Here is a 55,955-nt window from a genome sequence, read left to right on the forward strand (position 1 = left end):
ACTATTGAGTGTGTGCTTATCATCCCAACCAGTTATGCGTGGCCGGGACAAACACAAGGCTTTGCACATACACTACATGAACAAAAGTATGTGGACACCTGCTCGTCGAACATCTCATTCCAAAATCATGGGCATTAATAGGGAGTTGGTCCCCCCTTTGCTGCTATAACAGCCTTCACTCTTCTGGGAAGGCTTTCCACTAGTTGAAACATTGCTGTGGGGACATGCTTCCATTCACGCACAAGAGCATTAGTGAGGTTGGGCACTGATGTTGGGCGATTAGGCCTGGCTCGAAGTCGGCGTTCCAATTCATCCCAAAGGTGTCCGATGGGGTTGAGGTCAGGGCTCTTTGCAGGCCAGTCAAGTTCTTCCACACTGATCTCGACAAACCATTTCTGTATGGACCTCGCTTTGTGCACAGAGGCATTGTCATGCTGAAACAGGAAAGGGCCTTCCCCAAACTGTTGTCACAAAGTTGGAAGCACAGAATCAAGATTTCCCTTTACTGGAACTAAGGGGCCTAGCCAGAACCATGAAAAACAGCCGCAGACCATTATTCCTCCTCCACCAAACTTTACAGTTGGCACTATGCATTCGGGCAGGTAGTGTTCTCCTGGCATCCGCCAACCCCAAATTCGTCAATCGGACTGCCAGATGGTGAAGCGTGATTCATTACTCCAGAGAACGTGTTTCCACTGCTCCATAGTCTAGTGGTGGCAAGCTTTACACCACTCCAGCCGACGCTTGGCATTGCACATTCTGATCTTAGGCTTGTGTGTGGCTGCTCGGCCACGGAAACCCATTTTATGAGGTTTGGAACTCGGAGAGAGTGTTGTAACCGAGGACAGACCGAGGAGAGACAATGTTTACGCGCTACACGCTTCAGCACTTGGCGGTCCCGTTCTGTGAGCTTGTGTGGCCTACCAACTTTGCGGCTGAGCCGTTGTTGTTCCAAGACGTTTCCACTTCACAATAACAGCATACAGTTGACCGGGGCAGCTCTAGTAGGGCAGAAATTTGACGAACTGACTTGTTGGAAAGGTGGCATCCTACGACAGTGCCATGTTGAAAGTCACTAAGCTCTTCAGTAAAGCCATTTTACTGCCAATGTTTGTCTATGGAGATTGCATGGTTGTGTGAATCCACTAATTTGAAGGGTTGTCCACATACTTTTGTATATATAGTATATGTTATGACCTGCCATGGCAAACAACATGTTTGTGATGCTAGAGGGGAAGAGATGGTGGCTATGAAAAGAGAGCAGCAGTGACTGTCCCAGGTGACTTGGTTTCCACTCAAGTAACCATGGAAGTGTTTGCTCTCATCCTCTCACTCATCTCCTCACCCACTGCCTCAGGCAGGCAGGCTGGAGAATCAGGAGAGGTGATGTAAAAATGCAGTCACTAAAATACTGTGCTACCTAGTGTTTCACTAGTCTTGCCTAGGGCAACAGACTCAAATTAAATCAAAGTTTATTTGTCACGTGTGCCAAATACAACAGGTGTAGACCTTACAGTGAAGTGGTTACTTACAGGCTCTAACCAATAGTGCAAAAAAGGTATTAGGTGAACAATAGGTAGGTAAAGAAATAAAAACAGTAAAAAGACAGGCTATATACAGTAGTGAGGCTATAACAGTAGCGAGGCTACATACAGACAGTTAGTCAGGCTGAATGAGGTAGTATGTACATGTAGATATGGTTAAAGTGACTATGCATATATGATGAACAGAGAGTAGCAGTAGCGTAAAAGAGGGGTTGGCGGGTGGGACACAATGCAGATAGCCCGGTTAGCCAATGTGCGGGAGCATTGGTTGGTCGGCCCAATTGAGGTAGTATGTATATATGAATGTATAGTTAAGTGACCATGCATATATGATAAACAGAGAGTAACAGCAGCTATTCATGAAATATTCATATTTTCTGCTGGTTATAATGCTAATTTGATAACTAAGCTCTCTAGGAAAAGTAGTTCCTTTAGAAATTGTCACTTTTCCCTCAAAGACTGTAATAAAAAATACATGCTCCATCCTTCCATAAAAAGATCTCTATAACCTCTGGAATTTTAAAGGTTCACTCATCACAACACATTCATTACCATCCTTCCACACAAGGCTTATACATCTTGTAATTCTAATGTAGTGTGAAAATGAACTATTAAACATATTAAGCAATTAAACCTAGCCTCAGTAATTTGACTGAATCAATTATGATAGTCTGAGGCACATCACTGCATGAAAGGCACATTTACAGGCCGTACACTCCAGTGCACAAGTCCGAAAGGGTATAGCTTCTGGACATTTTTGTGTGCACTTGTCCAGCAGTGTTTGGCCCGGCACACATCCCAAAAATCTCAAATAACGGACCACTTTTGTGCGCAGACATGCACGGACGTGTATACAGTATGTCCGGAAATAGTTCAGTAAAATCCCCAGAAACTACCGCACATGTCCACCCACATACCAGGACACATCTTGAAATTCCAGTGCACGCCTTTGACGTCAGTTGCAATACATCTCCTTCCACGTCCGTCCACGTCTCTCCCATGAATGTCAGTAAATGGTCGTGCACTTGCTCAAGGTTGCACATATTTATTCGCCCCACTGAATGCTAATGCTAGTCATTGCTAGCTTGCCTTAGTGGCTGTCAAGGGTATAATAAAAACACAATGAATTATTAAATGAATGACTTACAGTGAATTAGGAATTAATTAATTAATAAATGACTTAATTATTTGTATAATAATAAATATCACAAATCAACCTTTTCCGAAACAAATATTCAAGCATCACTATCAAGGTTTTTCCAGCACCTCACGACATTGTTATACTAAAACAAGTCTTAGTTCCTTGAATAAAACTTATCAATACACTTGTTGAAGGACGACAAATAATTGCAGTAGAGCGGGAGAAAGTGGGTAATAGCATCTGCATTTAGGCTAAGCAGAGCCTGAAACTAAAGTAAAACCCATGGAGGCTAGCCCTGGGCCAAGCTGGATGACTCCTGCCAGTATTCAGCGCTCTTATTTTGAAAACACTTTAATTAATTATTGAATTTCAAATGTGGTGCTTACTTGCTTACATGGGAAAAAGAGGGGTGAGGGTATACCTCATATGAAGGAATATGAACGAGCCTATTCAAAATTCAAAGATTAACAAAAGTGTTTTCAAAAGGATCAAGCACAGTACTGACAGGAGTCATCCAGCTTGGCCCAGGGCGAGCCTCCATTGGGGGTGCTATAGTGTTGAGGGTTGTCTGGTCCGTGGTATATACAGTGCATTTGGAAAGTATTCAGACCACTTGACTTTTTCCACATTTTGTTACGTTACAGCCTTATTCTAAAATGTATTTAAAAAATGTTTTATTTCCTAATCAATCTATACACAATACCCCATTAAAACTGAAATATTACATTTCCATAAGTATTCAGACCCTTTACTCAGTACTTTGTTGAAGCACCTTTGGCAGCGAATAAAGCCTTGAGTCTTCTTGGGAATGACGCTACAAGCTTGGCACACCAGTATTTGGGGAGTTTCTCCCATTCTTCTCTGCAGATCCTCTCAAGCTCTGTCATGTTGGATGGGGAGCGTCACTGCACAGCTATTTTCAGTCTCTCCAGAAGCGGTAGATTGGATTCAAGTCTGGGGTCTGGCTGGGCCACGAAAGGACATTCAGAGACTTGTCCAAAGCCACTCCTGTGTTGTCTTGGCTGTGTGGTTAGGGTGGTTGTCCTGTTGGAAGGTGAACCATTGCCCCAGTCTGAGGTCCTGAGCGCTCTGGAAAAGGTTTTCATCAAGGATCTCTCTGTACTTTGCTCTGTTCATCTTTCCCTTGATCCTGACTAATCTCCCAGTCCCTGCCGCTGAAAAATTTCCCCACAGCATGATGCTGCCACCACCATGCTTCACCGTAGGGATGGTGCCGGGTTTCCTCCAGACGTGACGCTTGGCATTCAAGCCAAAGAGTTCAATCTTGGTTTCATCAGACCAGAGAATCTTGTTTCTCATGGTCTGAGAGTCCTTTAGGTGCCTTTTGAGAAACTCCAAACGGGTTGTCATGTGCCTTTTACTGAGGAGTAGCTTCCGTCTGGCCACTCTACCATAAAGGCCTGATTGGTGGAATGCTGCAAAGATGGTTGTCCTTCTGAAAGGTTCTCCCATCTCCACAGATGAACTCTGGAGCTCTGTCAGAGTGACCATCGGGTTCTTGGTCACCTCCCTGACCAAGGCTCTTTTCCCCCGATTACCTGCTTTCACCAGGCGGCCAGCTCTAGGAAGAGTCTTGGAGGTCACTGTGTTCTTGGGGACTTTCAATGCTGCAGAAAGTTTTTTGTACCCTTCCCCAGATCTGTGCCTCACCAGAATTATGTCTCAGAGCTCTACGGACAATTCCTTCAACCTCATGGCTTGGGTTTTTCTCTCACATGGACTGTCAACTGTGGGACCTTATATAGACAGGTGTGTGCCTTTCCAAATCATGTCCAATCAATTGAATTTACCACAGGTGGACTCCAATCAGGTTGTAGAAACATCAAGGATGATCAATGGAAGCAGGATGCACCTGACCTCAATTTCAAGTCTCATAGCAAAGGGTCTGAATACTTATAAAAGTAAGTTATTTTATTTGTAAGAAATTTGCTACATTTAAAAAAAAAACTGTTTTCACTTTGTCATTATGGGGTATTGTGTGTAGACTGATGAGGAAAACATTTAATTTGATTTTAGAATAAGGCTGTTACGTCACAAAATGTGGAAAAGGGGAAGGGGTCTGAATACTTACCGAATGCACTGTTGGTTGCCTTAATGGAAACTCCCCAGACATGATCCATGTGCTGTGGCTCGTCAAGTAGCTCTTGTCCCTCTCCAAGCAGCTCTGTAGTTCTCCATTAAGGGCAGTGAGCACCTCACTCCGCAAGTAGGGGGGCTTGACGAACCACACTGGTTTTCTGTTTTGCAGGCCTCCTCATTGTTCATCAAGTCCACATTAACTCGACTCCAAATGTCTCTCTCATTCTCTGCAAGCACTCTCCACCATGCATCTAGAACCAATAGAACACAGTAAACAAATGCATAAGTCTCAAGTCATTCATGTTCATATAATTCATATAAAATCTTAACTTTACCCCACTAACCCCAGATTCAGAGTTAGTGAAGGGGAATTCCAACCTTTGACATATCACCTACCTTCATTGTAGTTCCCCAAAACAGTTTTTGATATCTTGTGAAAGTACTGAGATTATTGGTATTATTGGACTTTGTGATAACAATAGTTGAATTTCATCCACTTGGTTGAAAGGGGCTCCACATGCCTTTGGCTACATGCACTCGATGTATCACCCACAAACACCGACCCAAAGGTCATTATAATCAAATGAGATATAAGTTTTGCATGTGATACTGTCAGTGCACAGAGCTACAGGCATGAGGACTAGAGTAGGAAACAGAATGTTAGCCAAAATGTGTACCAAGCTCATGATTACTGTTATTTTCAGTAAAACAGTCAATACAGTTCTGATCAAATCCAATCAAAATGTATTTGTCACATGTGCCGAATACAACAGCTGTAGATCTTACAGTGAAATGCTTACTTGCAAGCCCTTAACCAACAATGCAGTTAAGAAAATACCTCAAAAAAAGTAAGAGATAAGAATAACAAATAATTAAAGAGCAGCAGTAAATAACAATAGCAGGGCTATATACAGGGGGTACTGGTACAGAGTCAATGTGCGGTGGCACCAGTTAGTCAAGTTAATTGAGGTAATGTGTACATGTAGGTAGAGTTATTAAAGTGACTATGCATGGATAATAACAGAGTAGCAGCAGCTTAGAAGAGGAGGAGGGAGGGGGGCAATGCAAATAGTCTGGGTAGCCATTTGATTAGCTATTCAGGAGTCTTATGTCTTGGGGGTAGAAGCTGTTTAGATGCCTCTTGGACCAAGACCTGGCACTCCGGTACCGCTTGCCATGCGGTAGCAGAGAGAACAGTCTATGACTAGGGTGGCTGGAGTCTTTGACAATTTTTAGGGTCTTCCTCTGACACCGCATAAACAATTACTGTTCCAACAAAGTACAGCAATCAGTGATTAACGGAACTACGAGGGCTAGAGCAGCCACTCTAGACCAGGTGGGTGGAATTCAATGTCTGTTTTCATTCTACTTTTCTACACTCAAATATATAACTTGAAACCTGTAATAGGGCCATATATGCACTTTGTATTCCAAGGACCAGGAGTAATAAACCTAGTGTTACACAGAAGCTACTTTTCCAAAATTACTTATTTGTATGGTTCTCCAAGATTGTGTCCCCTATGTTATCAGGTAAACCTGAGAGATACGCCTGCCTCACAGTCTTGTAATAGGTGGCACAAGAGCCTGCAATGGATATAAGCGCAAGGTTAATTTGATGTTGTTTTGGTGGCCAGGTCACCGGTGTAGGGCATTGCTATCGTTTGTAAAAACAGCATTAAGCATACCATTAAAAGTATCAACCATTTTCAGTATTTGAATGAACAAAGAAAACATTAACATCTGGGGACGTGTTCGTGCTCTTTGACATCGCACAGACACATTGTACTGGGAGGTAAATCTGTGTCAGAGAGAATGCAAACGTGTTACGTTTGTGTAAATGTTACAACTCAATTCAACAATCTCTAGAATAATCTACTTCACTAGCTAATTGCCTTTGCAAAAATGTATGTCTTACTAGCTGTGCATGTATGACACACCAAGGTTAAACCTCGTTAGTTAACTATCTAGTTACCTAGCTACAATAGTACGCAAGTATAAACAATAGTACGCAAGTATAAACACCATGGGACCACGCAGCTGTCACACCACTCAGGAAGGAGACGCATTCTGTCTCCTAGAGATGAATGTACTTTGGTGCGAAAAGTGCAAAACAATCCCAGAACAACAGCAAAGGACCTTGTGAAGATGCTGGAGGAAACAGGTACAAAAGTAACAATATCCACAGTAAAACGAGTCCTATATCAAAATAACCTGAAAGGCCATTCAGCAAGGAAGAAGCCATTAGTCCAAAACCGCCATAAAAAAGCCAGACTACGGTTTGCAACTGCACATGGGGACAAAGATCGTACTTTTTGGAGAAATGTCCTCTGGCCTGATGAAATAAAAATATAACTGCTTGGCCATAATGACCATTGTTATGTTTGGAGGAAAAAGGGGGAAGCTTGCAAGCCGAAGAACACCACCCCAACCGTTCAGCACGGGGGTGGCAGCATCATGTTGTGGGGGTGCTTTGCTGCAGGAGGGACTGGTGCACTTCACAAAATAGATGGCATCATGAGGAACGACAATTATGTGGATATATTGAAGCAACATTTCAAGACATCAGGGACCCTCTGCACACATCGACAACAGCCACCCTTGAGGCATCGTTAATAATCGCTCCACAAAGGGGAACAACTACTTCAAGGTCTCAGAGCGAGTGACGTCACCGATTGAAACGCTATTAGCGCGCACCACCGCTAACTAGCTAGCCATTTCACATCGGTTACACTCACCCCCCTTTTGACCTCTTCCTTTTCCGCAGCAACCAGTGATCCGGGTCAACAGCATCAATCTAACAGTATAGCTTCCGTCCCTCTCCTCGCCCCTACCTGGGCTCGAACCAGGGACCCTCTGCACACATCGACAACAGCCACCCTCGAAGCATCGTTACCCATCGCTCCACAAAAGCCACGGCCCTTGCAGAGCAAGGGGAACAACTACTTCAAGGTCTCAGAGCGAGAAACCATGCTTCTATTTGTTACAAACCTGAAAACAGGATAAATAAGTAGACACAGAGATATGGCTTCTTTTCACTGGGCTTCTCTTGCAACACATAAGGTAGAGAGGCACGCGCCTGTGGCAGTTGAGAATTTACGTGACGTGGACCGTCTGGAAATTTCATGAAATGTACTAATGCATAATTGGGATTTTACTATCCCAGAAATTCCTGTATCACGTAAGTGTTCTGGGATGTGTGGATCTCTACAGGAGTCTGCACATTAGCATTGGTAAATTCCCACCCACAACCGTGCACCTCAAATTTCACAGGAATATAACAGATCCAATTTCACCCAGAAACTCTGCTTTTCATACAGGCTGTGCTGGAGGGAGGTGAGGGAGGGAGGGTGCTCTCAGAGAAGAGGGGCGGCTCAACCTGAGTGACACAACAACCATTAACAGGTGTCATCACATCACCTAGTTCCACAGATTATGGGACTGGCCCTAACTGCAGAAGCACAATCATAGTGTCCCCCACTCAGGTGCAGCTTGTTCTATCCAGTTTATTTGCATACCTTAAAGTCTTCGCATATACACACAGATTGTACATACATGTCAAAATGAGGCAATAGCAGGGCCACACCATCCTTGGATTATCCGCTTGTGAGGTACGGTACTACATGAAGACTTTCCAGGATGTGGTCGGATAAACAGAGCAACAGGCGTCCTCTGGGTATCTGTAATGAGAGAGAGCAGAGGTGCCATAATGACATTTTTAATCACATGTCTTTAATTAGTTTCAGTGGGACAATGGATCTGGTTACAGAGAAACGCATTCATCCACCAATGCCAAATGCAGATATTACCCCGTGCTTTGATTGTCGTCATTTAGATACAACATAAAAATAACATTAACAATAACAGAAAAATACATTCTGCATTTATTTATGTAATTCCACATCATTTAACAGTATCCATCTATGGTTTTAAAAGAACATAATATTGATATTCTGCAACTGAGACAGCGATGTTGACCTGATAGCAATATGACTGTTTTTTTATTGAATGTGAATTGGTGTTGCTTCCCAAGGGCATGTTCACATGTCAAAGAACGAAAATATGGCCTGTCACTTTAAGATGGTTAAATCTGCCTGTCATATCCTACACTCCCGCCTACATGGTATAAAGCAGCCTATCAGCTCACAGCGCACGTGACGAGCGTTCTATGCGATGACCTCATCCCTGGAGTGGGATGACGTCAAATTCAAGATGGATGGAATCACGACTACCACACACTCAACATAATTCTGATATAAAGTCTTTAGTGTGCTGCGTGGAAACAGAACGAATACATAGGGGTAAGTTTAGAAAGCCATGAAACTACTTTGGTTGAGATTGTCTTGCGCTAGTGCTCTACATTGGACTCTTGTTTGGAGAAAAGCTTTTTTTTCCTGACGTAACTCTGAGGTGGCTTCTTCGTCTTTTCTAAACCCCACGAGTAACTGCTCTGTGTCTGCTCCTGTAGATGCTGCGTCTGCGCTTTAACTAACCAGGGAGAAAATACAGTAGTGGGTGTGTGCGCACACAGTGACCACACACTCCTTTCTCGAGCACTGTGGTTTTATTCTGTTTCTTTACGTTTCCCTTTCGGAAACATTAACACAAAGTGATTACGTGATTTCACCACCAGCAACGGTAACAAACAGACCATATACCGCGTCATTGTTTAGATGTAATTTACCTATTTAGTCCATTACGGAGAGGATACTTGCCCGAGTTCTAAAACCAGTTTCGGCTGAATTTGTGTGACATCAGGAATTTTAGCCACGTCTCGCTTATTATCTAATGCTTGCTCCCCTGGCTTCTCCTCAGACACATTCTATGGGCGCAGCGTTCTAAACTTTTCTGGTATGGAATGTACCAAACATGTTTGTGTAATCATGTGGAATTGATAACGGTGTCCACCGTTCTGTGTGCAACGGAATGAACGCTGCCTGCGTTCCTTCTAAATATGCCCCCCGCCATGTCTTCTGATTAAAGACATGATGTAATCGAAATGGAACCTATAAATGCGCATGCGTCATGTTATTTGCGCTCATAGCACAAATACAGTCGCCTCCTTCCAGTTGCTGAGCTAAAAAAGGTTGGGTAGACTAATGCAGTACTCTTCATGATTTACAGAATACGTGTTTTGGTATTCTAAAATTGAAAATTAAGGATTTACCAACTAGGCAAATTTTCACTAATAAATTGTTGGCACAGACTGCATAGCAAAATACGTCTTACCGAAAAAAAACTGGCTTCTGGCAAACACTTGTCAAGTCTTTGGCCAATTTGTCGCAAATTTGCAACAAACTCATTTTTCATGCATATGGCAGGTTTTGTGGCAGACTTGCGGTAAATTTGCGGCAATTTGTGAACTTTTGGCGATCAATTCTGGGAAACTTGTGATGAACTTTCTGATTGCTGCAAACTCAGTATGAATATGCAAATTAGATCAGGGAAAAACTAAAACATTAAATATAAACATGTATTAAATGTCTTAACAGATACAAATAAATCCAATACATATTGAAATCATCAGCATGGTAAAAAGAGCAAAGACCAGATATTTCCCAAATAAATTGTTTATTTAATATTTTTATGTAGCTACAACACATACATGAGAGAAATGTGAACACTATGGGTAGGGATGTTGACCTTAGAATTTTTTTTTTTTTTTTTTTTTTTACATTTTAGTCATTTAGCAGACACTCTTATCCAGAGCGACTTACAGTAGTACATGCATACATTTTTTTCTCCGTACTGGTCCCCCGTGGGAATCGAACACACAACCCTGGCGTTGCAAACACCATGCTCTACCAACTGAGCCACACGGGACATGTTTAAAGGGCCAACTACAGAATTATTTACATGAGCCAAGTGATAACTGAGCAATAGATTTCAACCAATGGAAGTTTTAAAAAATCATTAACAAAATGTAAATAATTAAAACAAAACTAAATCATACCCTGTTCAGGACTATTGCCTTTGAGTGAACTTTGGAGATGGCGGCCTTGTGGAAGTCCTTCGTCCAAAGCTTGTTGAATGCATGTACTGAAACAATCAGAAAACACCAAACAATCATTCAGCATTAAGGTTGTTGGAATTTTCAGCGGGTTTTGTGATGAATGAGCAATCTGATTCAATGAACGCACATTTAGCTATATTCTGCGACAACCCTCCAGTAAGCTAGCGTCTTGAGCATGGTCGCCAGGCTAACGTTAGCTAACTATTAAACCTTAACACAGCCAGAGATATTAGCACAGAAAATGGCTAGCTAACTAGTTAATGGTCGTTCGCTAATGCTCAAGCTAATGTTAGCTAGCTACCTAATTATAATAGGTCAACCTATTTAACCTGAATCAAATTTAACCATCAAATTCTTAATTTGTAAAGTTTGTTAGTTACCATTATCACAGTTCAGTCTGCCAAAACACCCTTAGTTTGTCTAAATAACATTAGCCATTTTCAAACTCACAAAGTCGCACTAGAGGACTTGTTAGTTGCCACGTCTTGACACTTGTTCACATTATGGTGGACTTATCCCACTGGCTGGGTCAAATATCCATAATGTATTTTTTTAGGCGTTGCGTTGCGCAGGGGCTTAGCTGACATGCATCTAAAAAAAAATTGGTTGAGTTTGCCCCACCGAGATTTACATGCTAAAATCAGCACTGCCATAACCCAACCTTAATAACCCAGTACAAACGACCCAACCTTGCTGTTTTTACAGAAAACAACCCAACTATTGACCCAATGCCTGCAACCCAGCAATTGGGTCATCCAAACAACCCAGCATTTTGTAAAGTGTAACTTACATCTCAAAGCCATGCATGCAAGAAGTCTTGGCCTGTCTGGTGCACAAATATTTCTCTGTCCTCAGTTTGATTGAAGGCCTCAATCTGTATTTTTTCCTTGTAACTGATTGTTTCTAGAACAAGGGAAGGAACAACATGATCAAGATGAGTTAGCTTCTACTAGTTTTAAGCAATGAAAGATCTGATTGTTACAAAGAATGAATGTATGGGCTACATTTGAGAATACATGCATTTGCTTACCTTATCAATCTTATTGACAATACTAATTTATCGCTCAAAAAAAGTGTTATGAGTGATTGCACCGCAAACATATTTCCAGGGTGTTGATGCATCCTCCTCTCTGCCTCTTCCAACACCACTGGTAGGGGAAGGGTATCCATCTGCAAAAATAAATGTTGCATTATTGTCAAATCAACTCATATTGTTGCTACCTTAGCAGTTGTGCTAGCTAACATGCTACTGAACTGTGACACTAGCGTATTGGTATTAAGACAGCAACGTATTCACCCAAAAATATAAATGTTTAGGCAAATCATTAGTTTGCTAGCTTAGCTACCTATCACATTAATTGTGCAAAAATAGGATAGCTAACGTTAGCCAGTCCGTGGCACTGAGATTGAAACTGGTATCAACAAAATGTGTTTCACTCTATCCCATAAAACATGACATTGCTAACTAGGTATCATTTACCAAATAAAATGTTGAAGTTTATTCACTATGAAGTTTAATTAATAAGTTAGACACTCACAGGACAACTTTGGTAGCTAGCTAAGATAGCTTGGTTTCCATTTTTCAACAGATGTTTCTAATCCCGCTGATTATGTAATCAACGGTTACTGGTCTTGGAACGTTTTGCAACAAGTTATGCCACAGATTCAAATTGAAGCTTGAGAGAATTGTCTGCCAGAAAAAAATCTCTGGCGAACTCTTTGCCACTTGTGGCAATAAATATTATTGCTGCCAAAGATTTGCCACAGATTCACCATTAGGTGGAAACATTTGCAAACTACTGGCAACATTTTGTGGCACACCATTTAGTTTTCAGCAAATTTGCCACAAACTTGGGGAAGTTTCTGAAACATTGTCACACCTGTATGTCATAAGAATTTGGCATAATGTTATTAGATTCTTCTACTTTTTGCAACTTTTCTGATGTTATTTATTTCTTTAGGTAGATTTATTTGACACATAGTTTGTTTGATTTTATGTATTTCCTAAATGTTTAGGTAACTCCTTCCTTATTTTTTTTTACTGAACAATGTTAGTCAAACTAAGGGTCTTGAAATTAAAATCCTCTCGTTTTTTTTCTTGCCTTTCAGTCAGAATGGAGAGTCTGGTGCACTATAGTAATCCCTCCCATGGCCTCTCGGTCTTGGGGATGCTCAATGAGCAGCGCCTGAAGGGGCAGCTCTGTGACACAGTCTTGGTTGTCGGGGATCAGAGGTACCAAGCCCACAGGAGTGTGCTTGCTGCCAGCAGTGAGTATTTCCAATCCCTGTTCACACGAAGGCTGTCTGACACCCACAAAGTGATACAGTTGGACTTCTGTGAGCCTGAGGCCTTTGAGGTAGTGCTGAATTACATATACTCATCCTCCCTCTTCGTGGACAGAGGCAGCCTGGCAGCCATCCAGGAGATGGGATACAGTCTAGGAATTCCCTTTCTAACCAACATCATGTCAACAAGGCCGCATGTGTCTTACTCCGTCTCCAGAAAAAGGTTGTCCTTCTCAGAGGAAGATGACAACGACAGCCAGCTGAGGAGTGTCATTATGCGCCAGAACCGAGGTGGTGATTCTCCCGGCCCCAGTCGCTACAGTTCAAATTATCAAGGAGAGCCCTCAGGACACAGGAAACCAAACGAATCAGCCAGGAACACTGCATCCAATCCCAGAAAATCAGCTGAAGCAACTAGTGAGGGTTCTGATAGCAAGCCCATCAGTTCATATGCCTCCATCTTAAAGGGGAAGACATCATCACGCACAGGGTCATCAGTAAGGCCCCAGCTCACCTCCTCAGTCTCCTTCAGTGAATCTCCAACAGTCATGTTACAGACTGAGTCTGATCTAAGCACTAAAGAAGAGGAGGAGGAGCAGAGGCTCTACAGACCCAACACAAAAATTCAGGGCTCGGCAGGGGAGCCTAGCCAGACCATTGACAGGAGTGGCCCACTCATAAAAAGCCTGCTGCGCAGGTCATTATCCATGGACAGTCCCGTCCCAGTCTTCTCCCCAACACTGGAGCTCAATAAGCTGCAAGGCCGGGAACAGTCTGTTGTTAAGATGGTGGCAAAGACAGAGGAAGGGACTCAGAGTGAGCACAAACACAGTGTGAAAGTGGTTCCGCCGCTACTTCTCAGATCAAGGCACCACAGTAGGTATGATGATGAAGAAGAAACTCAGGGAGAGGTGTTCCATGTGAAGACAGAACCTAGCAGCCCACTGTCTGACCCCTCAGAGATCATTAGAATCACAGTAGGGGATTCTCTACCAGTAAACCTAAAAGACATTGACATTAATTTTGACCAAGGCCCTACTAAGCCATTTTATAATCTCCCTGGAAAGAGAAAGGTGAGAAGAGACAACAGAAGGTACCCATTCAAGAAGTCCAAAGGTGTGAACAAACATGATTTACCACGTGAAGATGACAATAACATGTCAGAATCTGTACCTCACAACTCCAACATGGATGACAATGATGGAGACTGGACCGATGAGCCCAGGCAGAGCAAGATGTTTAAATGCTGGAACTGTTTAAAATTGTTCAGATCCAAAGCTGGACTGCACCGCCATGTTAACATGTATCACAACCCAGATAAGCCATATGCTTGTGACATCTGCCACAAACGCTTCCACACCAACTTTAAAGTCTGGACCCACTGCCAAACCCAGCACGGAGTGGTACAAAACCCTGCTTCATCCTCCAGCTCGTTCCAGCTGGATGAAAAGTTTCAGAGGAAGCTGATTGATATTGTGCGAGAGAGAGAAATTAAGAAAGCCTTGCTCATGAAGCTGAGGAGGAATAAGCAGGGTTCGCAGTCTCAGGTGTTTGCCAAAAAAGGTGGCCTGAGGTCCAGGTCAAATTTGATATGCCCTTACTGTGGGAAAACGTTTTTGTTTCTGTCTCAGTTCAAGCAGCATTTGAAGACACACCCTGCAGAGAGGGCCAACCAAGAGACTGAGAGAGAGAGCAGTCTCTGCCAAAAGGACCAGGACCAGGACCAGCCCGGTCAGAGAGAGAACATAGACACAGAGGTTTACTCCTGCAGGCTCTGCAATGAGAAGCTGTCCTCTCACTTTGAGCAGGGAGACCACGAGAGGGGCTGTCGACACGCAACCGTGTGCCCGTACTGTGGCCTCCGATTCTCCAGCCCAGCGGTTAAAAAAGAGCATGAAGCACACTGCAAGTACAAGAAACTGACATGCCTGGAGTGCATGCGGACCTTCAAGTCCTCCTTTAGCATATGGAGACACCAGGTGGAGGTTCATAACCACAACATTATGACTGTTAAGGAACAGCTGAGCCATCAGGAGGAGATCAATGGAGAAGTATCTGACCACCTCGGAAGGCCGCTCCATACCCAGGAGTCTGTGGGAGCGGGGAGCTCCAGAGAGGACATCATCTACAGTGACTCTTCAGGTCCGCCTATGTTCGACTCAGAGGATTCTTCATCATTCGTGGCCGAGGACTTGAGTGTTAACCAGCATAAGAACGACCATCATGGCGAGCTGACAGTGAAGGAGGAGCCCATTGAGGAGGCTGTGAGCGAGAGGGAGGACATGACGTCTGGGGCCTCCATCGAGCCCGAGGAGCCAGGTGTTTGGCCATGTGAAAAATGTGGCAAGCTCTTCAGTGGCCACAAAGACCTGGAGCGCCACCAGGAGCTGCTGTGCCACATCAAACCCTTCATCTGTCACATCTGCAATAAGGCCTTCAGGACCAACTTTCGTCTTTGGAGCCACTTCCAGTCCCACATGTCCACCTCCGATGAACCTGGAGTGAGAGAGGTCGATGATAGGCGCCCTTCGTCTCCCTCCCCCTCACCACCACCGGCGGTCACACAAGCAACTGGATGTCCTGCCCCACACGTTTCTCCACCTAAACCAATGGAGGCAGAGCCAGTGGTAGCTACATCTGTGGTAGCTAAGGAGGAGGAGAAGCCTGTAAGCTTGTCGTCAATGCCCAGGACCAAGAGGCCGGAGATGGACAGATCATACAGTAGCCCCCTACCCAAGACGGATAGTGTGGATAATCCTCTCACCCCTCAGGAATCAGAAACCTTTTTTTACCATGCTCCCACTCTCTCTGCCCTCACGTTTAAGAGGCAGTACATGTGTAAGCTCTGCCACAGGACATTCAAGACTGCCTTCAGTCTTTGGAGCCATGAGCAGAGCCATAGCCACATTTGAATGTGTCTCACTCGGACACCTGTGCTCTGTTTTGAGCCTCTGAGATGATACTTTATGCTCACAGCATCGTAAAATATCAAATACAACTCTATCTACACAAGAAAGATTTTGAATGTATCTATTGCTGTTGGTAGTTGGCTTTCCTTCATGTTATATTTTCCAGTGGCCATGTGTGTTGGTGTAAAGGTGTGAATGTGTGCAATTAATTGCTATTTGCCTCGTCATCAGCTCCTAACAAATGTTACTTGGCTTTTGACATTGTTAGTACTGCGTAAATATATTTCAGATAACCCCCTTTGACTCGTCCTTACCTATTAAAACTCTTTTGATTTAGGAATTGCTGTACTGTACAATTCAAGATCAGTTAAGTGCTTTTGCTTAAATTGTGAATTTGTGTTGATTGATGCGTGACGATTATGAATATGATATATGAATATGATATTAGTGGCCTCAGGCATCATGTTTATTGATATGCACTTTGCAATTCTGTTCACTATTAACATTGCGCATATTGGTCAAATTACATTGATTCATTATTGTTATATGAATCTTTATTTTAGATCCTCTGCATCCCATTAACATTTCAGCTATAATCTGTTTTGTACCATAAAATTATGGTTTTCATATTGACTATTCATATTAATTCTTCTTTATTCAGATTTTGTCATTGCCTTAGTGATATTTCGTGTAGATTATACTAGTAAACAAAACCAAAGAGGAGATAGATTAGCAAGGGGATAAGAACTGTAAAAACGTGCAGTATTTTAACTGACACTTTTTGTAGATTCTGAGAAAATAAATAATCTTTATTTCTATTTTAATTTTAGATATCACACAATAAATTACAGATCATCATGAATGGATTATTGTGTAAAGAATAAGGAAAATATCTACTTTATTGGGAAAGTTTTGTTTACCTTCTGGGCTTGGTGTATGGTAGATTTTGTTGTAGTTTTTTAAATTATTAATTTGGTACAAAAATACAAAAGAAACTTGTATAGTAATACAAGAATGAATTTGAATGACCAAAGACATGGGTATTGTATCACTGCTCTGTGACGGCTCAATACCAGTATGATGAAGTCTGAAATAGTTTGTATGATAATTACACAAGTAATCGTGTGAATTGATAGCATGGTCTTAGCATATGCATCCTGAGACAATTGACAAATGTTCTGTTAAAACGAAGCACAATAAATCGTTGCAGATTACCTACTTTTTTTACTTCGATATTTTGAATGATTTACAACCAAGAGCCAATAAAGGTTTAAAAAAATGTAAGAACGTGAAAGCAAGACTTGCCCTGGGTGAAAAAGTGGTATTTGGAAAATAGTTCCTTTATAACAGTCCAATGTTTTTGGGTTGCTGTGGTTGTGATGGCTTGTTAATTACAGTACATCTGGAAAAGAGGATTTAATTGTTGATGATAAATGGTTTTATCATTTGTATACTGATTGAGGAGACCGCAATAACCACAGATATTGATATTCAGATTTGAAAGATGTAACTTTTTAATGTTTCACATCTGTGGTTAGGTTAAAACAATGTATTTATATTTGTGCTCTGAATTTTTGTGGAAGATCTTAAAAAAAGACATTGAGTTCAAAGAAATTGAATATAATTTTGTGTATATGGCAGTGTTTGTATAACCTTTTAATTTTGTATCTATAATTAGTTTGTTTATGAAAATACATATCTTTAGTATTATTCTGCTATTTCTGCAATAATGCATATTTGTATGGGTTGCATTATTGTTGCTTTACATAAAAGGCAGCCATTTTGTGTTTTTTCTACAGTTTTTGTGCTTGAATTCTTTCTGTAATAAAGAGTAATATTGCAGTAGCTGCCTTGGTATTGAGTGTGTATACTGTTTGGATTGCGTTTATAAGAAATGAACACCCTTGAATCATGTGAAGGTTTTCAGGAGAAGTTGGTATGTGTTTAAATGAGTAGTGCCTCTGTACTTGGCTTTAGCTTCCACTGTGGAACTATTGAAACTGCAATCTGGTTGCGCTAGTTGCAACATTATTAAGGCATGTTCAGAGCTGTTACAGATAAAATAGCTGTTACAGATGGAAAACCGCTAACTAATGTGACCAAGAGAAAAGGTGGCAATGTTATTCCTTGGACAGATGGTCACTGCCATGGGTCACATAGATGTTTTTCAAGCTATTTAGCCACTTGGACAGAGGTGACACATTTTTTTGGCTGTGAATCAGGAAGTGAATTTGTGGTCTGCACTGATGTGGAACTTTAAGATATTGTGACATTATAGTACAAGGTCACTCTCTGAATGAAAAATATGTGATTGGAGAGGAAACCTTTGCAACAGATGATGAAAAACATCCATACAGCTGAATGGCAAAGAATGCTTTTGAATAAAGCATCTGGCCTCTCAACCTAAAAAAAGCCCTCACTGTTTAATTATTCATTCTTTATTGGAAGATTTCTTCCACATCTTTGCAAGTTGACCTGTCTGATGATGCATTATTGGTATGCAGTATAGTGCACAAATCTGAACCCGTAAAGGACAAGACAGGCCAACAAGAACATTGGCCGTCTGCAGTAAATCACCTGCTGGGTGTCAAAGTGTGGCGATTCAACGTGTAGTCAGGAAATTAACATAAAATGATTAACGAGGTTCTGTGGTCAGAGGCAATAGGATGGCAACCCACCACGCACGACTGATGTTCGTGTTGGTCTGTCTTGTCCTTAACATCAGTAAGCACAGTAGCAGGTGGTTTTCTAAAATAACAATTGGGAATGTGAAATTAATTCAAGGTGATACATTTTATTTTCAAAAGTGAAACATCTTTCTTCACATCATTTTAAAGCAAATGTCAAACATAAATCAGAAAATTACTTTACAATTACTTGAAAAGATAATTAAAACTTCCATAAAGCAGTTATTAAATGAAAACCTGTTTCAGACAGACATGTTACTTGTAGCACTTCGTTCATACAAAAAACATAAAAGCAAAAATGGTACTTGACAATGTTATACTCTGTACTATCGGATGTGAAAGGTCATGTTTCAGTGTTGACAAAGGCATTTAGAGAAAGTGTAGGGATAGGTAACTAGGATTGTAAAATGACTGCTTACAAATGTGCACACACTGCTTATCCTCATTTGCACACACTGTATATAGACTTTTTCTATTGTGTTATTGACTGTATGTTTGTTTATTCCATGTGTAACTGTGTTGTTGTTTGTGTCGCACTGCTTTGCTTTATCTTGGCCAGGTCGCAGTTGTAAATAAGAACTTGTTCTCAACTAGCCTACCTGGTTAAATAAAGGTAAAATAAAAAAATACAAATAATAAAAAATAAACTGATTTTACTTTCTGATTAGACATTGGGTGGTTGTACTTCTAGCGTACTAACTAATAGTTAAGACACCCACGGGCCTGCAAATGCCCATGTCAATGAAGCAATTACATCCCATAGTCAATAAAGCCCACAATTTAGCCTGGTCCCAGATCTGTTTGTGTTTTCTTGCTAACTTCTATGGTCATCCTATGGTCACAACCATAAGAGTTGACAAGACAGCCCAAACGATTTGGAACCAGGCTACCCACAGCAATGTTTAAAGATGCACTGTGCCCTCACAGTGCTAAGGTGTCTTTTATTAGCCTTCTCATGGTGGTGCTCACTGAGGTGCCCAGCGTATCAGTGATCTGAAAAGTGATTTTGTACAGGTAAGGCTGGACATCTTTGAGGCTGGTGTCGAACACATTGTCCACTTCCGACTGGGTGGGCATCTTGGGTAGGTACTCGTGCCGGTTGATCACTTCCACGATGTTGATCACCTTCTCACCCAGCTTCTCGCCTACTTTCTCCCGGCAGATCTGTCTCTCCTGCTCGTTGGCCAGGTTGACAACATTGACCTTGATGCTCCAGACCTCCCAGGGAATACACTCATCAGAGAAAGGCCAGCGGGACTTTTTTTTCTGGTAGAACTCCAGTGAGATTTGTCCCATTCCATCCGTCCCATTGCCCATGGCATCCTGTAAAGCACAATATAGATCCAGAGGTCAATGGATGCCAATAAATTACAAGTATAGTTATACATAACATAACTCATATAATATATAGCTATAGGTTTTAGTGGATAATATCTATACATTTCAACAAACAATCAGTCATCATATAGGACTACCTTGAATTCTCCTACTGCTTTCCTGATGGCCCTGTCAAGCTCATCAGAAGAAACACGAACAAAACTGAAATCAATAAAGTCGCAGTCAATGTCCTGTGTGCCAACAGTACCAATGGAGTAGGTGCCCTCTTTCTTGTAGTGAAATTTCCCAGTGCTGCGATGCAGTAAGATAGTGTGCAACAGAGCCAACATGGCCTCGTCCACCTGTCTTCCCTCCACCGACACTTCCAGAGCCTCCGAACGGCAGTTCATGGTGATCTGCTTCCCTACAGCGGCAGATGGAATATATGGTGGAACTCGCTATTCCAAGACACCCTTCAACTGTTGTTCACGTTCCATAGAACTGGGCTAAACATCAACACAAGCTAGCTAGCTAACGTTCCTGCTATCTATTGTAAGTAGCTAACTAAACGTTGGTTTCCTGTGACAAGCTCGATGGTTATCAAGAGAACACGTTATTTTTAAACTGACTTGTTGAATATTGCAACATATGTAGAAAATGTGTTGTTGCTAGCTATGTTCTTTATAAGTATTTATTAATAACAACATGCTGACACACAAACTGCAATTTCGTTGTCCTACTAAAAAGGGGAGGAGCTACTTCTGTGAACAAGTTGGGAAAACTACGGAAAGTCCTGTGGACCAATCCGAACCTTGTATCCGTTCTTATACCCCAGCAATGTAATAACACGTGTATAAGATACAAGTCAGCTAAAAATCAGAAACGATCAATAAAAGCTATGTAATTGCAGTTATTTCTACATGAAAACGCAGATTTTCCTTAGATATGAAAATGTATTTGAAGATAGAATTGAAAGCTTGGGAAAACCCACTAGAGTATAGATGAAAGCGCTTTAAGATATCGCTATGCAGTCTGGGAATAGCAGTTCATGCCACATCACATGACATTTGCAATTTTTCGATTTCGGTCATCGACGGTATCGGAGATGGTCTTCAAGCGTGTGACGAGGCTTTATAGATAAGGAGTTCACAAAATAATACATTTGTTTTGTCGTTTGAAGCCACGAATAACTTTCACTTGGCTTTACGCCATGGACGCCAGAAACGATTCATTGACATTACATTTTGGACTACGTGATATTAGCTAGCTAGATAATTTGCTAAATTAGCTAACGTTGACTCGTAATCTCAATGAGAGAAAGGTCTGACGCTAGCTAGCCAATTTTTATGAAAAGCTCGTCGTTATGTGTAGTTGGCTAACTTACTGTTGTTGGCTAGCAATACTAGGGGCTAGCTAGCAAACACAGACATTTGATACAATGGTGTGCAGCTAACGTTAGAGATGAGTGGAGCTTGCTCGAACTTGCTTGGTCTAACTTACTCAAAATACTAAGTTACTTGCAATAACTTTAAGGAAACCATTTATATTGCTTGCTTGTTAGCTACCTAGCTTTCTACTGCGGTTTTCAAACCAGATAGCTAACGTTAGCAAGGATTAACTACTTCCTTGAAGTCTATAGTTACTCATCTTGGGATATTTTAGTTGAATGTTGAGTCTCCATCAGTAACCACGATATTATTGACCGATAAGAGGCTAACATTGCATAGAGTTACTGGTTCAGTGGTTGAACTTGTTCATAAGACTCGCTCTCATTGCTAATATAGCTGGATCCATAACTCAGATGGCAAACGTTAGCTAACTTAATTGTCTTGAATGACGGGGACTTAATTCAAAAGCGCATCAGACCATGTTTTGTACTGGGTCTTACTTTCAACAGACCATTGTCATTAGTTCAATAAATAGCTAGCAAGCTATTTAAGTCAGTTGCTGAGGATGACTGACTCAGAAAGTCCCCTTTCAAATTCTGTTTTGGGAGACTTGCAGTGGCTTTGCATGGTAACACTGTTCATTGCTTCCAGCATTACATTGATACTGTATCTAATACAGTATTTTTACGACGATCTACGGATACAGAAGCCTGAGCAAAACAATGCGGTTTCGGGGGAAGCGGAAGCTCTGTTGGGATGGGCGCTGTCACTGAAAAGCTGGAAAAGTCAATGGAGAGGTGCTTGGTGCAGAGCGTTGAATGACGAATCGAGGAAGTCTGGGGTGAGTCCCATGACCCATACACTAGTTTATTTAACTTTCCAAATTCGTATGGATTTACACAAGTTGCCTGTAGCTAAATACATGAATAGGAAAGTCAGTGACAGACGTTAGAAATAATCTACTGTATCACAACAAACAACGTATGAATACAGGATCTGTATTAACTGAAACAAGACCTGAGCACACAGGTAAGCCTCGTAGTACAAGAGATCAATCACCTTCACAGAATCCAGTGTCAACAATCTTGATTCCTGTACCTTGCTACTGTACCTTGTAACCTTTTCATCTCAGCAAATTGTAAACATGATCCATTTGAACCCTGTTCTCTGACTCTTTAGTTGAAACTGTCAAAAATGAAGTGTAATGTTGAGATAATGTTAGTTGTTGGAGCATAGCTTTTTGCTGACCACCACCTGACCCAGGTACTCCTAACTCACACAGAGCCCAGTGCAACTAACATTTGAAGAGGAGGGCCTTCAGTCATCAGAGCTGGTGGTTGGCCAAGTGTCCACCTTAAAAAAATCTGCTGGGCAGAAGGTAAGATAAAATCCCTGTGTCAAAGACTGGCTCTCATTGAATGGCTAGCAACAAATTGCACACAGAATGAAAAGCTCAGTACATCATTCCGTATAGTCCAGATATGGTTCATCGTTGTTTATAAATGCTTATTTTCCTGATTAAAATCAAGTTTGAGCTAAGAGGAATCTGGATCAATTGGGTCATTGTTGAACCCAGTGCAGCGTGGTCCTCCGCCTACAGCCACTGAAATGGTTTTGCAGTTGTTTTTAGTTTGACAGTGGAGGCCTCTTAAACATTAACTACAGTTAGTAAAGAAAGCATTTATGTTGTTGCCATTTCCTAATCAATGTGTCTTAATGTCATAACCAGCCTCTATAGTCAATTGACTCTTCCACTGTAATTCAATGTAAATGGCAGTGCTCTATTGGTGCTGCAGCCTTTTAACTTCATTTCAGGCCCGCAGTGGCCAATATTCTGATTCACACAATGTCTATTAGCTTCACTGGCACTTCCAGACATTTTCCTCCTCGCCTTAAATTGTCTGTCTAGAGCCAATAGCACATTTTTACGACCTCCTCTCCAGCTCCAAGGTTATGGGATCCTCATATAACCAGCGCCTCTTCTAAAAAGGTGAAGAGAATTCTCACTGTTTTTATACATTCTTAGTAAATAAATAATATTTTCACCAAGAGCATTAGCAGATTTTGTATGGAAAAGGAAAGCAAAGCAGGGTTTTTCAGATGGACTTGTCTGTTATTTAAGCTGCAATACGTAACTTTTTGGGCGACCTGACCAAATTCACATAGGCGTGAGTTATAGATCTGTCCTTCTCATTGAAAGCAAGTCTAAAAAGCAGTAGATCTGTTCTATGTGTGCAATTTCTATGATTGCCATTGTTACGTTTTGTTTTTGCATCTTTTACATTTTTGGTTTTGTACACCAGCTTCAAACGACTGAAAATACAATATTTTTGGTTATTGAAAATATATTTCACAGCGGTTTAGATGGTACAATGATTCTCTGCACTTGTTTGTTTTGTCACAAACTGAAATTAGGAGAGCTATTAGAATTTTTTAACAACCAGGAAATGTCGAAGTGATATCTGCACATTGCACCTTTAAATGCCTGCTCAATTTATTTTGTTTAGGTTTTTCTATAATATGCAAGATCCAGATGCTGCTTCATTTTTTTTTAGAGACTTTGATAAACAAAGGCTTATCCTTGACCTGCCTGCATGAGTGAGTGTGCAGTAAGAAGCTTAGTAGCTGTCTCCTTATAGCCAGCCCGGTACAGATCAACACTAAGGAGATGAGGGAAGTGATGATGAGGAGGGTCCTGCTGGGAGAAATGGGCAGTATGATGAGATACTTCATGTTTGGAGCTTTCAAGTTGATTGTTGTCACACACTGAACTGTTAAAAAAATAAACACACACACATTAAGGAAGAAACCCAGGTAAGCAAGTCTGAATGTGAACCATGTATGAATACCGCAGTTATGGTTGGGCATGTTTAGCACCAAGCACCTTTTTTACCTCAAATTGTTTTTTTTGTGTAACCTTGATTACTGTACGGTACTATTGTAACTGTATGCAGTCTTGTCTTCCCCTAGGCTGCACAATGCAAGGTTGTCGGTGATAAGCTTCAGTTTTCCCTCAGTGCATCACCATCAGCCATGTCTCCAGGAGAGCCCTGTAGGTACAGCGTGAAGATATCTCCACTTGAACTGCAGGTAAAGGAACACAACAGTTATGTCCACTACATCTGCAGCTAACATCTTTCCCATCCCATCTCTATTGGAGCGATGCTTTAGACAAACAAAGGGAGAGAGGGGAGGGGGGGGGGGCAGGGCTCCTTGTTCTCTCCCTGTGTTGTCTTAATGGAGGAAGCTCTGTGATTTATTGAACATGACACACTTCAGCGTAGCTTTGCTGCTGCTATGAGAATCGGATTAAATGGCGAGGGCCTAGAGGTTGGAAGATGTCCTGTATACCTTATTTAAATCACTGTCTGTCTAATGTAAAATACTGGAGGGGGTATAGGTGCCCCTTCTTGGTAAAGGTGACCCATTTTTTTTTCTACTACCTCCACTTTTGTCATTGGAGAAGAGAGAAATTAAGAATAATTTCTCACCCAAAAAGTGATGTTGAGAAATGTTCCCTCTTTCATGTTAAACATCCATTTTATTAGCATCGCCCGTAACTGGGCACAATTTAAAGTCAAATCTCTGACTCGGGCTCACCCATAATATTTAGCAATCTAACCTTTCCCTCTGCTGGTTTTTCCTCTAAGTTGCTTGCTGTAGCCAAGTACTATTTGTGGTTTCATATTGAACATCATGAAAGTGAGAAAGACAGCCGGGGTGTGTGTTGTGGGTATATTACATAAAGCTATAAGCTTCCATCCTGTCTAAGTTATTGAGCTAGTTGTTAAGCGGTTGCAAATGCACGGCTAGTAAGTGGCTGTTGAAGTTAACCCAATTGATTTAAAGCTATTTTTTTTATAAATCTGGTGCTTGACTTGTTGCCTCGTTGTTGGCCTGATCCTGCCGTAAATACAAGTCCAGTGAGAGGTAAAAAATCTAAAGCCAGGACTAGGTTTGGTCAGGACACCTTTTGTTAGGGTTTTGGATTGGTTGTTGTTTTTGGGAGGGGTAGAGGGAGGCTATTGTTACATTTTTTTCATACTCCCTTCTTCGGTTTGGTCTGGAAAAGTCCTGAGGGCAGGCCTTTTGATATATTTTCATCCTTTTTCCACATTGCGACTGACTGACTCTAGAATGGTCCCTGTTCTTGTTATGAGTGATTGTGAGGGATATATTTAAACAGTATATTGAGCCAGTGTGTTTCTCTTTCTGCCTCACTCACACGCTCTGTGGTTTTGCAGCTTAGTGCACTTTGGCCATGTGTAACCACACAGTTGTAACACAACTAGGCTATATTCAGTGCAGTGGGGCATTTCATGTGACTGACGTGATGGGCTACTTTAAATGGAATCCTTTTGTTCTCAGGTATTTTTTCCTAAACCATAAGAGACTAGGCTATATTCATTCCCCATTACTATAATGACACCGTGTTTGTTGTCAACATTTTCCCACACATTGATGATACATCTCCCATGGAAATAGTAGTGCTTCTGGCAAAATATGGTTGCTGTACTTTACTCACCATTACTTGACTCCATTTGTACTGTGCTTTATCTAACACTAAGGCCTACACTTTTTCCAGTATGACCAAAACCTATTTTTACTGATCTAACTGATTTTTGCCTAATATATATATTGATTGTATTTTAGTGCTATCAGAAAAAGCCTTTGTTTGCTAACATAGTTGGCTGTACAGTCAGTGGATTCTAGGCATGCTGGGATAGGATGGCCCAGTCACTAGCACACAGTCCTCTCTCCCTCTATAGCCCTCTGTCTGTCTCTCTCCCACACTCGCTCACTCTCCTTCTCTCTCACTTACTCTCTTTTTCTCTCTATGGTGGACTGCTCAATTACAGCTCATTGTGTTGGCTTGCACTCTGCAGGGGTGAAGCGTGTGTTTGGGATAATACAACAACTGTGTTGTTGCTCATGGTCATTCTGATGCCCTCTGTTCCCCAGTTGGACTTGCAGATGAGGGAGGCTGAAGGCGAGGTCTGGGTGGGCTGGGGGGTGTCCCATCTGGAGACATGGGACCTGCAGCTCAGCCCCAGCTTCACACAGGTATGGCCCATAACCCACAGTCTTTGGTATAAAATATATATTAGGCAAACATTTAAACTAAGATCTTCAATACTTCCTGAGGGTAAACTGCAAACCTCAACATGTTTTATTTTTTATGATGTTTCCAAAAATCAGCAGTCCAGACGAGTCAAACGGTAATGGAGATGATTGCTAGTGATGTGATGGTGGAGTGTTGATCTGTTTGCCTGTCTGTCAGGACAATGCCACAGGCCCCAGTGTGGCTGCAGTAAAGGACGTGCTGAGACAGCTGCTGTGTGCTGCGCGTCCCTCCGTGATGCTGAGTTGCAGGCCTGCTCAGGCCACAGAGGTCAAGGTGAGAGGAAGACATTATAGTTTGACACTGGAACAGGACTCCCGTGGGTCAGGACAGGACAGGATCGACAGACCAAAGGAACGGGCAGTACAGGAATAGTTATATAAACAGTTTTTTGGGGGGGAGATAGAAATATGCAATGTGTGAAAAAGGGGGGGAAAAAACGATTATAGTTTACTTAATAAAAATTACATGTAAAATATATGGTCATTTTCCCCTTCCATCAACCCACTCCAGTTGTAGCCAGCAATGTCGGAGTGGCATTGACTGAAATACAGTAGAATAGAATACAGTATATGAAATGAGTAAACATTATTAAAGTGACTAATGTCCCATGTCTATGTACAGTTGAAGTCGGAAGTTTACATACACCTTAGCCAAATACATTTACACGCAGTTTTTCACAATTCCTGACATTGAATTCTAGTAAAAATTCCCTGTCTTAGGTCAGTTAGGATCACCACTTTATTTTAAGATTGTGAAATGTCAGAATAATAGTAGAGAGTGATTTATTTCAGCTTTTATTTCTTTCATCACATTCCCAGTGGGTCAGAAGTTTACATACACTCAATTAGTATTTGGTAGCATTGCCTTTAAATTGTTTAACTTGGGTCAAACATTTCGGGTAGCCTTCCACAAGCTTCCCACAATAAGTTGGGTGAATTTTGGCCCATTCCACCTGACAGAGCTGATGTAACGGAGTCAGGTTTGTAGGCCTCCTTGCTCGCACACGCTTTTTCAGTTCTGCCCACAAATTTTCTATGGGATTGAGGTCAGGGCTTTGTGATTGCCACTCCAATACCTTGACTTTGTTGTCTTTAAGCCATTTTGCCACAACTTTGGAAGTATGCTTGGGTTCATCGTCCATTTGGAAGACCCATTAAAAAATATATATATATTTCACCTTTATTTAACCAGGTAGGCCAGTTGAGAACAAGTTCGGGATGGGAGGGATTTTTATCGGGACGGGACAGGAAAGTTCCGGGTTTATAGAAGTTTTGCGGAATCAGGACAGTACGGGAAAATTTTGACAAGACTGGACTGGAATACATTTTCCCTCCTGTGTCAACCTGTCGATGACATACAACAACAAATGCACCCTCTCAGCACATCGTGCTCCTGTCACCTGTTGGCCATTTCTATACCTCTGTATTGATAGATTGCCTGATATGCAGAAGTGGTGAATATCAACATAGTTAGGTTGCTTAGTCTCAACACCACGCGTTCCTGAGTCAGGTGTGTTAATACTGGGCTGGAACAAAAGCATGCACACCCTGTAGCTCTATACTTCTCTCCACTATATAATATATGGTAGTACCTAATATCGGCATGTTCTCTGTCCGCTTCTCTAGGAGGCCTATAAGCAGGTGACATCACCGCCCAAGCCCCCCCGCGCTCACGACTGGAAGCTGCTGGTGAAGAATATCCGGGTGACATGTAAGGAGCAGGAGGACGGTGCTGCAGGTGAGGGACACAACTGGATCACAACAAGGTTCAACCATGAATACATGGGCAAAACAATGAAGTGTTGCTACAGCGCCACATGTGCCTCATGTTGAGGTGGCTGCAAGCAGAGAAAACAGTAGCATGGACCTCAAGGAGCCGCTGAGACTTGTTATTTTCTGACATCAGTTGAACCTATTGAAGCCTACTCACTGTGGTTCCAAACTCTCCTACAGTAGCAGGGCTGTCAGAGCTGCAGATCATCAGCCACAGCGTCTCTCCCTGTATACATTACTGTTGATAGTTAGATGTGTAGTGTTCAGCACTTCTCTCCCCAGTTGCTTCTTTTTCATTAAAGCTAAGAGGACAACTACTGATAGGGTTTATTGTTTAAATGTGCAGTGTGGCATAAAGCCAAGGAGGCAGCAGCTATGCAATAGCCAGGGCAACTTGTGTCTCCACCAGTTGATACATTATTCATTCAGTTACAACCCTGATAGCCAGACTGACTTTCTCAGCCATTGACATGTATACTGATATTTCTAATATTGAGTTGCACCCCCCTTTTTCCTTAGAACAGCCTCAATTCGTCCGTGCATGGACTCTACAAGGTGTCGAAAGCGTTCCACAGGGATGCTGGCCGATGTTGATTTGAATTCTACCCACAGTTGTGTCAAGTTGGCTGGAAAAACCCAGCAGCGTTGCAGTTCTTGACGCACTCAAACCTGCCTGGCACCTGCTACCGTACCCTGTTCAAAGGCACTTAAATATTTTGTCATGCCCATTCACCCTCTGAATGGCACACATACGCAATCCATGTTTCAATTGTTTCCAGGTTTAAAAATCCATCTTTAACCTGTCTCCTCTTAATTTATACTGATTTGAAGTGGATTTAATAAGTGACATCAATAAGATATCTCAGCTTTCACCTGGATTCACCTGGCCAGTCTGTCATGGAAAGAGCAAGTGTTCCTAATGTTTTGTACACTCAATGTAAACGTACTGGTCACTACAAGTAACCATCTTGCTATTAACCCTTCTGCAATTTCTGGCAGCCCTGCGAAAATCTAATTTACATAACAATAAAAAACATTAGTCCATCTGTTTCAGCTAGAGAGATCTGTTTTTTTTTTGCATGAGCTGCTTCTCAATCTACCTCATCCGCCAATATCTCCCTTCCACATCTGCGGTGAAAGGTGACAGAGCTAAATCTGTTTGTCAGACCATGAGACATCCCGAAAATCGGTCTTCTCACGAAAACCATACGTTTTGGCCTACAAACTATTATGACCCTCTGGACATTTTCAAGACTAGGAACAAGACTCATCTGAAAGTACCAGTTAAAAAAAGAATGGAAGTGTATATGTATGGGTATAGTTTAGTGCCTAAAATAAGGGGTTAAATACATGTCCCAAAATATATACTGTAGCAGTCAAAAGTTTGGACACACCTACTCATTCAAGGGTTTTTCTTTTTGTACAATTTTCTACATTGTAGAATAATAGTGAAGACCTCAACACTATGAAATAACACATATGGAATAATAATGTAACCAAAAAAGTGTTAACCTCTCTGGGCTAGGCGGGACGAATTCGTCCCACCTACGTAACAGCCACTTGCAGCCTGTGGCGCGATTTTCAAAACCTTAAAAATCCTATTACTTCAATTTCTCAAACATATGACTATTTTACAGCTATTTAAAGACAAGACTCTCGTTAATCTAACCACACTGTCCGATTTCAAAAAGGCTTTACAATGAAAGCAAAACATTAGATTATGTCAGCAGAGTACCAAGCCAGAAATAATCAGACACCCATTTTTCAAGCCAGCAAATAATGTCACCAAAACCCAGAAGACAGCTAAATGCAGCACTCACCTTTGATGATCTTCATCAGATGACAACCCTAGGACATTATGTTATACAATACATGCATGTTTTGTTCAATCAAGTTCATATTTATATCAAAAACCAGCTTTTTACATTAGCATGTGACGTTCAGAACTAGCATACCCCCCGCAAACTTCCGGGGAATTCGCTAACATTTTACTAAATTACTCACGATAAACGTTCACAAAAAGCATAACAATTATTTTAAGAATTATAGATACAGACCTCCTCTATGCACTCGATATGTCCGATTTTAAAATAGCTTTTTGGTGAAAGCACATTTTGCAATATTCTAAGTACATAGCCCAGGCATCACGGGCTCGCTATTTAGACACCCGGCAAGTTTAGCACTCACCATAATCATATTTACTATTATAAAAGTTTGATTACCTTTTGTTGTCTTCGTCAGAATGCACACCCAGGACGTCTACTTCAATAACAAATGTTGGTTTGGTCCAAAATAATCCATCGTTATATCCGAATAGCGGCGTTTTGTTCGTGCGTTCCAGACACTATCCGAAATGGTAAAGAAGTGTCGCGCGCATGGCGCAATTCGTGACAATAAAATTCTAAATATTCCATTACCGTACTTCGAAGCATGTCAACCGCTGTTTAAAATAAATTTTTACGCCATTTTTCTCGTAGAAAAGCGATAATATTCCGACAGGGAATCTCCTTTTCGGCAAACAGAGGAAAAAATCACAAAGGCGGGGGCGGTCGGGTCACGGGCATAAGCCCAGAGTCCCTTGATCGGCCACTTGAGAAAGGCGATAATGTGTTTCAGCCTGGGGCTGGAATGACGACATTCTGTTTTTTCCCGGGCTCTGAGAGCCTATGGAATACGTGGGAAGTGTCACGTTAGAGCAGAGATCCTTAGTAAAAGATAGAGATGGAAAAGAAGTTCAAGAAATGGTCAGACAGGCCACTTCCTGTAAAGGAATCTCTCAGGTTTTGACCTGCCATTTGAGTTCTGTTATACTCACAGACACCATTCAAACAGTTTTAGAAACTTTAGGGTGTTTTCTATCCATATGTAATAAGTATATGCATATTCTAATTACTGGGTAGGAGTGGTAACCAGATTAAATCGGGTATGTTTTTTATCCAGCCGTGTCAATACTGCCCCCTAGCCCTAACAGGTTAAACAAATCAAAATATATTTTATATTTGAGGTTCTTCAAAGTAGCCACCCTTTGTCTTGATGACAGCATTGCACAGTCTTGGCATTCTCTCAACCCGCTTCATGAGGTAGTGACCTGGAAGGCATTTCAATTAACAGGTGTGCCTTAAAAGTTAATTTGTGGAATTTCTTTCCTTAATGCATTTGAGCCAATCAGTTGGGTTGTGACAAGGTACAGTAGGGGTGGTCTACAGAAGATAGCCCTATTTGGTAAAAGACCAAGTCCATATTATGGCAAGAACAGCTCAAATAAGCAAAGGGAAATGACAGTCCATCATTACTTTAAGACATGAAGGTCAGTCAATCCTGAATATTTCAATAACTTTGAATGTTTCTTCAAGTGCAGTCGCAAAAACCATCAAGCGCTATGATGAAACTGGCTCTCATGAGGACCGCCACAGGAGAGGAAGACCCAGAGTTACCTCTGCTGCAGAGGTTCATTCTAGTTACCAGCCTCAGAAATTGCAACCCAAATAAATGCTTCAGAGTTCAAGTAACAGACACAGATCTCAACATCAACTGTTCAGAGGAGACTGTGTGAATCAGGTTTTCATGGTTGAATTGCTGCAAGGAAACCACTACTAAAGGACACCAATAGTAAGAAGAGAGTTGCTTGGGTCAAGAAACACGAGCAATGGACATTAGACTGGTGGAAATCTGTCCTTTGATCTGATGAGTCCAAACTGGAGATTTTTGGTCCCAACCGCCGTGTCTTTGTCAGATACAGAATAGGTGAACGGATGATCTCCGCATGTATGGTTCCCACCATGGAGGAGGTGTGATTGTTTGGGGGTGCTTTGCTGGTGACACTGTCGTGATTTATTTAGAATTCAAGGCACACTTAACCAGCATGTCTACCACAGCATTCTGCAGCGATACACCAGTCCCACTAAGCACAAACTAGATGGGATGGTATTTGTTTTTCAACAGGACAATGACCTAAAACACACCTCCAGGGTGTGTAAGGGCTATTTGACCAAGGAGAGTAATGGAGTGCTGCATTAGATGACCTGGTCTCCACAATCACCCAACCTTAACCCAATTGAGATGATTTGGGATGAGTTGGACCGCGGAGTAAAGGAAAAGCAGCCAACAAGTATTCAGCATATGTGGGAACTCCTTCAAGACTGTTGGAAAAGCATTCCTCATGAAGCTGGTTTAGAGAATGCCAAGAGTGTGCAAAGCTGTCATCAAGGCAAAGGGTGGCAACTTTGAAGAATCTAAAATATGTTCCATGTAGTGAATCTTTTATTCAATGCATTTCTATGGGCTAATAGCAGTAATGCCCCCCCAAAAATATGTTTATGCCTAAACTAAAGTGTTCAGACCATAGAAATAGAATGAACTCATTCTAATACTGTAGGTTCAGACATCCAACGTCAATTACAATTTTATTTAGTTTTCCAACAATTAATTGAACGTAGACTTAATCTAATGTTCAAACATCATAATGCTCATGACTTGGGTTGTCAGTGTACTGTACCAATCAACCCCAATGTTTGATTTGTATGCGGCCGTGCATTTCTGTTGAACTCCTCTTCTGTTGTTTGCACTTGGCAGGCAGTATGAATCCCCTGTGTGTGCTGCAGCTAGACGACCCTCCACAGAAACTCTCCACTTCAGTCCAACAGAACACAGCCAGCCCAGCCTGGGACCAGCCCTTCATCTTGTGAGTCCAGACTCGAGATCCACTGCTGCTGCCAGAGAGTCTTTACAGAGCCATTTTTATATGGAAATCAAAAATGAAGCTAATAGACATTATAGTGTCATGTGAGCTCAATCTCTTAGTAAACACTTGCCACCCAGTCGCACAATATCCAACCTACAGTCCCTCTCGCTCCCTCATTGTCTTCCTGTTGCTCGTTATCAGTTTTGTAAATGTTCCTCTTTCTCTCACCAAGTGAGCTGAATGGACGATCAAAAGAGCTCAATATTCAGCTGCTGGATAATGGGAATCCTCAGGAGAGTAAGTATATATTTGTTGTGTATCTCTAAATTTAGGCACAGGGAGAGGTAAGGACACTAATACTATGTCTGATACACACCCACAATATTTGAATTTAAGAACAATTAAAGCTTTTTATCATGTCTGATAGTCTTAAAATGTTGTCATTTTACTCATACTGTGATTTATTGTTGTTTGTGAGCAAAATTATACAGTTGAAGTCGGAAGTTTACATACACCTTAGCCAAATACATTTAAACAAAATGTTTCACAATTCCTGACATTTAATCCTAGTAAAAATTCCCTGTCTTAGGTCAGTTAGGATCACCACTTAATTTTAAGAATGTGAAATGTCAGAATAATAGTAGAGAGAATTGTTTCTTTCAGCTTTTATTTCTTTCATCACATTCCCAGTGGGTCAGAAGTTTACATACGCTCAATTAGTATTTGGTAGCATTTTCAGTTCTGCCCACAAATGTTCTATAGGATTGAGGTCAGGGCTTTGTGATGGCCACTCCAATACCTTGACTTTGTTGTACTTAAGCCATTTTGCCACAACTTTGGAAGTATGCTTGGGGTCAATGTCCATTTAGAAGACCCATTTGCGACCAAGCTTTAACTTCCAGACTGATGTCTGGAGATGTTGCTTCAATATATCCACTTAATTTTCGTTCCTCATGATGCCATCTATTTTGTGAAGTGCACCAGTCCCTCCTGCAGCAAAGAAACCCCACAACATGATGCTGCCACCCCGTGCTTCACGGTTGGGATGGTGTTCTTCGGCTTGCAAGCCTCCCCCTTTTTCCTCCAAACATAATGATGGTCATTATGGCCAAACAGTTCTATTTTTGTTTCATCAGACCAGAGGACATTTCTCCAAAAAGTACGATATTTGTCCCCATGTGCAGTTGCAAACCGTAGTCTGGCTTTTTTATGGCGGTTTTGGAGCAGTGGCTTCTTCCTTGCTGAGCGGCCTTTTAGGTTATGTCGATAGACTCATTTTACTGTGGATATAGATAATTTTGTACCTGTTTCCTCCAGCATCTTCACAAGGTCCTTTGCCGTTGTTCTGGGATTGATTTTCACTTTTCGCACCAAAGTACATTCATCTCTAGGAAACAGAATGCGTCTCCTTCCTGAGCGTTATGACGGCTGCGTGCTCCCATGGTGTTTAAACTTGCGTACTATTGTTTGTACAGATGAACGTGGTACCTTCAGCGTTTGGAAATTGCTCCCAAGGATGAACCAGACTTGCGGAGGTCTACAATGTTTTTACGGAGGTCTTGGCTGATTTCTTTTGATTTTCCCATGATGTCAAACAAAGAGGCACTGAGTTTGAAGGTAGGCCTTGAAATACATCCACAGGTACACCTCCAATTGACTCAAATGATGTCAATTAGCCTATCAGAAGCTTCTAAAGCCATGACATCATTTTCTGGAATTTTCCAAGCTGTTTAAAGGTACAGTCAACTTAGTGTATGTAAACTTCTGACCCACTGGAATTGTGATACAGTGAATTATAAGTGAAATAATCTCTCTGTAAACAATTGTTGGAAAAATTACTTGTTTCATGCACAAAGTAGATGTCCTAACAGACTTGCCAAAACTATAGTTTGTTAACAAGAAATTTGGAGTGGTTGAAAAACGAGTTTTAATGACTCCAACCTAAGTGTATGTAAACTTCCGACTTCAACTGTATGTATGAAGTCTTGTTATAGCAAACTGATTCGGATGTGTTGTCTTCCTGACAGACTCCTTAATGGGTCAAGTGTTCGTGCCTTTTGATCTGGTGAAGAAGCAACCCAAAGGACAGCAAACATTTGCCCTCATATCCAATGACCAAGTGACTGGGTCACTTACTGCTGAGGTAAGATAACTACCTTTTTTAAGGCCCAGTGTGTTTTATATATATTTTCACACTATGAGGTAGGAATAATACTGTGAAAATTATGATAATGCCCTTTTACTGTAAGAGCTGTGAGAAAAGATCACCTGAAATGTCAGCCTGTTTTGGTGGGATGGAGTTTTGACCTACCTGGTGACATCCCCAGGTGGTAAGTTGGTTAACAGACCAATAAGAAAGAGTTCCAAACCTCTCTGCCAATAACAGCTAGTTTTCCGCTCCTCACTCCCAGACCGTCTTAGCAAAATTCTTGCTTGTCAAATTGCTCTTAGCTAAGAAGCTATTTTTGTTTCTTTTTGGCCATTTTATTGAAAAGATTCACAGTAAGTTACTTAATTGTTACCCAGAAATTATTTGATGTAGAAATAAAAATATTTGCTTTGGACATTTTAACTTCTTAATACATATCAAATTCATATCTAATACCTTACCGTTTTACACAATGAATCATGTCATTCCATCCTTTCTCTCGTCCCCAAGTTTACCTATTTGGAACCTAGTGAAGTGCGGTCGTGGCAGCCCCCTACTCCAGCCCCCACTAAGAGAGTGGAGATGGACCGCACGGTCATGCCCTGCGGTACTGTGGTCACCACAATCACTGCAGTGAAGAGTAAACCAGCTCGACCACTACTGTCTGCACTCAGCAAAAATCCAACCCAGCGTACGTATTGAGTCTTTAACAATAGAATTAACGTTTAAGATGGAACCCCAAAAGTATGACAGCAGGTAACCTTGCGATTAAGAGCTTTGGGCCAGTTACCGAAAGGTCACTGGTTCGAATCCTGAGCCAACTAGATGGAAAATCTGTTAATGTGCCCTTGAGCAAGTCACTTAACCTGAATTGCTCCTGTAAGTCTCTCTGGATAAGAGGGTCTGCTAATAGACTAAAATGTCAATGTATGGCAATAATTTGGAGGTAATATAGTCCTCCTTGTCCACATACTATCGACAACTATTCTCTGGGGATTTCATGTTCAGGCTTTTGGACTTTCTTGTCTAGGCATTACTATGAGATGTTGCTTACAGGAGATGGGCTCAGCTTATTTTAAATCAAATGTATAGAATGCAATTACTGGTATTATTGTCAATAAAATGATAAGGATTTTATCCAAGTGATCTTGTATGTTTTCAGAGACCCCCTTGAAGCCTCCCAGCGGCACCAAGTCCAAGCTGTCGTCTCGGAGGGTGTCAGAGCAGCCATCCATGCTTGGGACGATGGGGAGCAAGGCCCTGTCCTCCTCCGACACAGAACTGCTCATGCTCAATGGGTCCGATCCCGTGGCAGAAGCCGCCATCCGCCAGCTCCACGAGTCAGCCAAGCAGAAGCTCAAGTCCCCGGTCAAGAAGAGCACCATCATCATCTCAGGAGTGGCCAAGGTACCATAATAATACGTAAGATTTGGTTAGGGCTTTTCTGAAACCCTAAGACACGAACTCAAAGGCATACCATACAGAGCAGCTCGACAGCAGCTCGGCAGTACACTCCAAGGTCAAATGGGGGATGCTTATATTTGCCCATTTTCACTGCATTTGCAAGTGGGTAAGCCGCACAAGTGTGAAATGCAAATGTTTTTTGCATATCCAAACCCTCACTGAGACACCCACAAAGATTGGTGTCACAATCAGGGATCAGCCATTATTGATGGCGACCCTGGAGCAGTTAGTTAAGTGCCTTGCTCAAGGGCAGAGCAAACATTTTTTTCATGTTGTTGGCTTGGGGATTCAAACTAGCAACCTTTTGGTTACTGGCCCAAAGCTCTAACCGCTAGGCTACTTTCTACCTCTTAGAGTCTCTTCTTTTTGAAATGTTAAGAGTGGGTTTTCTATTCTGTACTCCATTTCCTAGACCCCTCTTTCTCAGGATGATGAGATGGCCTTGATGGTGGGCTACGCTGCTGCGATGGATGCCTCCATGTCGGAGCAGGGTTCTCAGGAGATTTCTGTGGCAACTGCATCAGTAGTAGGAGCCAGTAGCAACCCCCCGGCGGCGTGGTCGGAATCCCAGGAGTGCCCCAGTGGAGTGGCCCAGGCTCAAGCCCAGCAGGCCCCGGAGGACTGGGAGAGCCAAGCAGACGAGGACCCAGACAGGGATGCAGATAAAACCTCCATGTCCCTCTGCATCTCAGAGTCAGGCTCCAAAAAGAGCAGGGGTGAGAGTTTATCGGATGGTGCCCTATGCCGGCACTGTGGCAAATCTTTAAGATCTTATTGTTGTGTCTATTTTTAGCCTTATTCTCTCCTAAAATATTCTACCGGGCATATCACTTTGGTAACTCTCTTACTCTACTCACGTCCTTATGATCCTGGTCACCACTCCAGTCTGTTATTTTTAGTGTCTGTCTCTCTCTCTTTCCATCTTGTTGATCTGATTTCTCATTTTTCCTTCCTCCTATCTCCACCCTTCCCTTGTCTCTTTATTCTTTGCCATCTTAAAGAGGATACCATTGCTAACCAGAAATGTTTTCCTGAAGAGTAAGTTACCTCACAGCAGCTGTTAGTAGCTTGGTACAGTAGAGACTAGCATGCTATCCATCTATGAAATGTGACATTCACATTTTCTTTCAGATGGTATAACATCTTTTAGGCTGCAACAGCTCCAAGCTGAGTTGTAGGAGCAGTTTTAGGTGCATTTCTATCAAGGTCGGTGCTATTTTTCAAGACCAGAGTTGGGGCTGGGCAATATGGCCTAAAAATCATATCTCAACGATTCACAATAAATATATCACTTAAAAAAAATTTTTTCTCTAAATAAGCTTTGTTGTACAATTAAAGGTCAAATACACTGCATTATTAATGATCTAAAGAATTTCCGGTTTGTGAAATGATATCCTTTTTTGCAATAATCACTATGAAATCTAGTGAAAATGTGTTTTTTGTTACAAATTTAACTAGAACCGTGCATAATGCACATTCACTAATAATGACTAACTTCTTGTAGCAGGCATAACAGAAAATGAACACGGGTTTCATAAACAATCTTTCAAGCACAAGCCCATGTAGAAGTGAGTAACCAGCTAATCTTTATATTTGAAGTTTAGCCAACTTGGAACAACAGTGCATTCGGAAAGTATTCAGACCGCTTGATTTTTTTTTCCCCACATTTTGTTACGTTACAGCCTTATTCTAAAATTGATTAAATCGTTTTTTTCCTTCATAAATCTACACACAATACCCATAATGACGGACAAACATTTTTTTTTTTTTTTTTGCACACAAAGTAAATAAATAAAATATCACATTTATGTAATTATTCAGACCCTTTACTCAGACCTTTGGTAGCAATACAGCCTCGATTCTTCTTGGGTATGACGCTACAAGCTGGGCAAACCTGTATTTGGGGAGTTACTCCCATTCTTCTCTGCAGATCCCCTCAAACTCTGTCAGGTTGGATATTGTCAGATATTCGATCGGGTTCAAGTCCGGGCTCTGGCTGGGCCACTCATGGACATTCAGAGACTTGTCCCGAAGCCACTCCTGTGTTGTGTTGGCTATGTGCTTAGGATCGTTGTCCTGTTGGAAGGTGAACCTTTGCCCCAGTCTGAGGTTTTCATCAAGGATCTCTCTGTACTTTGCTTTGTTGATCTTTCCCTCGATCCTGACTAGTCTTCCAGTTCCTGCCGCTGAAAAAGATCCCCACAGTTTGATGCTGCCACCACCATGCATTACTCTATGGATGGTTGCCAGATTTCCTCCAGATGTGACGCTTGACATTCAGGCCAAAGAGTGCAACCTTGGTTTCATCAGACCAGAGAATCTTATTTCTTATGGTCTGAGAGTCCTTTAGGTACCTTTTGGTAAACTCCAAGCGGGCTGTCATGTGCCTTTTACTGAGAAGTGGCTTCCGTCTGGCCACTATACAATAAATGCCTGATTGGTGGAGTGCTGCAGAGATGGTTGTCCTTCTGGAAGGTTCTCCCATCTCCACCGAGGAACTCTGGCGCTCTGTCAGAGTGACCATCAGGTTCTTAGTCACCTCCCTGACCAAGGCCCTTCTTCCCTGATTGCTCAGTTTGGCCGGGCGGCCAGAGTCTTGGTTGTTCCAAACTTCCATTTAAGAATGATGGAGGCCACTGTATTCTTGGGGGCCTTCAATGCTGCAGACATTTTTGGTACCCTTCTCCAGATCTGTGCCTTGACACAATCCTGTCTCGGAGCTCAACGGACAATTCCTTCGGCCTCATTGCTTGGTTTTTGCTCTGACATGCATGTGGGACCTTATATAGACAGGTGTGTGCCTTTCCATATCATGTCCAATCAATTGATTGTACCTCAGGTGGACTCCAATCAAGTTGCAGAAACATCTCAAGGATGATTAATGGTAATAGGATGCACCTGAGCTCAATTTAGACTCTCATAGCAAAGGGTCTGAATACTTCTGAAAATAAGGTATTTCTGTTTTATTTTTTTTTATAAATTAGCAACATTTCTAATCCTTTTTTCACTTTGTCATTATGGGGTATTGTGTGTAGATTGATGACCATTTTTTTATTTAATCAGTTTTAGAATAAGGCTGTAACGTAACAAAAATGTTGAAAAGGGGGAGAGAGAGCGAGAGAGCTTAACTAGCGTCTCCCGGTATGATGCAGTCAAGACGGGTACAATGTAATCAAATTTGATGATAAATAACCTAGCTATGGCAGCTATTAGTCTACTATAACGCAAGTTGGCTTGTTTGGTTGGGTGCTGTCTCTCCCTGCTCCCTGTTTCACTCGCTCACAGTAACTTACGGCTCCTCCCCCACTTGCTAGAGCGGCCATCCTCTCTACCTCCTCTCCGCTTAATAACGTAGCTTAAGAAATTACTTTTCTGCGGCTTCTCTTTTTTTATTTTTTTATTTAACCAGGTAGGCCAGTTGAGAACAAGTTCTCATTTACAACTGCGACCTGGCCAAGCTAAAGCAAAGCAGTGTGACAAAATCAAACAACAGAGTTATACACAAACAAACGTACAGTCAATAACACAATAGAAAAAATGTATGTACATTGTGTGCAAATGTAGGGAGGTAGGCAATAAATAGGCCATAGAGGCAAAATAATTACAATTTAGCATTACTACTGGAGTGATGGATGTGCAGATGATGATGTGCAAGTAGAGATACTGGGGTGCAAAAGAGCAAGAGGGTAAGTAATAATATGGGGATGAGGTAGTTGGTTGTGCTATTTACAGATTGGCTATGTACAGGTAAAATGATAGGTAAGCTGCTCTGACAGCTGATGCTTAAAGTTAGAGAGGGAGATATAAGAATCCAGCTTCAGAGATTTTTGCAATTCGTTCCAGTCATTGGCAGCAGAGAACTGGAAGGAAAGGTGGCCAAAGGAAGTGTTGCCTTTGGGGATGACCAGTGCAATATACCTACTGGAGCGCGTGCTACGGGTGGGTGTTGCTATGGTGACCTGTGAGCTGAGATAAGGTGGGGCATTACCTAGCATAGACCTATAGATGACCTGGAGCCAGTGGGTTTGGCGACGAATATGTAGTGCGGGCCAGCCAACGAGAGCTTATAGGTCGCAGTGGTGGGTAGTATATGGGGCTTTAGTAACAAAACGGATGGCACTGTGATAGACTACATCCAATTTGTTGAGTAGAGTGTTGGAGGCTATTTTGTAAATTATATCGCCGAAGTCAAGGATCGGTAGGATAGTCAGTTTTACGAGGGTATGTTTGGCAGCATGAGTGAAGGAGGCTTTGTTGCGAAATAGGAAGCTGCTTCTAGATTTGATTTTGGATTGGAAATGTTTGAGTCTGGAAGGAGAGTTTACAGTCTAACCAGACACCTAGGTATTTGTAGTTGTCCACATATTCTAAGTCAGAGCCGTGCAGAGTAGTGATGCTAGTCAGGCAGGAGAGTGCGGGCAGCAATCGGTTGAAGAGCATGCACTTAGTTTTACTTGCGTTTTAAAAGCAGTTGGAGGCCTCGAAAGGAGTGTTGTATAGCATTGAAGCTCGTTTGGAGGTTTGTTAGCACAGTGTCCAAAGAAGGGCCAGATTTATACAGAATGGTGTTGTCTGTGTAGAGGTGGATCAGAGAATCACCAGCAGCAAGAGCGACATCATTGATCAAATCAAAGTTTATTTGTCACGTGCGCTGAATACAACAGGTGTAGTCCTTACAGTGAAATGCTTACTTACAGGCTCCTACCAATAGTGCAAAAAAGGTGTTAGGTGAACAATAGGTAAATAAAGAAATAAAAAGACAGGCTATATACAGTAGCGAGGCTATATACAGTAGCGAGGCAACATACAGACACCGGTTAGTCAGGCTGATTGAGGTAGTATGTACATGTAGATATGGTTAAAGTGACTATGCATATATGATGAACGGAGAGTAGCAGTAGCAGATAGCGCGGTTAGCCAATGTGGGGGAACACTGGTTGGTCGGCCCAATTGAGGTAGTATGTACATGAATGTTTTGTTAAAGTGACTATGCATATATGATAAACGGAGAGTAGCAGCAGCATCGTAGAAAGAGGGTTTGGGGGGGGGCACACAATGCAAATAGTCCGGGTAGCCATTTGATTACCTGTTCAGGAGTCTTATGGATTGGTGTTAAAAACTGTTGAGAAGCCTTTTTGTCCTAGACTTGGCACTCCAGTACCGCTTGCCATGCAGTAGTAGAGAGAACAGTCTATGACTGGGGTGGCTGGGGTCTTTGACACTTTTTAGGGCCTTCCTCTGACACCGCCTGGTGTCGAGGTCCTGGATGGCAGGCAGCTTAGCCCCAGTGATGTACTGGGCCGTATGCACTACCCTCTATAGTGCCTTGCGGTCAGAGGCCAAGCAATTGCCGTACCAGGCAGTGATGCAACCATTCAGCATGCTCTCGATGTTGCAGCTGTAGAACCTTTTGAGGATCTCAGGACCCATGGCAAATCTTTTTAGTTTCCTGAGGGGAATGGGCTTTGTCGTGCCCTCTTCACGACTGTCTTGGTGTGTTTGAACCATTCTAGTTTGTTGTTGATGTGGACACCGAGGAACTTGAAGCTCTCAACCTGCTCCACTACAGCCCCGTCGATGAGAGTGGGGGCGTGCTCGGTCCTCCTTTTCCTGTAGTCCACAATCATCTCCTTAGTCTTGGTTACGTTGAGGGACAGGTTGTTATTCTGGCACCACACGGCCAGGTCTCTGACCTCCTCCCTATAGGCTGTCTCGTCATTGTCTGTGATCAGGCACTGTTGTGTCGCCTGCAAACATAATGATTGTGTTGGAGTCATGCCTGGCCATGCAGTCGTGGGTGAACAGGGAGTACAGGAGGGGACTGAGCACGCACACTTGGGGAGCTCCAGTGTTGAGGATCAGCGTGGCAGATGTTGTTACCTACCCTCACTACCTGGGGGCGGCCCGTCAGGAAGTCCAGGGTCCAGTTCCAGAGGGAGGTGTTTAGTCTCAAGGATCCTTAGCTTAGTGATGAGCTTTGAGGGTACTATGGTGTTGAACGCTGAGCTGTAGTCAATGAATTCTCACATAAGTGTTCCTTTTGTCCAGGTGGGAAAGGGCAGTGTGGAGTGCAATAGAGAATGCATCATCTGTGGATCTGTTTGGGCGGTATGCAAATTGGAGTGGGTCTAGGGTTTCTAGGATAATGGTGTTGATGTGAGCCATTACGAACCTTTCAAAGCACTTCATGGCTACTTACATGAGTGCTACGGGTCTGTAGTCATTTAGGCAGGTTGCCTTTGTTCTTGGGCACAGGGACTATGGTGGTCTGCTTGAAACATGTTGGTATTACAGACTCAATCAGGGACATGTTGAAAATGTCAGTGAAGACACCTGCCAGTTGGTCAGCACATGCCCGGAGCACACGTCCTGGTAATCCGTCTGGCCCCACAGCCTTGTGTATGTTGAACTCTTTAACCTGTTGGGTCTAGGGGGCAGCATTTGCACGTCTGGATAAAAAAAATGTACCCGATTTAATCTGGTTACTAATCCTACCCAGTAACTAGAATATGCATATACTTATTATATATGGATAGAAAACACTCTAAAGTTTCTAAAACTGTTTGAATGGTGTCTGTGAGTATAACAGAACTCATTTGGCAGGCAAAACCCTGAGACATTTTCTGACAGGAAGTGGATACCTGATGTGTTGTATTGACTTTAAACCTATCCCATTGAAAAACACAGGGGTTTAGGAATATTTTGGCACTTCCTATTGCTTCCACTAGATGTCACCAGCCTTTACAAAGTGTTTTGAGTCTTCTGGAGGGAGATCTGACCGAACAAGAGCCATGGAACGGTGATGTCCCATTAGACACCTGGCGCGCTAGTTCATGTTGGGTACCCTCGTTCCAATACGTTATAAAAGAGTATGCATTCGTCCACCTTGAATATTATTCATGTTCTGGTTAAAAAAGGCCCTAATGATTTATGCTATACAACGTTTGACATGTTTGAACGAACGGAAATATATTTTTTCCCCTCATTCATGACGAGAAGTCCGGCTGGCTTACATCATGTGCTAACGAGACGGAGATTTTTGGACATAAATGATGAGCTTTTTTGAACAAAACTACATTCGTTATGGACCTGTGATACCTGGAAGTGACATCTGATGAAGAGAATCAAAGGTAATGGATTATTTACATAGTATTTTCGATTTTAGATCTCCCCAACATGACGTCTAGTCTGTATCGCAACGCGTATTTTTCTGGGCGCAGTGCTCAGATTATTGCAAAGTGTGATTTCCCAGTAAGGTTATTTTTAAATCTGGCAAGTTGATTGCGTTCAAGAGATGTAAATCTATAATTCTTTAAATGACAATATAATATTTTACCAATGTTTTCTAATTTTAATTATTTAATTTCTGACGCTGACTTGACTGCCGGTTATTGGAGGGAAACGATTTCCTCAACATCAATGCCATAGTAAAACGCTGTTTTTGGATATAAATATGAACTTGATAGAACTAAAAATGCATGCATTGTCTAACATAATGTCCTAGGAGTGTCATCTGATGGAGATTGTAAAAGGTTAGTGCATCATTTTAGCTGGTTTTATGGTTTTGGTGACCCTGTCTTTGACTTGACAAAACATTACACACAACTCTTGTAAATGTACTGTCCTAACATACTCTAAATTTATGCTTTCGCCGTAAAACCTTTTTGAAATCGTAAAACGTGGTTAGATTAAGGAGATGTTTATCTTTCAAATGGTGTAACATAGTTGTATTTTTGAAAAATTTGAATTTTGACATTTATTTGGATTCAAATTTGCCGCTCTTGAAATGCACCTGCTGTTGATGGAGTGCACCACGGGTGGCACGCTAGCGTCCCACCTAGCCCCAAGAGGTTAAAGGTCCTACTCACGTCGCCTACGGAGATCGTGATCACACAGTCGTCCAGAACAGAGAAAAGAGAATTGAACCCTGTGGGGTGGGGTGGGGGGGGGGGGGGGTTGAGCAAGTTTGCTACAGGGGTGCTGAGATGTTGGCTGGGGTATGGGTAGCCATGGCCAGCCATAGAAAAATGCTTATTGAAATGATCAATTATTGTAGATTTATCGGTGGGCAACTGGGAGGAGGTGCTCCTATTCTCAGTGCAGTGGGCAACTGGGAGGAGGTGCTCTTATTCTCCATGGACTGTACTGTGTCCCCAAACTTTTTGGAATTAGTGCTACAGGATGCAAATTTCTGTTTGAAAAAGCTAGCCTTAGCTTTCCTAACTGACTGAGTATATTGGTTCCTGAATTCCCTGAAAATGTGCATATCGCGTGGGCTATTCGATGCTAATGCAGAACACCACAGGATGATTTTGTGCTGGTCAAGGGCAGTCAAGTCTGGGGTGAACCAAGGGCTATATCTGTTCTTAGTTCTCCATTTTTTGAATGTGGCATGCTTATTTAAGATGGAGAGGAAAGCACTTTTAAAGAGCAACCAGGCGTCCTCTACTGACGGGATGAGGTCAGTATCCTTCCAGGATACCTGGGCCAGGTCGATTTGAAAGGCCTGCTCGCTGAAGTGTTTTAGGAAGCGTTTGACAGTGATGAGAGCTGGTCGTTTGACCTCGGACCAATTACACAGGCAGGCAATGAGGCAATGATCCTGGTTGAAGACAGCAGAGGTGTATTAGGAAGGGAAGTTGGTCAGGATGATATCTAAGAGGGTGCCCATGGTTACGGATTTAGGGTTGTACCTGGTAGGTTCCTTGATAATTTGTGTGAGATTGAGGGCATCTAGCTTAGATTGTAGGACTGCCGGGGTGTTAAGCATGTCCCAGTTTTGGTCACCTAACAGTACGAATTCTGAAGATAGATGGGGGGCTATCAATTCACGTATGGTGTCCAGGGCAAAGCTGGGGGCTGAAGGTGGTCTTTAACAAGCAGCAACGGTGAGAGACTTGTTTCTGGAAAGGTGAATTTTTTAAAGTAGAAGCTTGAATTGTTTTGGCACAGACCAGGATAGTATGACAGAACTCTGCAGGCTATCTCTGCAGTAGATTGCAACTCCGCCCCCTTTGGCAGTTCTATCTTGTCGGAAAATGTTATGGTTAGGGATGGAAATTTCATGATTTTTGGTGGCCTTCCTAAGCCAGGATTCAGACATGGCAAGGACATCTGGGTTGGCAGAGAGTGCTAAAGCAGTGAGGCTTCTAATGTTAACATGCATGAAACCAAGGCTTTTACGGTTACAGAAGTCAACAAATGAGAGCGCCTGGGGAATGGGAGGGGAGCTAAGTGCTGCAGGGCCTGGGTTAACCTCTACATCACCAGAGGAACAGAGGAGGAGTAGGATAAGGGTTCGGCTATAAGAACTGTTTGTCTAGTGCGTTCGGAACAGAGAGTAGAAGGAGCAGGTTTCTGGGCGCGAAAGAATAGATTCATGTCCTAATGTACTGACAAGGGTATGGTAGGATGTGAATACAGTGGAGGTTAACCTAGGCATTGAGTGACGATGAGACTCTTCCTAGAGCTGGCCACCCGGCCAAACTGAGCAATCGGGGGACAAGGGCCTTGGTCAGAGAGGTGGCCAAGAACCAGATGGTCCCTCTGACAGAGCTCCAGAGTTCCTCTGTGGAGATGGGAGAACCTTCCAGAAGGACAACCATCTCTGCAGCACTCCACCAATCAGGCCTTTATGGTAGAGTGGCCAGACGAAAGCCACTCCTCAGGAAAAGGCCCATGACAGCCTGCTTAGAGTTTGCCAAAAGGCACCTAAAGACTCAGACCATGAAAAACAAGATTCTTTGGTCTGATGTAACCAAGATTGATCTCTTTGGCCTGAATGCCAAGCGTCACGTCTGGAGGAAATGTGGCACCATCCCTACGGTGAAGCATGTTGGTGGCAGCAACTTGCTGTGGGGATGTTTTCAGGGACTGGGAGACTAGTCAGGATCGAGGGAAAGATGAACAGAGCAAAGTACAGAGATCCTTGGAAACTTGCTCAGGACCTCAGACTGAGACGAAGGTTCATCTTCCAACATGACAACAACCCTAAGCACACAGCCAAGACCACGCAGGAGTGGATTCGGGACAAGTCTCTAAATGTCCTTGAGTGGCCCAGCCAGAGCCCAGACTTGAACCCTATCAAACATCTCTGGAGAGACCTGAAAATAGCTGTGCAGCGACGCTCCCCATCCAACCTGACAGAACTTGAGAGGATCTGCAGAGGAAAATGGGAGAAATTCCCCAAATACAGGTGTGCCAAGCTTGTAGCTTCATACTCAAGAAGAATAGTGGCCGTAATCGCTGCCAAAGGTGCTTCAATAACGTCCTGAGTAAAGGGTGTGAATAATTATGTAAATGTGATTTTACATTTATTTTTAATACATTTCCAAAAATGTCTAAACCTGTTTTTGCTTTGTCATTATGGGGTATTGTGTGTAGATTTATGAAGGGGGGAAAAAACTATTTTAATCAATTTTAGTAGAAGGCTGGAACATAACAAAATGTGGCTTCAAAGACATTAACACTTGTAGGCTATAACAAATGAGCATTGTCTTGCAGTGACAGAACGATAATTGAGGAATTGCAAATAATGAATGATTACCTAGTTGGGCTAACAATTTTTTTTTTTATTTTTTTTTTTTTACTTCTTGAGGTAGACCTACATCATCATCCTCTGCCTCCATCCCTACCTTTAGCCTGCTCTGATGATTTTCATATAAGCATTGTAGGCTACTCGACTGTGTCCAGAAAATGTCTAACTGCCCACAAACTGAATAGCCTTATTCTAGCTGGCTACTCGACAGCGATGCTGTCCATTCAGCCACACCCCATGGAGCTCCACTATGCCTACCTGTACCGAGGCGCTGTCCATTCAGCGGTGCTGAATCACAGGCACGTCCTTAATGTGTCGATTTTTCTTCATTTCTTGGTGGAGTTTGTTTGTCTTTGTGTCCTTCCCGGTTATAGGCCTTAGGTCATTCCTTTGTGTGCCTTTTTATTTCAATGCATGTATAGGATTTATCTGGCATAGTTTGCATTCGCAGTCAGCTGTTTTATGCTCTGGTTAATTTCACATTGATGTCGGTATTTAAAGTGGGCATCGATAGCCTGTATTTTGCATCTGTCATTTTGCAGTGTATGCACTGCTCCACAAGTAGGCTAAATGAGTCAATGTAGCCTACAGTATGTATGATGAGTTTTGAGTAGTACGTTGTACAGGCCATTCCGCAGGCCTTGAAACCAAATACACTGCTCAAAAAAATAAAGGGAACACTTAAACAACACAATGTAACTCCAAGTCAATCACACTTCTGTGAAATCAAACTGTCCACTTAGGAACCAACATTGATTGACAATAAATTTCACATGTTGTTGTGCAAATGGAATAGACAACCGGTGGAAATTGTAGGCAATTAGCAAGACACCCCCAATAAAGGAGTGGTTCTGCAGGTGGAGACCACAGACCACTTCTCAGTTCCTATGCTTCCTGGCTGATGTTTTGGTCACTTTTGAATGCTGGCGGTGCTTTCACTCTAGTGGTAGCATGAGACGGAGTCTACAACCCACACAAGTGGCTCAGGTAGTGCAGCTCATCCAGGATGGCACATCAATGCGAGCTGTGGCAAGAAGGTTTGCTGTGTCTGTCAGTGTAGTGTCCAGAGCATGGAGGCGCTACCAGGAGACAGGCCAGTACATCAGGAGACGTGGAGGAGGCCGTAGGAGGGCAACAACCCAGCAGCAGGACCGCTACCTTCGCATTTGTGCAAGGAGGAGCAGGAGGAGCACTGCCAGAGCCCTGCAAAATGACCTCCAGCAGGCCACAAATGTGAATGTTTCTGACCGTTTGAGCAGACACAGACTCCATGAGGGTGGTATGTGGGCCCGACGTCCACAGGTGGTGGTTGTGCTTACAGCCCAACACCGTGCAGGCGTTTTGGCATTTGCTAGAGAACACCAAGATTGGCAAATTCGCCACTGGAGCCCTGTGCTCTTCACAGATGAAAGCAGGTTCACACTGAGCACATGTGACCGAGTCTGGAGACGCCGTGAAGAACGTTCTGCTGCCTGCAACATCCTCCAGCATGACCGGTTTGGCGGTGGGTCAGTCATGGTGTGGGGTGGCATTTCTTTGGGGGGCCGCACAGCCCTCCATGTGCTCGCCAGAGGTAGCCTGACTGCCATTAGGTACCAAGGTGAGATCCTCAGACCCCTTGTGAGACCATATGCTGGTGCGGTTGGCCCTGGGTTCCTCCTAATGCAAGACAATGCTAGACCTCATGTGGCTGGAGTGTGTCAGCAGTTCCTGCAAGAGGAAGGCATTGATGCTATGGACTGGCCCGCCCGTTCCCCAGACCTGAATCCAATTGAGCACATCTGGGACATCATGTCTCGCTCCATCCACCAAAGCCACGTTGCACCACAGACTGTCCAGGAGTTGGCGGATGCTTTAGTCCAGGTCTGGGAGGAGATCCCTCCGCCACTTCATCAGGAGCATGCCCAGGCGTTGTAGGGAGGTCATACAGGCACGTGGAGGCCACACACACTACTGAGCCTCATTTTGACTTGTTTTAAGGACATTACATCAGAGTTGGATCAGCCTGTAGTGTGGTTTCCCACTTTAATTTTGAGTGTGACTCCAAATCCAGACCTCCATGGGTTGATAAATTGGATTTCCATTGATTATTTTTGTGTGATTTTGTTGTCAGCACATTCAACTATGTAAAGAAAAAAGTATTTAATAAGATTATTTCATTCATTCAGATCTAGGATGTGTTATTTTAGTGTTCCCTTTATTTTTTTGAGCAGTATATAAAGCTCATATTGGGGTGATAATGTCTGGGGGACATTTTGTTTTTGCTGTTCTCCAAATAATAGCATTTTAGAGTTTTTTTTAAAAGTTGTGTAGAAGTACAGTAAATGAGCTTCAACTGGTGGATGTATTTCTACACCCCACTCTGCCATACCTGAGGTTTTGCCGAACTGACACCACTGCCACCCCAAACACAGCAACCCCATCCCCAAACTACTTCCTGCGGCTATGTAGAGGACACCATTTCAGTTACTGTTGAATTATATTCATTTACGACAACCTCGTCTTGTTTTCTCCTCTTCCTCCCACCAGGAGGCGGCTTCCTGCAAAAGAGTGCCAAGCTGTTCTTCCGCCGGCGCCGCCAGTGCAAAGACCCGGGTATGAGCCAGTCGCACAACGACCTGGTGTACCTGGAGCAACCTGTGACGGTGGACCGAGAGAAACGCACGGCCACTTTCAGCCGGATGTTGAACCGCAAGCTGCTGCCCAAGAGCAAGAGCAAAGCCAACGGCTCCACAACCCAGACACCCACTCCCACCCTGGAGGAACAACACGCAGCCTGACTCCCCCTCCGATAGTTCTGGAGCCCCCCACGCCGCCATTCCTACCGCCTCTAACCCTTTCCTCAATCCTCCAGCCCCCCACTCCACCACCCCTACCACCCACTTCTTCCCCTCCTCTAGTCCTCCAGCCCCCCACTCCACCACCCCTACCACCCACTTCTTCCCCTCCTCTAGTCCTCCAGCACCCCCACTCCACCACCCCTACCACCCACTTCTTCCCCTCCTCTAGTCCTCCAGCCCCCCACTCCACCACCCCTACCACCCGCTTCTTCCCCTCCTCTAGTCCTCCAGCCCCCCACTCTACCACCCGCTTCTTCCCCTCCTCTAGGCCTCCAGCCCCCCACTCCACCACCCGCTTCTTCCCCTCCTCTAGGCCTCCAGCCCCCCACTCCACCACCCCTACCACCCGCTTCTTCCCCTCTAGGCCTCCAGCCCCCCACTCCACCATCCCTACCACCCGCTTCTTCCCCTCCTCTAGTCCTCCAGCCCCCCGCTCCACCATCCCTACCACCCGCTTCTTCCCCTCCTCTAGTCCTCCAGCCCCCCGCTCCACCACCCCTACCACCCGCTTCTTCCCCTCCTCTAGTCCTCCAGCCCCCCGCTCCACCACCCCTACCACCCGCTTCTTCCCCTCTAGTCCTCCAGCCTCCCGCTTCACCACCCCTACCACCCGCTTCTTCCCCTCCTCTAGTCCTCCAGCCCCCCGCTCCACCACCCCTACCACCCGCTTCTTCCCCTCCTCTAGTCCTCCAGCCCCCCGCTCCACCACCCCTACCACCCGCTTCTTCCCCTCCTCTAGTCCTCCAGCCCCCCGCTCCACCACCCCTACCACCCGCTTCTTCCCCTCCTCTAGTCCTCCAGCCCCCCGCTCCACCACCCCTACCACCCGCTTCTTCCCCTCCTCTAGTCCTCCAGCCTCCCGCTCCACCACCCTACCACCCGCTTCTTCCCCTCCTCTAGTCCTCCAGCCCCCCGCTCCACCACCCCTACCACCTGCTTCTTCCCCTCCTCTAGTCCTCCGGCCTCCCGCTCTACCACCCCTACCACCCGCTTCTTCCCCTCCTCTAGTCCTCCAGCCCCCCGCTCCACCACCCCTACCACCCGCTTCTTCTCCTCTAGTCCTCCAGCCTCCCGCTCCACCACCCCTGCCACCCGCTTCTTCTCCTCTAGTCCTCCAGCCTCCCGCTCCACCACCCCTGCCACCCGCTTCTTCCCCTCTAGGCCTCCAGCCCCCCGCTCCACCACCCCTACCACCCGCTTCTTCCCCTCCTCTAGGCCTCCAGCCCCCCGCTCCACCACCCCTACCACCCGCTTCTTCCCCTCCTCTAGGCCTCCAGCCCCCCGCTCCACCACCCCTACCACCCGCTTCTTCCCCTCCTCTAGGCCTCCAGCCCCCCGCTCCACCACCCCTACCACCCGCTTCTTCCCCTCCTCTAGTCCTCCAGCCCCCCGCTCCACCACCCCTACCACCCGCTTCTTCCCCTCCTCTAGTCCTCCAGCCCCCTGCTCCACCACCCCTACGACCCGCTTATTCCCCTCCTCTAGGCCTCCAGCCCCCCGCTCCACCACCCCTACCACCCGCTTCTTCCACTCCTCCAGTTCTACAGCCCCCCACTCTACCACCCGCTTTTTCCCCTCTTCTAGTCCTCCAGCCCCCCACTCCACCACCCCTACCACCCGCTTCTTCCACTCCTCCAGTTCTACAGCCCCCCGCTCCACCACCCCTACCACCCGCTTCTTCCCCTCCTCAAGTCCTCCAGCTCCCCATGCCGCCTCCACCTCTACCACCTTGCACTGACTGAGAGATCCCACTTCCCGATCCGTGAATCATACACTACTAGTTGAGGAAACATTGTCTTTATCTCCCTTCCTCCTGCTCTTCCTTCACCGTCACCTTTTTTTGAAGCAGAAATATTTGACAGGGAGTATATCTGTTTGGGTGATGCTAATTTGAATGACTTTCACCTTCATGCCATTTCATGAGATCATTTTTTCGTTTGATTTAAGTTGACCTTTTTTTTGCAACATTATTGAAACATTCTGTATTTGTGGCCTTCGAAACCATGAGAAGAACTACTGGTGGCCAACCTGGACCCTCGTCCAATCTGAGGGTAGTCAGGGCAACCTGATGGGATCTGATGGAAGGTGGACCAGAGGAGAAAAGAATGGTGTTGACAACTCCACTAATATCATATTTTTTGCCCTCAGAACAGCCTCAATTCGTCGGGACATGGACTCTGCAATGTGTCGAAAGCGTTCCACAGGGATGCTGGCCTATGTTGACTCCATTGCTTCCCACAGTTGTCAAGTTGGCTGGATGTCCTTTGGGTGGTTGAGCATTCTTGATACACACAGGAAACTTTTGAAAAAGAAACACCCAGCAGCGTTGCAGTTCTTGACACAAACCGGTGCGTATGGCACCTACTACGATACCCCGTTCAAAGGCACTTAAATGTTTTTTCTTGCCCATTCACCTTCAGAATAGCACACATACACAATGCATGTCTCAATTCCCTCAAAGCTTAAAAATCATTCTTTAACCCGTCTCTGCTTCTTCATCTACACTGATTTGAATTTGATTTAACAAGTGATATAAATAAGGGATCATAGCTTTCAACTGGATTCACCTGGTCAGTCTGTCATGGAAAGAGCAAAAGTTCTTAGTGTTTCTTCAGTCAGTGTATAGAAATAGCAAGCAGCTTATGTACTGTAGGCCCTATGTGATTGAGATAGGTGTTTGATGTGTTGTCAAGGGAACCAGTCTGTTCCACTAAGGTTGATACTAGTGGGAGATGATAAAGCCTAACATTGTAATACAAGACATCTTATCTAAAATAAATTCACATGCAAACCTCAAAGCTACTGTGAAAATCATATGCTAGACTAAACATTTCAGTTAAGTTATGACAGTATTGTAAATAACACATCTAAAGAGGTAAATGTCATTCATCCGTTACCTGACACTGAAACCATTTTGGAAAGACCAAAATTAGTTTTTAATATATAATTCATTGCGTTTTGTATTGTCCACTATAAACACTATTTCAAAACAGTGCAGTGACATCATGGAGAAGATGAATTTATTTTTTATATATTAACATTTTTGAATGTTTTTTGTATTATCACTTTTCTTTTATAAGCTATTGCAGTGTTTTTAAAATTATATGCAATTTCTTGTCGTCTTCTGACCTAAAGATGCCCTCTTTACACTACAACTCTGTCTGGGGTTGGTGAAGTGGTAACTAGAACCCCAATGATCTCATATGCTGAGAGAGGGAAAGTGATACTACCCCAAGGCATACTTATTGCAGTGTTCACTAAAAATGCAGTGTTGATGCGCACATGCATTTCCACTGAATTACTTGTGTTTTTGCTGTTTTTTTGTTTTAAAAATGAAATGTATCGGAGCTTTAAACATCTTAACTGAAAGGGTGATAAGGAAAGTTTGGGAAATCTGAATGGTTTCACTGCTTTGGGCTTTTACCTAGCTAATGATTGTACTGTTATTTTTCATAAACCGGTAAATTAAATGAATGTTGTCTTCGATATGATTTCCCTTTGTGTTAACTACTGCTTTTCTTCTCAGAAAATGAACCTCCTGAGAGGACTGCTATACTCTTATGGACATGATGGCAGTACTCAAGATGGATGTAGTAGTCAGATGCCCTACTGTTTGCAATACTTTTGAAAAGACTGGAGAACAGTTCTTCTACCAGTGTAGTAGTGACAAATTGTAGTGTTAGGGATTACCTCTTGGAAATCATCAATTTTTCAGGTATGAACAGTCTTAGAATGACCTGGGGTCTGTGTGACCATGGCCTTGCTATCCCTGACTGTGCTTTCTATGCCTATCAGATGGTGTTTTCAGAGGACTTGTGAATGTTGCTATATGGCTTGAAAGGCTTTGAGATGAGAGAGGGGCCAGTTCAATTTCCCCCTCTCAACAACCCATATGAAAACTGTATAATCAAGGAGCCCTGCTTTTTATCATATCCAGGTATGACTGACTGATCACACTGGGGTATCGTTGCTGGAAGAAAAAAATGCATGCCATTTGTGTTGATCTAGAACAACCGCATTAATGAAGTTATCTCCTGCATATACTGTATGGGTTATATTTGAAGTGGTGGGCTGGCCGTAGGGCAGTTTGGGCAAATGCCAGATGACCTGGTCCATTTTTGGCCAATTGGGCCTGTTAAAATGTAGTGCAAAATTGTTATTTGGCTAGTAATGAAGGCCTTGAGGAGAGAAATTTGCCAGGATGGGGGCATTGAACAAAGTGGGCTGGTGTGTTAAATGCCTGGTACTGATCTCTTGCTGTTTGAAAAGTTGTGGGTCAAATATTGACATGGGCTGCTGGTAGAGTTTCCAATGGCCTGACTGCTCCCTGTTTTAGTAAATAAGATCCCTTTTAGAGCCATATTGCAGATTGAGGCATATGCTGACACCCGAAGTCATCTAAAAACCATGTAAAAAGAATGTGGGAAGTTTTAACCATGCTAACTTGTTTCTCAGGCTTTAACATGGCTACTGACAAGTGCAAGATTATGCATTTCAATAGGCAGTGGGCCTGTATTTGATCTAACTGCTTCCTGACATTTAATATTGGCATTGGCTCTGAAATGCACAGAACCTGGTTGACTGCTTATATTGAATGTCAGTCAATGCCATGCAGGGATTATGACTAATTAATTATTGACATCAGGTTTATCATCTTGAGCAATAAATATTGTCTGAATAACCACTGAAGTGTGCTGTTCTTTCAAGCTGTGAAAAAATGCTTGTTTCCCTTTTCTAATATAATAGGGCTATGTATTAAAGTTTTGAGGCCACACCTATTTTATGCAATTAAATGTTTATGTAATGCAGTGTTCATATGGAGATCACGTCTACAGTACAAGTCGGAAGTTTACATACACCTTAGCCAAATACATTTAAACTCAGTTTTTCACAATTCCTGACATTTAATCCTAGTAAAACTTCCCTGTCTTAGGTCAGTTAGGATCACCACTTTATTTTAAGAATGTGAAATGTCAGAATAATTGTAGAGTGATTCATTTCAGCTTTTATTTCTTTCATCACATTCCCAGTGGGTCAGAAGTTTACATACACTCAATTAGTATTTGGTAGCATTGCCTTTAAATTGTTTAACTTGGGTCAAACGTTTCGGGTGTTCTTCCACAAGCTTCCCACAATAAGTTGGGGGAATTTTGGCCCCTTCCTGACAGAGCTGGTGTCACTGGGTCAGGTTTCAAGGCCTCCTTGCTCGCACACGCTTTTCAGTTCTGCCCACAAATGTTCTATAGGATTGAGGTCAGGGCTTTGTGATGGCCACTCCAATACCTTGACTTTGTTGTCTTTAAGCCATTTTGCCACAACTTTGGAAGTATGTTTGGGGTCATTGTCCATTTGGAAGACCCATTTGCGACCTAGCTTTAACTTCCTGACAGATGTCTTGAGATGTTGCTTCAATATATCCACATAATTTTCCATCCTCATGATGCTGTCTATTTTATGAAGTGCACCAGTCCCTCCTGCAGCAAAGCACCCCCACAACATGATGCTGCACCCCCGTGCTTCACGGTTGGGATGGTGTTCTTCGGCTTGCAAGCCAACCCCCTTTTTCCTCCAAACATAACGATGGTCATTATGGCCAAATAATCATATTTTTGTTTCATCAGACCAGAGGACATTTATCCAAAAAGTACGATCTTTGTCCCCATGTGCAGTTGCAAACCATAGTCTGGCTTTTTTATGGCGGTTTTGGAGCAGTGGCTTCTTCCTTGCTGAGCGGCCTTTCAGGTTATGTCGATAGACTCATTTTACTGTGGATATAGATAATTTTGTACCTGTTTCCTCCAGCATCTTCACAAGGTCTTGCTGTTCTTCTGGGATTGATTTTCACTTTTCGCACCAAAGTACGTTCATCTCTAGGAGACAGAATTGTTTGTACAGATGAACGTGGTACCTTCAGCGTTTGGAAATTGCTCCCAAGGATGAACCAGACTTGCGGAGGTCTACAATGTTTTTACGGAGGTCTTGGCTGATTTCTTTTGATTTTCCCA

At 43.2% G+C, this 55,955-nt stretch overlaps 3 protein-coding genes across 6 annotated transcripts; 2 read left to right on the forward strand and 1 right to left on the reverse strand.

Moving 5' to 3' along the window:
• Window positions 1–8,966: 8,966 nt before the first annotated feature.
• On the forward strand, window positions 8,967–17,835 carry LOC106603531 (zinc finger and BTB domain-containing protein 21). The gene is made up of 2 exons (XM_014197356.3): window positions 8,967–9,083; window positions 12,905–17,835. The coding sequence occupies exons 1-2, from the start codon at window positions 8,978–8,980 to the stop codon at window positions 15,991–15,993; spliced, it is 3,195 nt and encodes a 1,064-aa protein (XP_014052831.3). The 5' UTR covers window positions 8,967–8,977; the 3' UTR covers window positions 15,994–17,835.
• Window positions 17,836–18,764: 929 nt separating this feature from the next.
• LOC106603532 (autophagy-related protein 101) lies at window positions 18,765–20,762 on the reverse strand. The gene is made up of 2 exons (XM_014197358.2): window positions 20,153–20,762; window positions 18,765–20,000 (listed from the first exon to the last, which is right to left on the reverse strand). The coding sequence occupies exons 1-2, from the start codon at window positions 20,402–20,404 to the stop codon at window positions 19,599–19,601; spliced, it is 654 nt and encodes a 217-aa protein (XP_014052833.1). The 5' UTR covers window positions 20,405–20,762; the 3' UTR covers window positions 18,765–19,598.
• A 289-nt stretch (window positions 20,763–21,051) lies between these two features.
• Window positions 21,052–50,025, forward strand: c2cd2 (C2 calcium dependent domain containing 2). Of its 4 annotated transcripts, XM_045717110.2 has the most exons (14): window positions 21,054–22,223; window positions 22,376–22,411; window positions 22,665–22,760; window positions 24,353–24,472; window positions 26,345–26,446; window positions 26,664–26,780; window positions 28,133–28,244; window positions 32,852–32,960; window positions 33,193–33,257; window positions 34,988–35,103; window positions 35,620–35,800; window positions 36,272–36,516; window positions 36,986–37,289; window positions 49,640–50,025. In XM_045717110.2, exons 4-14 carry the CDS (start codon window positions 24,416–24,418, stop codon window positions 49,888–49,890), a joined length of 1,659 nt encoding a protein of 552 aa, XP_045573066.1. In that variant the 5' UTR covers window positions 21,054–22,223; window positions 22,376–22,411; window positions 22,665–22,760; window positions 24,353–24,415; the 3' UTR covers window positions 49,891–50,025. The 4 variants fall into 4 exon arrangements, with proteins under 4 accessions (XP_045573067.1, XP_045573066.1, XP_045573065.1 ...); XM_045717109.2 differs by lacking the exon at window positions 22,376–22,411; XM_014197354.3 differs by lacking the exon at window positions 22,376–22,411 and having other exon boundaries at window positions 26,677–26,780.
• Window positions 50,026–55,955: the final 5,930 nt, after the last annotated feature.

This window comes from Salmo salar, chromosome 04, assembly GCF_965601325.2.
Source record: "Salmo salar chromosome 04, fSalSal1, whole genome shotgun sequence".
In the NCBI taxonomy this organism is placed as follows: Eukaryota; Metazoa; Chordata; class Actinopteri; order Salmoniformes; family Salmonidae; genus Salmo; species Salmo salar.

Bases quoted from the DNA above. Each gene is read 5' to 3' on its own strand.
- c2cd2 (XM_045717109.2), top strand. From the start codon at position 21,948: ATGACTGACTCAGAAAGTCCCCTTTCAAATTCTGTTTTGGGAGACTTG. The intron at 24,473-26,344 runs GTAAAGGAACAC...TCTGTTCCCCAG, and splicing joins TATCTCCACTTGAACTGCAG to TTGGACTTGCAGATGAGGGA. The intron at 35,104-35,619 runs GTAAGATAACTA...CTCGTCCCCAAG, and splicing joins CTGGGTCACTTACTGCTGAG to TTTACCTATTTGGAACCTAG.
- LOC106603532 (XM_014197358.2), bottom strand. From the start codon at position 20,404: ATGAACTGCCGTTCGGAGGCTCTGGAAGTGTCGGTGGAGGGAAGACAG. The intron at 20,001-20,152 runs GTAGTCCTATAT...TGTGCTTTACAG, and splicing joins AAGCAGTAGGAGAATTCAAG to GATGCCATGGGCAATGGGAC.
- LOC106603531 (XM_014197356.3), top strand. From the start codon at position 8,978: ATGACGTCAAATTCAAGATGGATGGAATCACGACTACCACACACTCAA. The intron at 9,084-12,904 runs GTAAGTTTAGAA...CTTGCCTTTCAG, and splicing joins AACAGAACGAATACATAGGG to TCAGAATGGAGAGTCTGGTG.